Raw genomic sequence first — 72,089 nt, 5'->3', positions numbered from 1 at the left:
TCGTCTTGCACTGTTGTCTGAGCCCTGGCTGCTTCTCCAGATTCCAACAGGTCAGAACACTACCCATTGTTTAACGTCTGGCATGCATCCTCAAGCACCTTTTTTTTTTTTTTTTTTTTTTGAGACGCAGTCTCGCCCTGTGACCCAGGCTGGAGTGCAGTGGCGTCATCTCGGCTCACTGCAACCTCTGCCTCCTGGGTTCACGCTATTCTCCTGCTTCAGCCTCCTGAGTAGCCATGACGACAGGTGCCCGCCACTACGCCCAGCGAATTTTTGTATTTTTAGTAGAGACGGGGTTTCACCATGTTAGCCAGGCTGGTCTCGATCTTATGACCTTGTGATCTGCTGCCTCGGCCTCCGAAAGTGCTGAGATTACAGGCGTGAGCCACCACTCCCGTCCCCTGAAGCACTTTTGTGAGTTGTTTTAGGCCATTTATATTCTTCTTTGAAATTTAAATAGCTGAGAACTAATTTTACATCTACAATTAAATAATTCATTATTTAAGGGCCAGGATTGCATTTCATTCGGATGAACACCTCACATCGCATGAGTGAAAGCAATCCCCAGAGTGGAGACTCAACACGCATGTAAAATTACATGAGATTAGTTTAAAATGAATGATACCTGTTCAAATGTGACTCTTGGAGGATCTTTACCAATTTTACAGGAAGAAGGAGGTGTGACAGCAGAATCGGAAGTTGGAGTGCCAGGGCCAAAGAGTGCGCAGGCAGCCCTGAGGAGCTGGAAACAGCAAGGCAAGGGCATCTCTGCAGAGCCTCCAGAAGGAACACAGCCTTGTAGACACCTTGATCTTAGTCCCGTAAAACTCACCTCAGAATTGGGACCTCCAGAGCTACAGCGAAGTTTATTTGTGTGGTTTCAAGTCTCTAGGTTGTGGTAACTTTTGTTGCAGCAGCAATTGGAAACTAATACAGAACTGAAAGTACTGCTATTGAAGACACCAGCACTTTCCAAAATGTTTTCTGGGAATTCAAAATCTTGTGAAGTGCTATGGGAAATCGGGTATTGTAGTCACATACGTTTTGACAAATGTTGCACATCCTTAAAGATTCAAGATTCAAATAATCATATGAGACTCCCAGTAGGTTGAAAGAATCTGTTTAGCCTAGCACTTAGCCAAAGTATTCAACCATGCAATGACCTTCACTACCGTCATGCACACACACACACCCCCCCTCATACATCACCTATTAACATCCCACAAAAACACATTTGGGGAGTTCTAATGTGAGCTAGTGAGATTATTATAAAGTGTTGTCCACTGCTGCTGTGTCACAGAGATTTTTCCTTAGGATGCCCTCAAATAACAAAGTCCAAAATCGAAATGTCTAGTTTTCAAAACTGAGCTTACCTGGATTCATGTCTCATTCACTGTGAACATACCTACCAACAGGTAACAAAAAGCATGTGACGTTCTAAATAATAAAAGTATTTTATTTCAAAATCCCAGTGCTTTAGACATTTAAGAATTTTCGGTAGTCAAGTGTTAAATTGTTGCATTCTAGTGACAGCATCAAGAATTCCTACTTTGCTTTAGTGACTTATGTAAGGAGCTCCACAGATGCTCATGACGTGATTTCTTCCATGCTCTCCTTTTGAGATTCTTTTTTTTTTTTTCTTTTGAGACGGAGTCTCGCTCTGTTGCCCAGGCTGGAGTGCAGTGGCCGGATCTCGGCTCACTGCAAGCTCCGCCTCCCGGGTTCCCACCATTCTCCTGCCTCAGCCTCCCGAGTAGCTGGGACTACAGGCGCCGCCACCATGCCTGGCTAATTTTTTGTATTTTTAGTACAGACGGGGTTTCACGGTGTTAGCCAGCATGGTCTCGATCTCCTGACCTCGTGATCCGCCCGTCTCGGCCTCCCAAAGTGCTGGGATTACAGGCTTGAGCCACCACGCCCGGCCTCCTTTTGATTATGTAGTACATAGTACCCATGGATGAATGGAGATTAGCTGGGAGGAGATATGTCCCAAGTACAAGAAACTGAATGCTCTAGCATTTTTATGTAGCTTCATAAGGCTCTCTGGCCACTTGTCATAAATCCCCCAGTTTTTTCACAGATTAATGTTCTGATTCTAAATCATCACAAACAAGAAGTTAAAAAATTATCTGGAGCACCTAATGAGGTTGTTATCCTATTTTCCTTTAGCCAGAGATGTATTATCTGATATCCATGGTTCCCATACGATATGATCGTTGATTAGTTAATTGGTTGTATTAATCAGTATGTATTGCTACAGTGGTGAGGTCAACAACAACATCAACACAAAAACTGCTCTCCTTGCCCTCATAAATCTTCTACTCTAGAGAGGTCAAGGGGCAGAGAAGCCACAGAATAAACTGCTGCTGGTCATTTAATTACCAGCTGTCATTCAAGGATGAGCTTATCTCTAGGGGTCAGGTCACAAACAAAGGATCCAAACCCAGCAGTTTCTGGCAGAGACAGTTTATGATATACATAACCCTGCTTGTTTCAGAAAACAGGGAAGCTCTCCAGACTTCATGTTATGAAAAACATCAGGTGTGCACACAGATTTTCAGAACTTGGGTTTTAAAAGAGTTATTCACAATGTATGCATGAAAGAAACACGCATAATGAAACACGCAGTAAAATGATGGGTAATCATCAAAATGCGGTACATGGATTCTGATTACCTGGGCTGAGATTCGAGCTTGGAGAGCGAGAGACTCATCTTGAGTGCGAAATTTAAGGGGTTACCAAAAAAACTCAGTAGTCAGGATAAATAATATTGTAATGCCGCATCTTAAAAATAAGATGAATGGCACAAAAACTATGGTAAACAACAATATCAAAGTTTTAAGCAAGACAGCAGCATCATCACAGATACTTCCTTCAGTCTTGGGTCCAGCGTGGCTTAGCACAGCCCTGGTGACCGTCCTCCAGCAGGCCCAGTGCGCTGGCTGAGATCTGTTCGTTCAACCGAATTCTGTCTTCCCCCTTTTCCAACTCGTTTTGTGCCCTGGGAGGCTGACCTTTAACGACTTGCACCAATGGTCTCCCTTTCTCTCAGACTTCTCGATCAGGCGTAACCAATGGGAAATTTAGGCAGATTGTCAGAGGACACAAGAATAATGAGACTGGACTATTTATTCCCAGACTCCTTTCCTCCTGAGTGATGGACCAGTAGTGGGGCTGTGCCAAAAGCCACAGATTCTCTTCAGCATCCCCCTCCCACAGCTGTGATCCTTTGAGTCCAGGAGTGGTGATGGCTTTCTGCTGCTACCAGGAGGCTTCAGTTTCCCCCCGGGTTCCCACAGCTCTGCCCATACCTCTGTAAATACGTTTTCCATTCAACTCTCCTTCAGAATCCTGTTTGCACAGGCCAAATATTCCCTGATGGAACCCAACAGCCCTGGGTCAAGCCAGGCCTCATGAGCTGCCCAAACACAAACCACGACTGGGGCAGTGTCTTCTGTGCGTCATAGTTAGGAGCTTAGTTTGATGAGGCCCTGTCCCAAAGGCAATGCTTCCAGATCATCTCCCGCGTTTTGCCCTGGCCACTTTGCCCTCATGGGACTTGCTGTTGTCCAAATTCGGCAAACCGTTTCATGTACGGTGAGCAAGGTTTAATGTTTGTTAAGACCAGACAAAGTATTTTTGTAATTAATTACACTGAAAAATTTTGGCAAATATATAATGAATCTGTACAATCCATTTATTTATTTCACGGTTCAGCCATCCTATCAAAATTTCCCTTAATTGATAAGATGGCTGAACCGTGAAATAAATAAGTAAATCTTGTGGATTCATTGTATTAGTTTCCAATGTTTCTAGGCTACTTTGAACAAAAATTGTTAACAAAAATCCTGGGGGATTGTGTTGGTTCACACCTGTAATCCCAGCACTTTGAGAGGCTGCAGTGAGAGAGGACTGCTTGAGCCCAGGAGTTAGAGATTGGCCAGGGCAATTTAGTGAGACCCCCATCACTACGAAAAAATACAAAAATTAGCCAGGTGTGGTGGTGTGCACTTTTAATCGCAACTCCTCAGGAAGTGAGGTGGGAGGATGGATGGCTGGAGCCTGGAGGTTGAGACTGCAGTGAGCCATTATTGTGCCGCTGCACTCAGTCTGGACAACAGAGAAAGACCCTGTTTCAAAAAAACAAAACAAAATCCCTGACTGGTTGGGTAGTTAGATGTATGACGCGACTCTAACATGGACTCTGGGCTGAGCTGACGCCAAAGCAAGGATTCATAGGGCTGCAACGGTTTGCATCTTGGAAATGATGTATTTTTCACATTAATAGCAACAAAAATAATATTCAAAACAGTGTGCTCTGATGTAAAATGTTTGCCTAATAGTCCAATTTTTTTTCATTTGGATCATAAAGTTTGGTTGGTGTAATTTCTTCATATACCAATAATAATTCAAGCATGATTACATTAATTTTCTTATTTTCTAAATTTTAGCGAATGCTGCTTCTTATTTCAACTTTTTACTTTTAAATATGCATTTATAATTACAGCTCATCTTTATCACCAGGAAATAGACTATATTTTGTTCTAATAGACTGGAAATATGAAAGAGAGCAATAAAAGGCAGATATTTGGATATATTTATAAAAACTATTAATTTTCACCAAAATATTAGAGAAAATTGATAGGAGTAATAATCTATACTTATTCTTTATGATAAAAGTTAATTGACATATGCAAATTTGCTTGTTATAATAACATGTAGGTATATTATAATAATGTTATAATAACAATGTAATTATAATAACAATGTTATAATAACAATGTAATTATATTATAATAACATTGTAATTTCTACTTTTAATATGTTGATGTGTCTTATGAACTGATATAAAATTATTTGAGATCCTCAGAAGGCCAATGCTGTATAAGTGGAAATTAGAGAATCCATGATATTTTGATTATAAAATATGTTATGTTCCACTTATTTGTGTTCAATCACATTTCTAATCTCATCTCACTCAGGTCATAACATATTTGGGTTTACATTGGGTAGTGTGGATATGAGGGAAGCGTAACTTATTAAAATCTTCTCTACATTCTTTATCTCTTTTAACTATTGGAAGTTTCAGAGCTTCATGAAAGACACTAATATTGACACTAATTTTTAGATACTATGCAAACATTTTTTATGAAATCAAATGTTTTGGCTCAACATTTTATTTACTCCCATTTATATTATTGCTAGAATTTTGCAAATTTACAATATAAATTCACACTAAATTGGAGCACTGAGCCTTCAAAAGCATTCAGACAAATGAAATTCTAAATCCCTCTAATATAAAATAAGAGAAGGCGCAGGCAAAAATGGAATCAATTAAATTTTTCCTGTTGAGGTAGATCAGTCAGGATGTGATGAAATCAATCCAGTTCTGGAAGCCACAGAAGCATTGCACTAAAAGCAAACACTTTTTTGTGTGTTCCTGAGCTTTCATTTGAAAGAGTAAAGGAGTTAATTAAATGTGGATTGAGACTCCCCTCCACAAAATCAAACCCATGTGATGATAGATCTAAGTAGCTATCCAGCTCTAAGACCACACATTTAATCCATCTATAGTTTTCAGCTGCCAGAAAATGTATAAACAAATACATCTCTGCCCTTAACATCTACTTAATGCTTTACTTTTTGACTGCAATAGCAAATCAGACGACAGAAAACATAACCAAGTATGTCATGGTTGAGAGGCCTCCATCTCTTCTGGGCCCCCTTTCACCCTCCGCCGAAAGATTAGTAAACACAATATACACATGTTCACACTCATCAAGATCCATGTGAGTGTAGAGCTCTCGAGGCTGTTACTTCACTGACCATATATTTTCAATGTAAATTAGGATGCCTACTGAAATGAATCGAAAAGAAAATGCGTAAGATCAATTTCACAGGCCAAAGGAGAGCAAACTAATAATATGGATCTTCAAATGATAATGAACATAAAACAGCAAGGATGTCAGGCAATCAACCGCAAAGGTGCATATTTGGGGTGACCTCGGGTCTATTTGCATAGGCCTCCTTGTTACTGTAGTCAGGGTTTCTTTTGTTCCTAGTGGTTTTCGGGTTCCGCTGAAATTCTAAACCGTGCAGATTATGGAAAGCTCTCTACTATGTGCCTTCATTTAAAAATGGCCTTAGTGTAACAAGTGTGACGATTAATCACCTCACTGTCACGCACTCACTGCAATCACTGTCACACTCTGAGGCTCGCTGCTCCGTGGTAGGCGTTCTGACGTGCCACCGGCCGCAACGGCAAGACGCCTGAGGAGAGTGGCCAGGGCACACACACCCTGCTTTGTTTTGTAATCTTCTCTGATCACGTTCCCAGAAACAGACATTTAATGAAATTGGCCATAAGGCATAGAATAGTGATCATATGAATTTACTTTGGAGTCATATGCCTCCAGATTTGAAACCAGACTGTACTATTTTCTCCCTTCATAGCTGGGCAAGTCACTGACCACCACTAAGCTTTATTTTTCTCACCTGTAAATGGAAACTAGTGGGAATGGTCCCTCCCCCAAGGATGACATTAAATAGTATATGCAGGTGGCCTAGCAAATTGTCTAGTGCTATATAAATAGTAGCTGTTTTCAATAAGGAACTGTAAAGTTTGTTTTTCTGCATTTCCTCTTTGCTTCCAGTCAATACTCCACGCCGTTCACTGACTCTCCTGCTTTCCCATCTGCATCTCGCAGTCTAAGAATAGAGGTGCACAAAGCCCTCCAGGTCCTTTTCCTGCTTCAGCTCCCATCAGCCCCTCATACACTCTACCATCCAGACCCACTGATCTTTTCCCAGTCCACACCGTTGACCTCTTCTGAATCCACATCTTTGTGTATGCTACTCTGTCCACTGTATGAGAACCCTAGTTCAACATCTAGGGTGATATTTATGTGTTACCTCCTCTTCTCGATAGGGTTCTTCACTCTCTGCAGTCCAGTCAGCCCCTGTAGCCTTGATCTTGCATTGTAATTATGTCCTAGTTGCCTCTTCCACCAGAAGACACTGAATGGAGATCAACAAACATCTCTGGATTTTTATCTTTTAATTTTCTTGTTCTTATTTTGACACTCTGAAAATCATATTATAGGAGTTCAATAAATGTTTGTTGAATAAAAGTCTGGGCACCTATGAAACTGAGATGGGAAATGGCCATATTATTCAATTAAATGCAACAGATGTTCATGCATTATACACGCACAGGCAGTCCCTGCCCTCTAGATGCTTCATGTCTTAGAGGAGCCATGAGCATGTCAACAAACATCGCAATATAACATGCAGTAAAAAGGCTGCGTGAGAACCCAGGGGAGGAGCCTCCAAGAGAGGATCATTTATTTCCATATAAAAGGATTTTAAAAGGCATTCTGAAAGAGTTGAAAGTTGTGCTTCAGAAGAACATCTTTAGAGCATTATCATTATTCTTTATTTTCAAATTTCAAGTATAGCAAATTTCAGACATATGATCAGTAAGGATATCTATGAACTTCTAACATTAATAAGCAACTCATAGAAATTATTAGTCTAATGTAACAATTTCAAATAGTTCATATTAACAACATATTCTTAGCACTAAAACTAAATTGACCGTAACTGTAACTCTGATAACTCAGAAAGCACTTCGGAATGCTGTAGTGATTCAAGCTCACTGTGAAATTATCTGCTAATACATAAAGAAAATGGTCATTGGAATATTCTATTGTCTGAATTATCTACAAGTGAGCATTTACTGAAACAGCTAGAATTTTGCCTCCCTGTGCATAGAAGGACTATATATTCAGTACCCAAAACACCATTTGTTGTTACAAATAACATAATAAAAAACTTACTCTTATTCCCTCTCTTTCTCTTCTCCAGATTTCAGACTACAATTTTATAGAACTAGAGGCATAGACATGAGGAATTTCTGCAAAATTAGAGAGATGACCATTTCGTTAAATTTTATCAGATTATTTTAAAATTTTAATCAAGTTAACACAGAATTAATAGATGAAAAAATTTCAAATTAAGCACTAAGGTGGTAGATAAACTGAAATGGAGTATTGTAATTCAGTCTTTGCTTGTATAACTCTTGCTTGATTAGCAATTCTGTGAGGACCATTTTATACTGAAATGTTATTCATCTATGGAGAAAACCTAATTCCTATTTTTTTTTTTTAGCATTTTTTTCTGTCTACCGGTTCCATTCAACAAATTTTCACAACTCATCTTATCTTGGAACTCATTTTTTCCTAAAAGTTTTGGAGCTGATTACACAGAGAGTAGTTTATTCCAAATAAAATTCTTATTCTACAATCTCTTTGTTAATAACTGTAGCAATATTTAGGGTCAACAAATCGTGAAGCATTAAGTTGAAACGACACTTACAATGTATTTTATAGTTTTGATGTTTGTATTATGCAATACGCAGATCTTATTTTTGTATACATATGTTAGTCAAATACAGATAAATTGGTCACCAAGATGAAAGTGAGGTATATGAGAAATAAACTAAGGATCATTATGCATAGTGATTCCAGATATTATACACCAACTTGCTTCTTTCAACTTGCCTTTTATAGAACTGGCATTGCTGTCTTCTTGCTCTACAATAAATGCAGTCGTCCTCTAAGCATATCTCCGGATTCATCAGGAATGGAGATTTTATATATATGATTACACAGCAGATAAAAATATTTAATGTCACACAAAATGGATTTATTTCACTGCACTTCATGTCAACTCTTCCAAGAAAAACAACATCCAGAACCAAGCATGAACACAAACAAGCAGAGGGCCCCAGCTTCTGTGGCTTTGTTCCGGGGACTGCTGGCAGGCGCCTGGGCATCTGTAGCCCTCCGATTACAGGCACACGCTTCCAAAAGCAGCTGGGGACAAAAATAAGTGCTCATTCTGAGTGAATACAAAAAGGGTTCTTCTAAAAACGTTCAGTTTACAATACATAGTACTCTGGTTAAAATAGCATCATTCTTTTTATACTCTCATTCTCATAAAAATGAAGACAATAATTGGAAAACACACAGGAGCAAGCTTTGATTCTCATTTCTATATTAATCTGCTGCAGGAGAAGTGAGGTGAAAGCAAGCCCTCTTTTTCTTGTCTGTATGTTTTGTTTATATCTGAGAAGGTAAAAATACTATGTTTTGTATTTTTTATACAGGTAATGTATTCACATGGTTTGAAAATCAAAACAGCATATAAAAGATATATATGGAAAATCACCACATTTGTGAGTTTCTTTGTATGCTTTAGTGTTTATGTATACAAATATAAATATATATCATTTTTCTAGTTTCTTGGCAAAGGGTTGCATACTGCAAAGCTCGTTCTACACCTTTGTGAATGATACCTGTTTATTCGTTAATTATTTGGAGGGTTTGGAAGACATGAACTATAAGTTTCATGCCTTTCTTTAAAAACAAAAGTTCTTAAATGAAATTATAATATTTTAGGCCAAAGGTGAAAAAAGAAGTTAAATCCCCTGCTCTAAGATCTTCAGTGAATGTTAAAGCCACAAATCAAAAGATGATAGTTTCATGCTCATATTACAAAATATTATTCATTCTTTGCATAAAAGGTAAGCACACACTGATAGATGTGTATCAGTATAACTGTTCATTCAAATATTGGACACAAAATTAATTATCCGGAGATTTATTGTTATTATACTCTGCCTAACAGTATTATGTTATTCGTAGTGACTTATGTTAACAGCTCTTCCTCCCTTTTAAGTTAATAAGCTGCTTCCCTGCTATGTCTATTGTCTGCAAACAGGGCAGAATTGAAAGCATTGGGATTTGCAAAGAGATTTAGCCTATTATAGCGATAAATACTCCTTTTTGGTATTTCTAAGGCTATTGTAGGTTACTTTCTTGGTATTCTTTTGGATTGTCTGAACTACAAGTTCTCTCTGTAAAGTAAATAAATTAAAACCAAGGATATCCACATAATTCTGGGAGACTCCTGAGTTTCCATTCATAGAGAGAGAAGTGTAAACGAGAAAAAGGACCTTTTGGAGCGATGCTCATTTTACAGATGATCCGAATGAGTGCAGAGAAGTTAATCGAAGTTGCCCATGCTTGTGCAGCTGAGCTATGACTTGACTTCAGGACAGGCTGCTCTTGGTCCTAACAGACACTGTCTCACGACCAGGCGAACCTTTGTGTAACTGTGCTGTGCGTAGAACGCTATGATGAAAAGAATAGGTTGACATTTTGTAATGATATTAAAAATAAACTGAACCTGTCAAACTTAGCAGAAAAGTAACTTCAATGCAAAGTTACTATTACATTTTTAAGGCATTTAAAAGGTGAATTTTCAAGTAGCAGGCAATTGTTCTCATAACGGCAGTGTTACATCTTAACCTGTTCACAGGATAAGGTCAGATCCCTGCGTTTTGTGGGTGGATTCAGAGGAGGCGGAGTCGTAGGAAAGAGTTGAGTAGTCCAGGCAAGCCTTCCTGGCCTTTGGGTTTGTTAAGTGAAAGGCTACTTAGTGGCTGTCCTGGAAGGAGTAGATTGTGGAGGAAGAAGTAGATTGTGGAGGAAGAAGTAGATTGTGGAGGAAGAAGTAGATTCTGGAGGAAGAAGTAGATTCTGGAGAAAGAAGATGTTAGCAGTTTGGAAAAATGGGTTCATTCAATTAACAATTATGAAGCACCTACTATGTGCCCTGAAACTGTTTTATATTCTGGGGAAGGTATTTGTCCTAACTTCTTGTGGGTAGAGACACAATGTTTATAGTACACCAGAAGGTGACAAGTACTATAAGAAAAAAGATAAGGTGCAGATGAGGATGTAGTTTAAAATAGATGATTAGAGAAGGGGTTTGGGCTTGAATTGTTTCTCCTCAAAATGTATATGTTGAAATTGCAACTCACAGTACCTTGGATGGAGAAAAGATCTTGACAGAGGTAATGAAATTAAAATAAGGACCTTAGGATGGGCCTTAATCCAGTGTGACTGATGTCCTTATAAATAGGGGACATTTTGACACAAAAGGGAAGACGATGTGAAGATACAGGACAGACCCCAAGTGAGCATGAAGATAGCCATCTGCATGACACGGAGAGGGGCCTGGAACAGGCTTCACAGGGAGCCAGCCTCGATGACAACTTGACTTCAGACTTCCAACCTCCAGAACAATGAGACCAGATGTTTCTGTGGCTGAAGCCACCTGCTTCGTGGTCCTTTGTGATGGCAGCAGCCGTAGCCGACCGACATGGAGAGTTTCATCGTGAAGGCAGCATCTGAGTGAGGACATGAGAGCAGCGAGAGTACGGGTTATAGAGCTATTTGGAGCAGAGAGCAGTGTCAGCATGAAGAACTCAGGTCAGGCATGTGCTCAGGATCTTCTGCAGGGCAGGTGCAGCTGCAGGGGAGTGAGATAAGGGGAGAAGATGAGATTGGAGAGATAAGGGATGTTGGGAGCCACAGATCCAATGAGGCCTTGCGAGCCATGGTTGGGGCTCTGCTTTTACTCTGAGTGAGACAGAAAGATCCTGGAGGGTTTGAGCAGGAGACGGATATAATTTTTACTCAACAAGATCAATTTGTTAATGTGTTGAAAAACAACTCTATGGGGAATGGGGCAAATAGAATCAGGGAGTCCATTTGGCAATCCATTGTGACAGTCCAGTTTGCAGATGGTGATAGCCTGCATCGGGTTAGTGTCCCATAAAAAGGCCAAATATGCAAAGAGACCACCAAACACAGAAGGAATAGAGAAGCCAAAGAACAAGGCAGAGAAACTTGGTTTGTTGGTAGAGGGCAATTTATTGGAAAACTTATGAACAGCAGCATGGTCTTGGGCGGCAGCGGGTCAGGTAGATTTCCACACTGTTACCTCCAGACCCAGGGCTCGTATACCTTAGAGAGAGGGTGTATGTCCTCTGTATGGACGACTAAGTGCAGCCCTGCAGAACAGGCAAGAATGCCAGGTGTGTCACAGCCTATAATTTGTGCAATAACATCATCAAGATTGACACGTTCTTACATGAGGCACAGTAAGTGAAGTAGGAATCCGGAGGCGTTCACAGGACTGGGGCTAATGAGAAGTCACTCTGGCAGATGAGCATCCAAGGTGGGGTCACTTTGGTCTCCACAGAGAGTCTGAGAAATGGGTGTATTGTAGAAATATTTTAAAGTTACAAAAGGTAAGATTGTATAATGGTTTGGATGTGAGCTATGAGAAGAAGAGTGATATCAAGAATAACTCTAATATGTTTTGGCCAGAGAAATTAGAAGGCTGGAATTATTATCCACAGAATTGAGGATCATTGAGGACAAAACAGGTGCAGGAGGAAAATTAGGGGTTGAGTTTCATTTACAATTGCCGTAATAATGCCACGTAACAGACCATTCCAGCTTTCCAAAACTGACTCCAAAACTGAGTGACTGCAAAGAAAAGCCATGGATGCGCTCTTGAATGAGCTGCTTGGTCTTGGCTGAGGGCGGCTGAGCTCACAGTTCATAATTCTAAGCTGCTGGTTAGGTCCCAGTTACTCCAATGTCTCTTTCACCATCTTTGGACAAGCAGGATAACGGGGGAATGTCTTCATGGAATGTAAAACCACTATGGGAATTTGGAGGACAGGAGCATCAATTTTTCTTAAGGCGTAGGCTTAAAACTGGCACACTGCAACTGCCCATCACATTCCATTAGCTAATGAAAATCATGTGATCAAACCCCAAATCAAGGGGCTGTCACTAGGTGAAGGAACTGCAAAGTCCCAAGACTAAGGACAAGGGCATATGAGTCTGAAGTTCATGGGAGCAGCTTGGGCTGAAGATATAAATTGAGGTTTCATCAGCATGTAAGTGACATTAAATGCTAAGGGACTAGATAAGATTATCAAATGAGTGAGTGTGATAGACAAGAGGTTCAAGGTTTGATTATCTTGGAACTCAAAATTTATGTGGTCAGGACAATGAGGAAGATCTCATTATATCATTATGTCAAGGGGGCGAAAGTGATCGACTATGTCAAATATTGCATGCAAGACAAGTGAGAGAAGAACTATTGGATTTAGCAACGTGAGGGTCATAGGTGATACTGATGAGCGCTGCTTTGTTGGAGTAGCAAGGGAACACTCTGATTGAAGTAAATTTAAGAAAGAACAACATAACTGGTAGTAAGTACAAACATTTGCAAGGAATTTTACTACAAAGAGAACAAAAGAAATTATGGGATAGATAAAAAGTAAAGTGGGCTGTGATATACTTTTGGGAAAGAATAAAGCATGTTTGTATATAATGGGAAGGATCCAATAAAGAGGGGAAAACCGATGCAACTAGGGATAGCACGACATGAGAAGAGAATTGCCGGAGCAATGACCTGAGAGAGGAGGGAATCTCATGCTCAACTTGAGGGCTTGACTCTAGGAGCACAGAGAGTTTATCTAAAACTGGGGGAAGTTCGTTCCCCGTAGAACATTTGGCAATGTCTGGAGACATATTTTAGTTGTCACAAGTTGGGGTGCTACTGAAATCTAGTGGATAGAGGCCAGACAGGCTGCTAAGCATCCTGCAATGCAGAGTACAGCTTCCCCACAATGGGAAGGATCCTCCCAACACAGACAGTGCTGAGGCTGAGAAGCCTGACGCTCAGCAACATAAGGAAAGAGAGAGGATGTGGGCACTGTTGTCCGTGGGAGTAGAAGTGATGGTGGGAACTTGAGAAATCCTTCTTCTCATTGTATGATGGTTAATTTTGCACATCAGCTTGGCCAGGTTACGCTGCCTGGCTGTTCGGTAAAACACTAGGGGTTGCTGTGATTTTTTTTAGATGCGATTAACACTGAAATCAATAGAGTAAGGCAGATTCCTCTTTGTAATGTGGGTGAGTCTCGTCCAATTAGTTGAAGGCCCTAAGAGCAAAAATGAAGTTTCCCAAACGAGAAGCAATACTGCTGTGAGACGGCAACACAGAAACCTTGCCTGAGTTCCAACCTGCACATTTTGGACTTGAGACTGCAGTATCAACTATTGCCTTAATTATGTCTCTATCTATCTATCTATCTATCTATCTATCTATCTATCTATCTATCTATCTATTGTCTATCATCTATCTATGTATCTATGTATCTATCTATTGTCTATCTATCATCTGTCTATGTATCTATGTATCTATCTATCTATCTATTGTCTATCATCTATCTATGTATCTATCTATGTATCTATGTTTCTATCTATCTATTGTCTATCTATCATCTATCTATGTATCTATGTATCTGTCTGTCTATCTATCTATCTATCTATCTATCTATCTATCTATCTATCTATCCATCCATCCTTCCACACACACACATATATTTGATTCTGATTCTCTGGAGAACCCTTATTAATGCACCTTGTTTCCATATCTTTCAGAGAAATAGAGTGCAAAATCATCAGACAACAGTGAACAGAATGCGGATGTATTATAGGCTTGAGGGGAGAAGAATAAGAGGGCCAGGGAAGCTCGGCTGACTGCCTGGCTGCATTCAGGGCCAACTTGAGGCCAATGGTCATGCACTTTAAATGACTCCTCAGGAAGAATGTATTTTTGGTTTTTTCGTTTTGTTTTGTTTGTTTCATTTTTGAGACAGCAACTCTCTCTGTCACCCAGGCTGGAGTGCAGTGGTAAGATCTCGGCTCACTGCAACGTCAACCTCACGGGTTCAATTGATTCTCCTGCCTCAGTCTCTCGAGTAGCTGGGATTACAGGCATGCGCCACCATGCCCAGCTAATTTTTGTATTTCTAGTAGAGAGAGGGTTTTACCATGTTGTTCATGCTGGTCTCAAACTCCCGACCTCAGATTATCCGCCCTCCTCAGCCTCCCGAAATGCTGAGATTACAGGCGTGAGCCACCGTGCCCAGCCAAAGGAAGGTGTGTTTCAATGTGGACCCATTTGGCCTTGGGGGATCCAATAGGCCCAGATTGTTTACCTGTACCTATGCTAGGGTGGGGTGAGTGGAAAGGTAGAGAAGATCTGTTTGGGTTTTGCTAGCGCAGTAGCATGAAAAAGAAGGAAGGAGTTGAAAGTGTGGTTGAGAGAGTGATTATAAAATATCAATCATGCAATTTCAGCTGGGTAATGAGAACAGTTAGAAGAGGGGATTAGATCATGAAAAGGCAAGTTATTTGTTTTGAGGAGGTGGGAGGATTGTGTTTTAGAGTGAGCATTTTAGAACAATAAGTGGTAGGATGCAATGCTTGAAATTTCATTATGGAGAGTTTGTTCTTATAAGTAATGACAGTCTAGGCTATGCGGATGGAAGGGAGATGCTCAGCTGGGGAGAACAAGTGTATTTGAGAGGAAGTCAAAGAACCAAGGGGTCTATTTTAGGAAGATTATCTATATGGATATTGAAATCACCAAGAATAATGAATGTATAGTTTTAGAAAGAAGGTCGTTAAGCCAAGAACGAAAATCTCCTGGAAAGGAGATGAGTGAGCCAAAGGTCAGTAGCTGCCTACCACTGGGAGTGGTAGCAGGTTGTCTGGCAATATGTGATTCCGAACCAGGTGGTTTTATGGAGGAGATTGGGAAAACCATCCAGAAATGGAGAGGAGGAGCCAGAGGGTCCTCACAGTCGTAAGTATGACATTGGAAGGAGAGACAGCTAGAGTCCTGCTTCAATAGAATCGTAGTCCAAACACACTGTTCTGCCAGCTCCATTTAGAAAAGTCTCAAAAGAAAAGGTGGATTTTAAATGAGACTAGTTTGGGCCCATTTCTGGCCAGTTATTGTGTCCAGGAAGGTAAGGGCCTGAAATAGACCATATTCACTAGCACCTTATTTCTCTTGAGAGAGTTAAACTCTAAAGCCATTAAAAATAAAGGAAAAGGAGTAAAACTAAAGCAGGCCAAAGTAACAGGGTACAAAGAAATATTTTAAATAATATAGCCTCTAGTACTCTAATGAATGTAAAAATATCACCAAATTGGTTAGCAATACATCATTATGTTGATTGGGAGTTTAGAAACAAGAAAGAGAAAGAAATGAGCCAATGTACCAAGAATATGAAAAATACTGAATCTAAAGACCGTCTATAGATTTCTTGAATTTCATCTATTATTCTTCTTTTGGCATTCACACATTCTGCTAGACTTTCTTACTTTTAAATTGGCAGAACTCATTACTGAAGACATATTCTGAAAGGTAATATTTTTATGTTTTGGAACTAGTAAGTTAAGAAGAAGAGTTTTTGTAAAGTAGGCAGTTTTGACTGGTTCCAAATCTACATTACTTAAGTGAAGTACAATTGAATAGTATTGCTCAGCGGATTTTTTAAAAAGCTGGTTAGTCAGGTTAGACTATTACCACCTTCCCAAAAGAACTGGGGCTCGAATTCCACTGTACAATTATTCGACTTCCTAGTTCATTTGAATAGGCACATTTAGCTCTTAATAATCAGCTTCTGGATAGAAAGGGGGAAAATTGTAAAGATGAAAAAATCAAAGTGAATATTTATAATAGAATTTACAATTCAAACCCTTAGAGTGACACAGGACCGAGAAGAGAAAAAAGAAAAGTTAACAAAAGATGTCAGCTCCTTGACCTAGAACAGAAATCTCAGTATTCATCAAAGGTAGGGAATTATACCACAGGAATCCCTTGATACATTTCTAAATACTTTTTCACCAAAAGTCTTACACTGGAGTCTAGTCTTGGTTTTAATTGAACTAGCTAGTTAACTCGTAGCAAGCCACTGACCATCTCTGAGCCTTGTTGAATAACCTTTGTAAACTGACATGAAACATTAATGCTTTTAGTTTGAAACTCTACTACTGGTTAAATATGTATACATATATGCATCTATGTATATATTTCTATATAATTTTTATATGGGCTTATGTTCTCCTGTCTTTAGGGGATATACCTGCAATTGCAATGCTGGGTCACATCGCAATTCTATGGTTAACATTTTGAGGAACTGCCAACATGTTTCCAAAGTGGGGGACACCATTTTATATTCTCAACAAGGAATGAGAATTCCAGTTTCTACACATTCTTGTCAACATTTGTTACTGTATTTGACATGAGCTGGGGATATTTTTAAAATTTTTATTTATAGTCTGTATGTGCTTATTAATTGTGTAGCCTTAGACTACCTGCTTGGCCTCTCTGAGTTTATGTTTTTTCATTTGTATCTGTACAGGCTTTTCTGGAGGATTACATATAATTATACATAGTTTCTGCCACCCATAGCTACTTAAAACTAGAAATTATCAATAGATTTATTCTCTATCTAGTTTCATGTTCTTTGGGGCTTTAAACGTTATCACTCATTGTGAAGATTCTCAATTATCTGAATTTTCCATTTTTCATTGTCAGGCCTATAGCCACAGGAGGAGGGACACCATATACATTTTTACTATCGAGCTCTGTATCATTATAACTATGCTGTGGGCACTAAATAATTGAGAGTGTGAACCTATAGGGAAAAATTGTGACTCACATATAGAAATGAGTCTTATCAAGGACTTCTTAAAAAAATGTGCTATGAAAATGGGAAGTTACCCTTCTCTAGCAATGAGTTACTACTTTTGAAGGGACATGGTCTTGTAATATCAGTGAGAGATTTTTCCAGGTAGATCAGGATTTCCTGTCAACTGTATAAGAGACCATCTTTAACTAGGTTTACCATCATTTCTGGTAGAAAAATGTGGAAGGCCCTCATGACCTTATATTACATTGCCTTTCAAATTCAATGATGTTGGTCAAAGCACAGAAATTGAGTTGGTAACCAACTACCAGGCTCACGATTGCATATTTAAATAAGTGGTGACAACTTTAAAATAAACCTAAGTATTACTACATAAAATTTAAGTATTATAATCTGATGTAATTTAAATAAATTTAAATCGTTGTCTTTTCAAACTTCAAGGTAATTTTTATTGCATTTTCTGAGTAACTTTTTTAGCAGTTTTATTAGTGCATAATTGACATGCCATAAAATCAACACTTGAAGTTTACAATCCAATGGTTTTTAGTATATTCATAGAAATGGACAGCATGACCACAATCCAAGTTTGGAAAACTTTTATTAACTCAAAAATAAATCCTATCATCATTAGCATTCACCTCATAATCCTTCTTCCCTACAGTCTTCAGCCCTAGATATTAGGATTAATGTGCTTTCTGTCTTTATAAACTTGGCTATTCTGAATACTCTGAATACTTTATATAAATATGTGGCTTTTGTGACTGACTTCTTTCACTTAGTGTAATGTTTTCAAGGTCCATCCCTGTTGTAGCATGTGTCATTATTTTTATTCCTTTTATTTTCATTTATTTGATTCAAATAATAATCCACCATATGAGCAGACCACATTTATTCATCCACTCATCAGTTTAAGGACATTTGTGCTATTTCTACTTCTTACTATTTTGGATAGCACTGCTATGAACATTCATGTACAAACTTTTGTATGGACGTATGTATTCATTTCTCTTGGCTATATACCTGGGATCGAAATGCTGGGTCATATGGTAACTCTGGGATTAACATTGTGAGGAACTGCCAGAATGTTTCCAAAGCAGGTGGACTATTTTATATTCTCAGCAAGGAATGGGAAGTCGAGTTTCTCCACATCCTTCTTCACACACGTTGTTGTCTGTTTCTGTGATTATAATCACCCCAGTGAGGGTGGATTTGTATTTCATTGTGCTTCTGAGTTGCGTTTTTTTAATGTCTAATGACGTTGAACATCTTTTTATGTGTTTATTGGCCATTTGTGTATCTACTTTGTAGAAATGTCTGTTCAGGTTCTATACTCATTTTTTAAATTGGATTATCTATCTGTTTTATTATTGAGCTGTAAGAGTTCTTTACATAGTGTTGGTAAATACAAGTTCATTGTCAGATATATGAGTTTTCAAATACTTTTTCCCATTCTCTGGATTGTCTTTTCATTTTCTTGATGGTATCAAGACATTTTTTAATTTTTAAAATTTTTAAATTTTAATGTAGTCCAATTTATATTTGTTGCTGTTGTTGCTTGTGCTTTTGGGGTGCTCTCATATTTAGGGCTATGGTAGATTTTGAGTTCATCTTTATAAACAGGATGAGCAAAGGGGGTCCACATTTATTCTTTTGCTTATGTCTATTCAGTTGTCCCAGAACCATTTGGTGCATGCTATTTTTTCCCCATTGATTGATTTTGGGCACTGTTGTCCAAGTCAATGAACTGTAAATGTATGAGTTTATTTGTGAACTCACAATTCTATTCAACTGATCTACAGGTTTATCTTTTTGCCAATGCCACACAATCTGGATTATTGTCTTGGTCCCTTGTAAATTAGCTTATCCACTCCTGGAAAAATGTTTGAATCCCTCTGCTAAATTGCGGCAGTCCTTCCTCCCAGAGTGGCCACCTAGTCCTGTCTAAGCTGCCTCTACCACTTGGGTTGTATCAGGGAATGATGACTGCCCCAAAGCAATATGTGACCAATGAACCACAGCTCTCAACTCAAGGGCAAATGACTCAGCTTTGTGAACTCATTGACTGGAGTAGAGAATTCCCTGCAAAGAACTTACATCATCTGGGTATTGTGCTTGGGGCTCCTGATATACAGGAACATCTTTTGAGGGTTCTTGCTGTTTTGTTTGTGAGGTTTTCCATGCCTACTGTTCCTGACGTGGAAACACTGTTCTCACACGTTTCACTTTTCATCAGTGCTTGTGATGGGGAGCACATTCAATATGCAACAAATACTTTTACTAGGCTATGCCATCAGTTAACAAATGAATTTGTGGAAAGAAAACAGCCCCTGGGAGGACTTGGCATCCTTAGAGGAGCTAGAACAAGCTGCGGATGAATACAAACCAGCTGACCTGAATACATGCTGATTTCTGCCAGCTTTGTTTGCAGACAAAATGGTTAAGCCTACCCTTTCATCATTTGACACAGTTATGACGGATATCTGTAAAGAGAATGGAGCTGTATTAATCATATTTTCTACTTTCTCTATTTTACGATGCTTTGACATATTTGGAGTCTTGTGGACCTGGGGGTGGGGGGACTGTTTTTTTTTTGTTTGTTTGTTTGTTTGTTTGTTTTTGAGACGGAGTCTCGCTGTGTCTCCCAGGCTGGAGTGAGCGGCGCGATCTCGGCTCACTGCAAGCTCCGCCTCCGGGTTCCCGCCATTCTCCGGCCTCAGCCTCCCGAGTAGCTGTGGGACTCCAGGCGCCGCCACCACGCCCGGCTATTTTTTTGTATTTTTAGTAGAGACGGGGTTTCACCGTGTTATCCAGGATGGTCTCGATCTCCTGACCTCGTGATCCACCCGCCTCGGCCTCCCACAGTGCTGGGATTACAGGCTTGAGCCACCGCGCCCGGCCGGGGGGACTGTTAATTAGCTAATTTCCTAGAGAAGGCTAACAAGTTTCCTGTGAGCACACCTGTGGTATGCAGGCCAGCAAATCCCAAGTACATATCCACATCCGCTTTCCTTCATCAGGCTCCTGCAGCACAGGGCATTCTCCTCCTGCCCTAAATCGCCCCAGAGGAGGGTACCAGATAACTAGGGATGACCTTCATGTCCCAGAGTCTGCTGAAATTATTCAAACTATCCAATCCTACCACCGCTCAGCTTTTCTACCCTACCTCGATCATTTACTGCCTCAAAAAGGACAGTATTGGCCCTGGTCCATACTTTCTCCTCCCCTTCTCCCTCCTGACTGCCCCTGTGCCTCCTCCTGTGGCCCTCAGTGTGTCATGCCCCTCTCTTGGGAACCATGAGTGATAAACTATCTTTTCTTCTATTTATTTATTTATTTATTTATTTATTGAGATGGAGTCTTGTTTTGTCACCCAGGCTGGAGTGCAGTGGCGTGTTCTCGGCTCACTGCAAGCTCCGCCTCCCGGACTCAAGTGATTCTCCTGCTTCAGCCTCCTGAGTAGCTGGGATTAAAGGTCTGTGCCACCACACCTGATTAATTTTTGTATTTTTTAGTAGAGATGGGTTTCAACATGTTGGCCAGGCTGGTCTTGGACTCCTGACCTCAAGTGATCTGCCTGCCTCAGCCTCTCAAAGTGCCGAGATTACAGGCATGAGCCACCATGCCCGGCCCAAACTATCTTTTCAATGGTGTTTGACTCCTGATCTACTGGCATTACCATATCTGAATTAAAGACAAAATCCTAGGCACATTGTAAAATAGGAAACGATGATGCAAAGACCTGTTTATGTTACTCCTCTCACGAGGGATGACCTGCACCGGCTGAAGAGTCCTTTACCTTCTGAACAAGCTGAACCCACTCTTGCCATGTCAGGTTGTCATATCATGTTGGATTGAAATCATAAGTTTGTTGCCCCATGAGTGTGGCAAGTCAATACATAGATATACCCATTTGCAGCGGAGAAAGAGGTTTCACTGTAGGGCTGCCAAATGAGGAGACGGGAGGAAAACTCAAACTTTGTCTCCCTGAGTAGTTTAGTGCTAGGAATTTTAAGGGTTTTGGCATGGGCTGGAGTGTAGAGATCACTGATTGGCTGAATTGTGCAGGGTGAAGTCATGGGGCCAGCAGGTGAAGAAACTGTATTCTTATGCTCATTCAGGTCTTCTGTGGGGCCTTGAGACCGGTTGACCTCTATTGTCCTGCTGGAAGTCAGGATCTGCTTAAGCAGCTCTTAAGCAAAAGCTTTATGATTCCAGTGTCAGAGATCCTGTTTTAAGCAAAAGCCCTGTGATTCTAAGGTCAAATATCCTACCTATAGGAAGAGTGGGGATGCAAGTGATCAGTCCCCAGTGCAACAGGACTTTCAGTTTCAAGGAAGTGGGTCAAAGGGCAGCCTGACAAATGCTTAATTATAACCACATTTCTGTCGAGAATTCTTGATAACTCTGTGAGGATGACTTCAGAATCACGTAAAAAGTCGATTATAGTTTTTGATTATAGTTTTTTTGATATTACTTGTCAGAGTACAATAGCTACCAAATATAGATCTCAAATTACTGGTGGATTCATTAAGCTCCTTAGCAATGCATACGATGAATTAGCACAAGTCTATTCAACCAGGAACCCCTCAGAACTCCAAAATCTGAACCTGGTAAACAAGCACAGTGACATTATTACTTACGATAACTAAAAAAGGCTGGTGAAGCAACGCTTGTTATCTCTTTATAAGAACAACACTCAAAGGCTTACAAAGACTTTTTAGCACTCTCCTTACAAGGTATGACAAAACATGTGCAGATAGCTAGACCTTAAAAGGCAGAAAAATATGTCAAAGCATGATAGAAGATGGCAAAATGTTTGCAAGTATTAAGCAAAAGAATGATATGGTTAGTTTTAATAATGGCCCTGAAAATTATAACATATAACCCAGCCACGCTTCATAACACTGATCAGATGTTGAAACAGAAAGCACTTGAGGGGCCACAGAAAACACTTGATGGGCAACTGAAAGCTGTGGATCAAGAGACTACAGTGAATCCCCAAGGTGTAACCAGGGTATGAGGTCACAAGAAGAGGATTCCATAAATGTCTCATTACAACGGAAACTAACAGACATCCTGAATGTCACAATTGAAACAAATAAATAAAAGATGTGGTTATCTATTGAAAAATGGAGTCTTTTATTAATAAACATTCTTACCAAGAAAACTCCAGATATAAATGGATCAACTGTGAATTTTTACAAATATTTAGGAAAGAAATAACCTCAGCCTCATAGAAACTCTCCCAAAGAATAGAAAAAGAAAAAATTATTCCAAACTACTATTATGAGGCAAGCACCACTTGATAGCCAACCTTAAGAAGAACATGATAAGTAAAGAAAATGATAGCCCAATATCTCTCTTAAACATAGGTAAAAAATCCTTAAGCAAAACATAAATGAATAATTTAAGAGTGATATATAAAAAGAATAATTACATTACAACCTGGTGAAATTTATATTGAAAATACAAAAGTGGCTTAACATTTAAATATCAATAAATATGACATGTCATAGTAACAGAAATAACAAGAAAATCATATAATCATATTATAGATGCTAAAACAGTAATCAAATTCAGCAGTCACTTGTGATTTTAAAAAAACACAAAATTCTTAACTATAAATCAAAGTAAATTTCTTGATGTCTCACTTTCATTTATTTCCTACTATCAATCCATCACAAAGTCTTGCTAATTTTATCTTCACAATATGTTTCAAATATCTCTACCTCCCTCCATCTCCACTGCCACTCCCCATCATAATCCAGGCCCCATGACTACCTCCATCTACTATAGCCATAGCTCCTCAACTGGTCTCCTAGATTCAATCCCCGGTCCTTTAAACTATCACAATGATCTCTGTAGAATGTAAATCGAATATTGTCATTTTCTTTACAAAGCTTTTTGGAAATCTTTCCATTTCCCTGAGGAGGAGCATGGGCAAGTTTGATCTGTTCCTTGTCTATATATTCAGTTCATCTGAGGATATTCCATTTGTTTTTGTTTAAGCTGTAGTGATACTGACTTCTTCAGACACACAGATCTCTACACATGACCAAGAGTTTCACATATTGCCTCCCCTCTGCCTTTGACTGGGTTAGACAAAGAATCTTTAATGGGCCCCCTTGCATCTGAGAGCTCTTAAAACCATACTTTGCTATCTTGAGTTCACATGATATAACCTCTTGGGCTACAAAGTAATTCAGAGCATAATCTCCAAAAGGATTCCTGCAATGAACTCAGCAATTTATTTTTCTTAAACTATAAAACAAGTATATAGTAGTTAAAAGATAATAAATGCATAAAATTAGAAAAGAGAAAAAATCCATAATTCAATTTGAAAGAAAGTATTATTAACATTGTTGAATAGAGTTTTATACTCTATTTTTGATGTAATTTAATTTTAAATATTTTTCCAGATTATTGTAGCCATTTTAATGAGTCCATATTATTCAATGATGTGGCTATATCACAAGTAATTATTTCCTTTCTGATGGAAAATTAGGCTTTGATTCTTTTCTATATAAATAATATTTTCATGAACACTTTTTTATAAAGGATTTTCTGAATTTAGAGTTACTTCCTTAAATTTTTCTACTTATGTAATTCTTAGGTCAAAAAAATGCCCAATTTTGGAATAATTACTACATAATGCCCAATTACTATCTAAAGGATAATGCTACTGCCCACTTCTTAAGAAGAATATGACCATGCCCTTTTTTTTTTTTTTTTTTTTTTGCTCTTCCTAAGAATGGATTTTCTTAATTTTTAAAATATTTTCTAATTGGACAATAGAAGTTATGTCTCAATTTAAAGAAAAACTTCTACTGAGTTTATTACAAGTATTTTCTTTTTTTTTTTTTTTTTTTTTTTGAGACGGAGTCTCGCTCTGTCGCCCAGGCTGGAGTGCAGTGGCGCGATCTCGGCTCACTGCAAGCTCCGCCTCCCGGGTTCACGCCATTCTCCTGCCTCAGCCTCCTGAGTAGCTGGGACTACAGGCGCCCACAACCGCGCCCGGCTAATTTTTTGTATTTTTAGTAGAGACGGGGTTTCACCGTGGTCTTGATCTCCTGACCTTGTGATCCGCCCGCCTCGGCCTCCCAAAGTGCTGGGATTACAGGCGTGAGCCACCGCGCCCGGCCTACAAGTATTTTCTATAAAGGTTTTTGGTTGAGTTGCATTTCTTACATGTATTTTATTTAGTTTGCCATTGCAAGACAACTGTCTTTAGTTGAAAAGTGTTCGGTTTGCTTAAAGTTATCAGCAGCTAAGTCACACAGTCCAAATGCATAGATTAATAAACAGTGAATACAATCCTTTATGAAGAAAATAACAAGGTTTTAGTTTTCCATGAAAAGTGCTTGAAATGACATTTGAAACATTCATTGAGTAGCTCATGGAAATTAATAATTTCTTAATGTTTATCCTTTGCTACCCCTTGCAAAGCACTATGTTAGACATAGTTAAAAGCACAAAGTTATTAAAGCATGGTATCTGCTCTGTTTTGGGGAAAGGTTGCTGATAAAATTGTTAATTAGCAGTTTATCAAGATATTCATGTCATTGTGTATTGTAAAATGCCCAGGAGCCAAATGTAAATTATTCATAAATTAATACAGGAAAAGCAAAAGCTAGATTACCGAGTTGGAGGTCACTTTACCCAATCGACTAAAATGCTCATTCACCCCTAATTATTAAACATGAATATAAATCAGCATTTCTAAACAAAAAAACACATTAAAACTTACCTTTATTAGCTTAATCAGACTTGCATATTAAATGTATGAGACTATTAAATGTTAGTCTTGATTTCTCCTTGGTAAATCTAAAATATATCTGGTAAAAACTTCATGATATAGTAAAAATGAATAGGATTTCAGTTCGTCATAAAAAATACAAAAGGAAAATCAAGAAAACAAGGGTCATTGTTCCGCACCTTGCATATGAACTCTCTAAATACTGCTCCATTTGTATCATTTCTTTTTTTAAAACCCCACTTTTATTTTAGATTCAGTTTGTTACACAGTATATTGCATGCTGTTGAGGTTTGGGATATGAATGATCTCATCACCCAGAGAGTGAGGATAGTACCAAATCATTAGTGTTTCAAACCTTGTCCCCTTCTTTTTCCCTTCATTAGTCCTCAGTGTCCATGAGTACCCAATGTTTAGTTCCCACTTGTAAGTGAGAACATGTGGTGTTTGGTTTTCTTATCATTTCTAAATATAATTTCAACATTTAAAAAATTCATGTTAGCACACTGAGTTCCACGGATGGCATTGGGGAATCCTTACAGAATTTATGTTCCATCTATAATAAGCAGAACAAAGACATTGTTCTTATTCATAAAGGTTAACTTACAGTTTCTTGGCAAACAACTGAATATGTCTGGATAACAATGCAGATGATCTGTTGCTCTTGGTTAGTTATTTTTCATTTCTATTGAGAATTAATTGCATTACTACATGATAAAAAAAAAGTTTGTGTGCAACAGTTAAACTTTAGATTTTCTACTACTAAAAAGTTTACTACCAAGTATGTCAGAGCATTTCAAGTTAGTAGATATCAATTGGGCCCTGTGCTATTTCTAGCATTATACCGGGAGGTAGTGAAACTGGCTTTGCAAAGATTATGACAGTGAGAAAAATCTAATATGGCTGACTCCATCTTGCTTCTAGCCTAATAGGCTGGTTGTCTTTGCTCATTCCTAGGCCAAGCTAACCATAGGAGAAATTCAGTTAATAGTAACTTAAAAGCAAGGATGATGACAGGTCCTCCCAAAAAACAACTCTATCCTTGCTCAAGGACCAGAAACTAATGAAAGGCCATAAGTTTAAGATCATGAGAGGGGCCTGAATTCTAAAATGTAGCAGAATTATAGTTTCTATAATCCCCTACTGCCCAGGAATCATGTGGCCAGAGGTCAGAAGATTTGTGACTTCCCCAATTGCTTCAACAGGTAACATCTCTATTGTAGAACTTAAGACTGGTCTTTTGAGATGTTTTTCAGATTTTTGCATTCTGGCAACTGACGGACTCAAGCTGGAGCTGCGACTCATGACAACTGGTTCTGTGGCCCCATCCAGAGGTGTACTCAGTGCACAATGACCATTTTCCACACCCTATGATTTCATCCCCAACCAATCAGCAGCACACATTCCCTAGCCTCCTGCACACCACATAATCCACGGAAACCCTAGCCTCTGAGTTCTTGGAGAGACTGATTTGAGTGATAACTCTAGATCTCTTGCATGGCCAGCCGTGTGTTAATTAAACCTTTTTTTTACTGCAATGTGACCATCTCAGTGAATTTGTTTTGTCTGTGCAACAAGCAGAAAGAACTCATTAAGCTATTGCACTAGCATTGCCACAGTGATGACAACCCAGGGTCTTCCCTCAGCACCACGGCAGGAGTGGATATGTTGACTCATGGAATAGCGGATATTAGTTCATCAAACATTCTATTCCTTAACAGTTCACCACCACCAAAACTGTCAACTCAGCTCTGCTCCATGGAGCTGACCAAGCTATCTACAAGGGTACAGAAAAGACTCAGATGGCTCTAAATCAAGAACTAACAAACAATAACGTTTTATTTATTGAGTACTTTTCATGTGATTTGTCCAATGAGAAATTATTTACATTATATGTGTATTCGTGCTTTCAACTTTTACAACACAAGAAGTTATTTTTATGAAATCCACGTTACAGATGAGGAAACGGGGGCTCAGAGGAATTGGTAATTTCACCAAGATCCCTTGACTGGTGGGCAGCAAGGCTGCGCCAGCTCTCAGATCCACAACCTACCACTCTCACTACCATATCATTTCTATGGTGTTTAACAGCACGGTCTTCTTCAGGGCAAAGCCATTGTCTCCAGGATGGCCTTCCTCCTAGGGTAAGACTCAACATTTTTTTGTAAATTGTTTCTTTACAAAGAGAGTAAAGAGATAACATGACCACCTGCAGGAAACTTCCTGACATCCATTTCTAATCTGCAAAGCAGTGGGGATCTTTCCACTGCTTTGCACTCTGATTAATATTTCCTTTCTATTGCACATCAACTTCGGTCTGGTGCCCATCAGAGAAGAAGGGAAAGCCTTTGTGTTAATTTTTTAAAATAATAATTTTAATGGAGTGTGGAGTAAAAATTATCGAAACAGCAAGAAAATGAAATCCACAGTAACAATGTCAATCTAGCACTTCTGCACATAGCAGACATTTCATGTTCAAAGATTTCAATGACCTGTTTATTGTATTTCTAAGGGAACAAGTCTATGCTCCTGAGTATTTTTCAGAGTCTTAATGAGCAATCGCAGTGTTACGGCAATTTGCTTATTCCTCTTTAATTTATTTGCATTGAATAGAGCTTATTCAGCGAACAGGAAATGTGCTCAGTCTTGTGATCGCTAAGGCACAGAGAAGGTTGTGAGCACTTTTGAGAAAAGGAAGGTTCTGTAGAGAAAAAAGCAGAGGAAGTCATGGGCTCTGAGGATAGTACAAAGTAAGCAAGTCTGGTAACCAAGAAACACAGACAGAAAGGGGGCGTTGAGAGAAGCCAGCCTTCCCCGAGAGACGCTTGGCCTGGAACCATCTGGAGGGTCAGATGGGGAGAATGCACTGCTTCTGAGGCCTCTGAAAGTGTACAAAAGTGCTCTTTTCCAATAGCACTGACCTATGCATTCATAACTGCTTTAAATAGACCAACTCTAACAGAACAATTTACAGGCAAGTCAACAGAGCCTTATGTTCAATTGTACTTCTTCAGGTATGCACTGCCAAGCTGGTAACTGCTTGTTGGCAAGGCCTAGGCAGGCCCAGAGCCTACCACCTGAATCCCCTTCAATCCCTCACCCCCATGACTGTCATCAGACCAAAGGGGACGTTAGAAAGGTGAAAAGGGAGACCTGGCTTCTGTTTAACGTTTTATCAAAGTGTAACAACGATTCTATTTCAACATGTTATATACTCTATTCTTTTTAAAGATGTGCAAATGTGTAAATAATTATTCCAGGGCCAGGCACGGTGGCTCATGCCTGTAATACCAGCACTTTGGGAGGCCGAGGCGGGTGGATCACGAGGTCAGGAGATCAAGACCATCCTGGCTGACTCGGTGAAACCCCACTTCTACTAAAAATACAAAAAAAATTAGCTGGGCATGGTGGGGGGCACCTGTAGTCCCAGCTACTCGGGAGGCTGAGGCAGGAGAATGGCGTGAACCCAGGAGGTGAAGCTTGCAGTGAGGTGACATTGCGCCACTGCACTCCAGCCTGGGTGGCAGAGTGAGACTCCTTCTCAATATAATAATAATAATAATAATTGTTATTATTCTAAAATGCTGTTTCTCATGGCTGTAAGACAAAAAATGCCATATCTCACCCCCACCCACCAAATGAGCTGCTTTGCTATATGCAATAAGTGTGTTTGAAAAACAACTCTTTTTGCTTTTTGGTTAAAAAAATAATATTTTCCATTTTTTAAAATGCTTGATGTTTCAGAAAGTTCTATAGTTAATTTTTGTTGAAACCCGCAAATGGATCCACAAAAACGATAGTTCACTGATTATCTTTGGTGGTGAGGGGCCTCTGAAAGTTTCAAACAGACAGTGGAAATTGCTTTGAAAAGTGTAAAGAATTATACAAAAATAAGATATTATTTTGATTTGGTGATAGTACAAAGAAAAGCAACAAAAATATTTGCATTTTGGTCTTGTCTAAAGAAGTGCACAGGTGTTTTGTTGGGATGTATTGAAAAGGAGGAATAGAAACACCCACCCCTTATCCTACAAATGAGAAAATATTTGCAGTCCAGTTGTATTTTCTTTCAGTACTAAGAACATGTCATGCTCTTTCTTGCTTTTCCACGTGTAGTTTCTCTGCTTGGACACTCCAAACCTCCATCTCTTTACTTGGTTACCATCTTCTTTAGTCTCAGCAAAGGCATCACTTGAGGGCAGGGGTTGGTGAGCCTCCTATGGAACCGGAGGCGAGGCCTGTGCTTTATGTCTGTTTTGTCGTGAGTGTAACATAAAGACAGGGCATGTGGGAAATTCTTAACAGAATAAACTAATTCCAATAAAGCACTAGCTCAAGACACACGTGACCATGACAATGTAATCGTTGTCTCCTTGCTCAGATTCTCCTTCCCACCCTGGAATTTGCTAAGTGTTTGTGGAGAACGTGGTCATCTCTAGCATCTGGGATAGGGGTTCGAGCCGAACTTCTGTAGATTTCAGGGAGCTTGGGAAATCTCAGCTGATATCTGGAATACATGTGCACAACAAGAAGAGTTGAAGCTTCTCTCAGGAGGTTACTTTACAGGGAGGTGGGGGAAGAGAAGAGAAGATGATTACTTTCATTTATGGCACAGTTTAGCACACACAGAGATGCCTGGATGCTATTTAGGTGATTCATTGGTTTGTCCTATTCATCTACCTCTCCAGATCACAGATTCACAGCATTTTATAGTTGTAAGGTCTGCTGGACTCCTCACACAAACAATCACTTTTTTAATGGATGAAAGACAAATTTATAGACAAAAGGACAAATAGCGTGGTTGGATGTATCTTCTTATAGCCCTAGTAATCTTCCTGGAAAATTAAAATCTATAAAAAACCCATTCCCAATGTACCAACAATACAGAATCAACAATATTACATCCAATTTGCTACAAGGCTCACATAGTATACCTGTGGCATATATAATCCAGTAAAGGCATTTGGACATGCCATTGTCCTCATTAGCTTTTATTTTACAAGAAATTGAGCTGATGGGTGTAGAAATAAAATGCCAGTAAATGAGTGCATTTGGTAATTCTGTTCTCTCCTTGCTAATTTTTAAAGATGTCCTGTGCTTCACAAGTGACTTATTGCTCCATCAAAGCTTTGTTTTTTAAAATAATGTTAAGGAATGTCGTTCATTTGAACTATAGTATTAACATAAAAGCTTGAACAAGGAAACTTCATAGAGAAAGTTATGTTTCGAAGCTTCTACTGAATAATTCAGAAAAATGTGATTTGTTTTATATGCTTCAGAACATACAAAGATATGTTTAGAAGCTTCTACTGAATAGTTCAGAAAAATGTGCTTTGCAAAAGCTATTGAACTATCTGGTGGTTGTTGCGTCTGGTAGGGTATTTCTTCCTCTGCTTGAGGGCAGTTAGAAAGGAGTGTAGGGGAAGGACTGGGTTTCAAACTTGAAGATAGCTGCCCAGGACATTCAGTCACCAGTGAGATTCTTCAGTTGGCAAAATGGAAAACAGGCACTATCAATTTAACTCGAAAGAGTTGACATAATTTAAGAAATTGAAACATTAAAAGAAAAATTAGCTAAGGTTCCTAATGTCAACAGATGGGGAGTGCTCAGGACACAGAATGTAACATTTGTTCCTTAAATCCCATAACTAGAGAGTTTCTGTAATTGGAGTAAAATTAACTCACACATAGTAACAGCATTCAACCGGAGTCCTGAGAAACACTTTATAGCAAATAGTAGGACTGGCCTTTGCAAATCATCCTCACAATAACCATTTGTTCATGGGCTCTGAAGTCGTAAGAATTTGGTTTTGGTTCTAGCTCCACTCCTCAGTAACTGTGTGACTCTACAGGCCAGCTAACTTCTCTAAGCCGTCACTTCTCCATCTATCATATGGGGGTAATTATAGTACCCACTTCACTTGTAAGTGTGTGGATAATAATAGTGCCTACTTCGTAGAGTTGTTTTGAGATTTCAGACAATAAATGTAAAGCATTCAGAACAGTATACATTTAGCAAAGTCTCAATAATATTAGCTATTATAATATTTTCAATATCCTAAATTTACAAATCAGAAAACTGAAGCTCAGAGAGCCTGAGTGCTACAAATTATGAAAGTAACAGGGCAGGGAATAAACTCCTAAGATACCTGATATCAAAGCACATATTATTTTCCACATCACTATATTGTTGCCCTGAATATGGGTCAAAATAAAATTAGAAAAGCAATCAGGTCATTGTACTGGTGAGGTACGTGAGGGCGGGGAACGAGAGGGCTGGTTCTGGTGAGGTCATTTCAGCTGATGACTGAGGATATGTTTGTGGGAATGAGTTAAGAAAGTGAAATAAAAGTGGTCACATTTTGAAAATTATTTAAAATTTCATCCTATCTGGGGGTATACAATATAGAATTGCAAAAAAATCCATTAATATTCTGCTTCTTAATTTTCTAACTTGTAAAATGAATAGACCAAATCATCTTTTAGATCTTTCACACTGAAATATTTGACTCAGTTATATAGCTAGCATTAGATTTTGTCTGATCTAAGCTTCTGTCTTTTGTATTCTGAATGAATCCTTGCTACCTTATCTATGAATAAATACTTATTTTCTTTCTAAACGTATAAACTAAGACAGCTATTACAAGAGTTAAAGAGATAAAGCAGTATCAATCCTGCTCTCAGGAATGCCACATCCCAGTAGGAAGAGCAAGGTGCGCATATAAAACTTCCAATCCAAGGTAGAAAGTGATCATGCATCTTCTGAAGATGCAAGTAAAATGCTGCTGAAATCCAAACATTGCTTCTGGTTGGGGAATTAGGAAAGAACTTGGAAGATATGGGGTTTGGATAGGGTCTAGAATTTGGATGCACGGAAATGGAGGAGAAAAGAGAGATCTTGATCAAGTTGGGGGAACATAAAATACTTAAGTGAGCCACAGCGGCTTTGCTGGAGTATAGGGGATACAAAAGAAGAGGTGGGAGACGGGGAGCAATTTCCCAGTAGGCAAGTGCTCCCTGATGTGGGCTGTGGGGCCAGGCTGAGCACTGGACTGTGGCTTGGAGCAATGGGCAGTCATTGGGAGTTTAAGCAAAGGATGACCACCGCAGAGCTCTGTTTTTAGAAGGAAAATTTGACAGGAGATGGTTTGGCAGGGGAAAAGAAAAAGGGAGGTCAACCAGTAAGGAATTGCCATCATTCCTGTCTAAATCACTGAAGGGACAAATCTGCATCTTTGTTTGGTAGACTTGGTGGCACCCTTGTTCACCTATCAATGCACTTGATGAATTAATAAATAATAGTTTAGGCTGGGCGCAGTGGCTCATACCTGCAATCACAGCACTCTGGGAGGCCGAGGTGGGCAGATCACAAGGTTAAAAGATCGAGACCATCTTGGCCAACGTGGTGAAACCCCATCTCTACTAAAAACACAAAAATTAGCTGGGCCTCATGGTGGGTGCCTATAATCCAGCTACTCGGGAGGCTGAGGCAGGAGAATGGCTTGAACCTGGGAGATGGAGGTTGCAGTGAGCAGAGGTCATGCAACTGCACTCCAGCCTGGTGACAGAGACTCTGTCTCAAAAACAACAACAACAACAAAAAAACACTTAAAATATAAAATAAAATAAATAAATAATATTTTAAGTTTCGATAAATATAGAAAAATGCTCTGCTGACCCATAATAGAATCCAATGTACTTGAGTTGACAAGAATTAGAGTAATCCTGACAAAAATATAATACTATTATAGAACATAGATTAAGGAACAGGAACGTTTTTGTCCACATGACCAAAACTATAATCCAGTACATTAAAATATCCATGTTATTGGCAGAATGGCCCTGTTTTATGTTTTATTTTAATTTATTTCCACATATGAAATCAAAACTCCAATATATTTTACATCCAAGATTATGCTAAGAAGTATGATACTCTGGTCAAATAATACTGTAATTACACAGCCTCAAAAAATTTACAGAAAGTTTTTCAAAAAAAGTTTCCTCCACAATCCATTATAAAATCATCTGGAAAGTCTTTTTACAAAATTTCTTCCCTGCTTCATTTCAGTTTTGGGTGTGTGTGTAGCGGGACTAAATTAAATAAAACTAGACTGAGTTAGTCATGTAAGCATTAATTAGCACAAGTCTTCATTGATGACTATAAAGGATTCTTATAAATGTAAGGACTACATTTAACAGGTCTCCTCCCTTTACATGACTTTTCTGGTATTATTAACATGACTAAAACCTATTGTTTTCTACTTACCTCGGGAGTCTTGGCAAATGATAATTTGCAAGCTTATACTAGCACTTCACAAATTATCAACTCTTTATGTAACGGGTTGCTATTGCATTTTTTCCCATCTGCTTAGGTTTCTTAGTAGTTTCCATATCTTTTGTTATATGACTGATGATCTTGAAAAGAGGGTGAGATTTGTACCCCCATACCTCCCTTAGAGCTGAAGAGACATTTCGTTTTCTTAGAGAAATGCCTCACTCATCCCATTTTTACCTGCCTTTTTATTGTGAGCCTCAGGCCTTGAGCAAAAGAAAGGGAAGGCTATGAAAGTAGTTACTAGATTCTTTGTAGATTCTGGATATTAGCCCTTTGTCAGATGGGTAGATTGTAAAGATTTTCTCCCATTCTGTAGGTTGCCTGTTCACTCTGATGGTAGTTTCTTTTGCTGTGCAGAAGTTCTTTAGTTTAATTAGATCCCATTTGTCAATTTTGGCTTTTGTTGCCATTGCTTTGGTATTTTAGTCATGAAGTCCTGGCCCATGCGTATGTCCTGAATGGTATTGCCTAGGTTTTCTTCTAGAGTTTTTATGGTTTTAGGCCTAACATTTAAGTCTTTAACCCATCTTGAATTAATTTTTGTGTAAAGTGTAAGGAAGGGATCCAGTTTCAGCTTTCTACATATGACTAGCCAGTTTTCCCAGCACTATTTATTAAATAGGGAATCCTTTCCCCATTTCTTGTTTTTCTCAGGTTTGTCAAAGATCAGATGGTTGTAGATGTGAGTGGTATTATTTCTGAGGGCTCTGTTCTGTTCCATTGTTCAATATCTCTATTTTGGTACCAGTACCATGCTGTTTTGGTTACTGTAGCCTTGTAGTATAGTTTGAAGTCAGGTAGTGTGATGCCTCTAGCTTTGTTCTTTTGGTTTAGGATTGTCTTGGCAATGCAGGCTCTTTTTTGGTTCCATATGAACTTTAAAGTAGTTTTTTTCCAATTCTGTGAAGAAATTTACATGAAAAAATCAAACAACCGCATCAAAAAATGGGCAAAGGATATGAACAGACACTTCTCAAAAGAAGACATTTATGCAGCCAACAGACACATGAAAAAATGCTCATCATCACTGGCCATCAGAGAAATGCAAATCAAAACCATAATGAGATACCATCTTATACCAGTTGGAATGGCAATCATTAAAAAGTCAGGAAACAACAGGTGTTGGAGAGGATGTGGAGAAATAGAAACACTTTTGCACTATTGGTGGGACTGTAAACTAGTTCAACCATTGTGGAAGACAGTGTGGCGATTCCTCAAGGATCTAGAACTAGAAATCCCATTTGACCCAGCCGTGCCATTACTAGGTTTATACCCAAAGGATTATAAATCATGCTGCTATAAAGACACATTCACATGTATGTTTATTGCGGCACTATTCACAATAGCAAAGACTTGGAACCAACCCAAATGTTCATCAATGATAGACTGGATTAAGGAAATGTGGCACATATACACCATGGAATACTATGCAGCCATAAAAAAGGATGAGTTAGTGTCCTTTGTAGGACATGGATGAAGCTGGAAACCATCATTCTGAGCAAACTATCTCAAGAACAGAAAACCAAACACCACATGTTCTCACTCATAGGTGGGAAATGAACAATGAGAACAGCTGGACACAGTGTGGGAAACATCACACAGCGGGGCCTGTAGTGAGGTCGGGGGAGAGGGGAGGGATAGCATTAGGACATATACCTAATGTAAATGACGAGTTAATGGGTGCAGCACACCAACATGGCACATGTATACATATGTAACAAATCTGCACGTTGTGCACATGTACCCTAGAACTTAAAGTATAATATAATAATAACAACAATAATAATAATAATAATAATAAAAGTGGTTACTAGGGAATGCCTTCAACAGTGAAGGCCTAGGTGTAGATGCTTCTGAAGTTGAACAGCTTGTCAATCTTGCTTCTCCATGGCCACTGACACTTATGTGGAGGCCTGGAAGGACCCCAATAAAAGTAGATTAAAAGTTATGTCCTCTTACCTGATTCAATCAAGCCTACTAGCTGACTGATTATTAGAGACAATAAATTGGAAAGTCATAAAAAAGTGATACTTACATACTTTCTTATTTTATTATCCACCTATCCATTTAATTGTTCATTTTTTATAGGAGGCCGGATCCATTTTTGAATGTGAGTTCACAGATTGAGGATCCACTTGTTTTTCATGAGCCACACTCATGATACATGCACAATTTTAGAACTGTTATTTCTTCAGGCTGAATCACAACGTAACACCGCCCCAGCAATATGGATGCAGAATTCTATGGAATATTCCTCCCCATGCCAGTTGGAGTTTGTTGTTGTTGTCTTGCCCAAATATAATCAACAGCATAACAGTTTATATTGTAAAGACTTCAAAAGAATTTTTATTAGTTTTTGTGGAAACAACTCTCCTTTTTTGTACTCATATTTCATCACTTTATTAAATGACTGATTAGAATATATAATTATAGTAATAAGTGAAATTGGAATAAACAATCTCAGGAAAAGATACACATAGTGCTTAATATGCATCGGCCCCAACTTATGACGGTAAAATTGCACAGCAGCGTGGAGTAGAGCTGACCAGCTACAGGCTCTCAGCACCCCAGGGCAGCCGTGTTGAACAGAGGAAATGGAGATTATCAGATAATTGTTGGGTCAATTAACTAGAGGTTGATTAAGTAAACTTATTCTTTCCCAATTTTGTCAACAGTGTGTTCTTCTGGAACCTCTAAGACAGTAGCTAATTTCAAATTCATATAATATATATGAGGTATTTTGATCCTGTGCAGTTCCCCAAAATAAAGTTTCTTTTGCCTTTAAATAATTGAGACATTTCCATTATTGTAGCTGAGAACTGATAATTATCATTATTGGGCACTCACAACAGATACTGTGTGAAGTGTTTTTAGTAAGTTGTTTTATTTAATCCTTTAATAACGCTTTGAGTTTGGTGCTGTTACTACCAGCATGAGCAGGTGTGGAAGCTGAGGCTCAAAGCTGTAAAGTAACTTATCACGGGGTCTCACAGGTAACAGGCAAGTATCATGAATCAAAATTCGGTCTCTCTGACTCTGAAGCCTTTGCTGTTCATCCGTATGCTTTTTTTTCACTATCATTTCATTGTTTATTTGTTAAAAGAATCTGAAGCTTTTGGTCCATTTAAGGGACTTTGTAGGCTGCTCAACGTTGACTGCTTTGCCATCACCCCTTCCCTGAAGAATCTAGAACTTCTTTCTAGAGCCAGCACTAATTTCTAAGTGTAAATAATCAATGCTTTGTAACTGAATATTTTAACATCACACTTGTTCTTTAAGAGTCAGGTTTCTTAAATGGCAAGAGCCAAATCGGAGAAAATATCTGATTTTCTCCCCTGCCTTCCAGTTTAATATGGCTTTGATGTGTGTCCCTCCAAATATTGAAATGGCATCCCCAAAGTCGGAGGTGGGGCCTGGTGGAAGGAGTTTGGGTCGTGGGGGCAGATCCCTCTTGAACGGCTTGGTGCCCCCCACAGTAATGGGTTCACCTGAGATCATGTTGTTAGGAGGAGGTCTGGGACCTCCTTCCTCTCACTCTTGCTCCCACCCACCATGTGACACTCCTGCTGCCCATTTGCTTTCTTCCATGATTCTAAGCCTCCTGGGCCCCTCACCAGAAGCAGATGCCGAACCGTGAGTCAATCAAACCTCTTTTCTTTACAAATTACCCAGCCTCAGGTTTTCCTCGATAGCGATACAAAATGGACTAACACAACCTTCACAAAAATAATGCATACTGTCATGCCTTTTACAGTCCTTAGGAGTCTCATCTACTCTCAGCCTTATCCCAGAACAGCCTGTTCACAACACAGTCGTCAAGAGTAATTCTACTCACGTTTAAGTTAAACCATACTGTTTTCCAAAGAGGTTGAACTAATTTACACTCCTATCAACAGTGTATGAGTTCCCTTTTTTCTGCATCCACTCCAAAGTCTGTTATTTTATGTCTTTTTGATAATAGCCATTCTAACTGGTGTGAGATGCTATCTCATTGTGGTTTCAATCTGCATTTCTCTGATGATTAGTGAAGTTGAACATTTTTACATATGCCTGTTGGCTATTCTTATGTCTTCTTTTGAAAAATGGCTGCTCATGTCCTTTGTCCATTTTTAGGACATATGACAGCTCTGCTTAGGCTGTTTAGGGGCTTTCAGCCTCATATACTCTTGCCTCAGGACTTCTGCCTTTGCTGGTGCCCTATTTGAAATCTACTTTTCCCACTATCCCTCACTACATTCGTTTTTTGGGTTTTTTTTGTTTTTTTTTTTTTTGCGGGGGGAGGGGGAGGGTTCTAATGTTATGCTTTCATTGATACCTTCGGCTGGCCACCCTACTTAATGCTGCAACCTCCCCAGATTTTCTGTCCCCCTTCTCATCTACTATACTGTATGTTTCTCTGTAGTACTTATCACCTTCTGATAGTATATATTTTTAGTCATTTATATTTACTCATTTATGGTGTGTTAGGGATATTTACTGTGGAGTGAAATGTGTGCTCTGTGCCTCTGATGAACCCTCAGAGCCCAGGCCTGTGCCCAGCACAGAGTGGTCCTCTACCTTTCGTTGGATGAATGATTAAAAGAAGGAATGAGGACTTCAATTAAAATATATTACAAAAGAATGATATATGTGAGTGGAAACGTGAACATATTTAAAAACATTTGTGAAAGTAGGCTGTTTGAGGATCAGTCATTTAGACCTAAAATTTAAGATAAACAGAAGAATAAGTTTGTAAGAAAAAACAGTATTTTGCTTTGACAATTCAAAATTGTTATTTAATCACGGGAAACTTTTTTTTTTTTTTTTTTTCTTGAGACGGAGTCTTGCTCTGTCACCCAGGCTGGAGTGCAGTCGTGTGATCTCGGTTCACTGCAACATCCACCTCTCAGGTTCAAGCAGTTCTCCTGCCTCAACCTCCCAAGTAGCTGGGACTACAGGTGCCCACCACCATGCCAGGCTAATTTTTGTATTTTTAGTAGAGATGGAGTTTCACCATATTGGCCAGGATGGTCTTGATCTCTTGACCTCACGATCCACCTGCTTTGCCCCCAAAAGTGCTAGGACTACAGGTGTGAGCCACTGTGCCCAGTGGGAGAGCTTTAAAAATGGTTTTTCATGTAGTGATAGAATAAAGACAAGTGTGTCTGAATGCATGTATATATACACATACAAATTATTTATGTATAATTTTACACATACATATATACACACACATACACAGATATACATCTCTACAGTAGAATATTAGGAAGTAGATTCTCAGGTTTTATTCAACAAAAGCCACCACAGTACTCTGCCCTTGTAGTGGTTTTATAACCTGCCAAGCCAACTCCATCTAAGTCTATTACAATTAAGGGACACAGTACAGCTCCAAATGAACTGTATCAAGTAGTTCTTCAACTGAAATCTTGACTAGGAGGGAATTACATCAACCTGTTTTTTTTTTTAGATGGAGTCTCACTCTGTCACACAGACTGGAGTGCAGTGGCACAACATTGGCTGACTGCCACCTCCGCTTCCCAGGTTCATGCAATTATCTGCCTTAGCCTCCTGAGTAGCTGGAATTACAGGTGCCCACCACCACACCCAGCTAAATTTATTTTTGTATTTTTAGTAGAGATGGGGTTTCACCATGTTGGCCAGACTGGTCTTGAACTCCCGACCTCATGATTTACTGCCTTGGCCTCCCAAAGTGCAGGGGACCACAGGTGTGAGCCACCGCACCTGGCCAGCCTGTTCTTAAAGTCTTGAGAGGCTTAGGAGGTCAGGTTGATTAAATTACACAACTGAAAGAAACATTTTCAATCATGATCTCTGTATAAGTTTCCATGAGAAGTGCAGAGGCAAAAAATAAATCAACAAAGCCTTAACTTGGCTCAGAACAATGTCACATGTCGGCTAGGTTAGTAGACATGGAAATGTTATACCCATAGTGACTATTTAGAAGAAATATTCTGCTTTTCTGTTCTAGTTTTTTGTCATAATAGCTCTTACTCATTTGGCAGGACAGATACTTCAAGTATAATTTTAAGGTGACAATTAAGGGGGGAATTGTCACTCAGAACAATCCAACTGTTTCCACATCTGTAATATTAATAAAAGGATTGGAGCTAGAGAATCTGTGTGGTTCCTTTCAGAGTATGATGCTAACAAATCTCAGAATTCATAATTTGTCTAATATCATAGATTTTGGGGAGCTGAAATTATGACCTCTACTGCTAGATACACTAAAGTCCTGCTCATAATTCTCCATGAATTTTAATTGTTTTGTAAGGTGATCTTTGGAAAGTTAGGACGCTAACGGATAGTATCAGCTGTTTCGTCTTGCTAATTTGCTAATTACATTGGGTCACCTGGCCAGAGAGGCTTCTCATAAATCATTTTTTCCAAGCAAGCAGGTGAACAAATGAAGCTAGATAGTAAATATCTAGAAGGTTTAACACAAAACAAAACTGCATTGTGTTGAACACTTAAGTTTTTGTAGCTTATGTTCAGTTTCGAGTTGTCTCTGGAGAGGTAGAGAAAATAACAATGTCTATTTAATCCGATATAAAAAACAGAGTGTAGCTCACTCAGGTTTTCAGTTAGCGGTAGTAAGGAATAGGGTATACTGAGTTGCACATATTTCTATTAGTTTGTGTCGGCTTCTAAACTTTTATGAGCAATCATTAAAGACAAAGTCTTGAAAATGGGTCAACAAATTTAGTGTTTTCTTGAAAGACATTACAGATTTTTAAAATTTTTTAAATGAGCGTGACTGCTTCACTGGATTTGTTTCTGTTCCTGGAGTTAGTCTCATGTAGGGCTGCTAGGATGCTCTTGGGGGGACATCGGATTGCTTTCTTCACTCTCGTCTTTTTGACTAGGAAACAATCTTGATTAGCCATCCTGAACCAGTGAAGTCCCTGGCTACCATTTCCTCCCTTCATGTCCAGCTTCTTATCAAGCAGATACATAAAAGACCTAGAATTTTAAGCAGCCTTTAACTCAAGTTATCTTTTGTAAATCTCAGTTGTACAGAGTTGAGTTGGAGAGTGGAGAAATTAACATGCCTCCTTCTAGATCTCTTTTCTACCAGTATCATGCAAAAGCATAGAGCTGTAAAGTGGAGGTGTTCAGGTCTTCCCTGGGCATCTGTAGCTTTCACACAGAGCTCTTCTCTTTTCTTCTTCACACCACTGCCTTCTCCTCCTCAGTTCTTTTTTTTTTTTTTAAATTTTTTTTAATTTAATTTTTTTTTTTTTTTTTGAGACGGAGTCTCGCTCTGTCACGCAGGCTGGAGTGCAGTGTAATCTCGGCTCACTGCAACCTCTGCCTCCTGAGTTCAAGAGATTCTCTTATCTCCGCATCCTGAGTAGTTGGGACTACAGGTGCGCACCACCATGCCTGGCTAATTTTTTTGTATTTTTATTAGAGATGGGGTCTCACCACGTTAGCCAGGATGGTCTTGATCTCCTGACCTCGTGATCCACCCACCTCGGCCTCCCAAAGTGCTGCAATTACAGGCCTGAGCCACTGAGCCTGGCCCCAGTTCTTTCCATTCTGAAATTCCAGCCTTCCCCCTTGTGCCAGATGCACCACTGCATTTCTTACGGTTCACTAAGTCTCAACTCTACCTTTATATTTTGTTAATTGTTGCATTGTCTATCACCGATTGTAAATGCAAATCTCCTACTTCTAAGTAAAGGGGTCATGTTCATTTCTGGGTGTGGAAGGGACAAGAACAAACTCTGGATTTCTCCTCCAATCACTCACTACTTGGAATTAATTCAAATTTACGCTGTTAAGTCCCGTGCCATTCATCACATTCTTAAAGACTCTGCTAAAGACCTACTTTGTCCAAAAAGCATTCTCCACCGATCTGTCTTAAATTACTTTAGATTTCATTAGCACTTTTCATACTGCTTAAATATTTGCTCATATTTTCTGGTATTTTTACATACAAATATTGTATTTCTGCATACATAAGTTTACATCAAGGAAAGAGACTTTGTTCTCTCATGTAAAAATTTACGTTTAGAATCACAGAGTACTAGATGTGCAATTCACTTTAGAGATCATCCAGTTCAATGGCTTCATTGCAATGATGAGTAAATGGAATCATTTTACAGCCTCCCATTAACATATAACACAATGTACACAGTAAATATGCGACAAACGCTTGCTGAATAAATGGGGTTCAGCTGCTCATTTAACTGCTCTCATTACCTTTACATGGTTGGCAGCATTTATTAAGTGCCCACCTCTATGCGGAACAGTGCTAGACGCTAAGCAAATGGAATGGAAGTGAGGCAATCACAGCGTGAGGCAGATAACCCAGAAGCAGACAACTCTATTAAAGTCATAAGCAGAGTGGGGCAGTGGGAAGGGATGGAGGGGCGCCTGCAGCATGCCTGCAATGAAGTGGTTACTTAAGAGGAAATTTCTAGTGGGGTGGGTTGCAGGTTTCAAGGAATCTGCCAGTCCTCTGCAAATCAGTAAAATACCAATTTAATTCAAAGGGTAAGAGTTTAGAAGTTGAATAATAGTCCTGAAGCAACCAGGACGCTATGGTAATCATTAGGTAAGTCCAGGATCAATTATCTTGAGAGAATGTATTCTAAATTATATTTGCATTCCTAATTAGTTCTATTCTTTCCCATATCATGATTCTTCCAAGACAGTTCTTCCCATTGTTGAATCTTTAACGTGTACTCATGGTTGTTAGAGAAAATATCTTTATTGAAGGTTAAGTGCCTCATGTTGGAAGCATATAATTTAAATATTAGATTGGTGCAAAAGTAATTGCAGTTTTTGCCATTTACTTTCAATAGCCAAAAATGCAATTATTTTTGTACCGACCTATATTTAATTTAAAAATAAAGTTAATTGGTCTTTGGACTAAGAGGGAAAATGTCTGAAGTTATGCTCAGTAGATAGGAATGAATGATTACCCACATTTATATAACCAGTTTCTTTCCTAGGAGAGGTCAACTTTAGAGTTTGAAAATATGAAGCCAGGCAAAATCGAGGTAGGAGGCTATTTCAGGCAACAGGCAGTGAGTAGAAATAGCTAAGATGTCTACCTGGGGAATAAGCGAAAGAGTCAACGCAAATGTCTAGCAATGAGAAAGGCAGAATATTTGGGATACAAAGCGAATGCTAGGTACTCTGAAAAGATATAACAGTACAAATTTAAATGTGTTACTGGTACAAAGATAGAATAAATTGGGTCTAGTGTTTGATATCACAACAGGGTGACTATAGTCAATAATAATTTAATTGTACATTTAAAAATAACTAAAAGAGTATAATTGGAATGTCTGTAACACAAAAGTTAATTACTTGAGGTGATGGATATCCTGTTTTGTGATTATTACACACTGTATGCCTGTATCCAAATATTTCACCTACCCCATAAATATATATACCTACTCTGTAGTTGGAACCAAAATGCAGGTTCAGTCCCTTGCCACTTGCAGAGTCCAGTTAAAAAAAAGTCAGGTCTGGTATAAAGAAAATGACTTTTTTTAAATTCTAAAGCTACCTTTGGGGAAGAAGCACAGGCTCCTACCATAAGGATACTGCTTCCCTTTTGGAACAAAAAGTGGGCCCTTTTAAAGGGGGGACCTATGGGAGATGGAAGTGAGCAGGCAAGAGGGCTGCATACTTACTTTGGTACCTTATCTACTGGGCAGTCGAGTTGGCTTCTTCATGGGCAGAAACAGGCTGAAAAGGTGGCCAAAAACTCTAGCAGGCATACGTTGGGCTGTCAATCATCTGTTATTTCCCAAGGCAACCTCTTAATGGGTGAGGGCTCTGCTCTGGAGATGAACTTGTCTTGTAAGGAGTGCCTGGTAAATGGAAGGTAAAAGGCTATAATTGCATTTCTAAAGAGCTAAGAAGTGAGGAAAAGGAGGCGAGAAAAAAGAAGAGAGAGAGAAATAATAAACTATCTCTTAGAAAAATGGGATACTCAGTTACATACCGATAAAAATTAATAATTAAAAAAATTTAAGTGTAATATGCATTTACAAAAATTTCAAACACTCTCTAAAAGTATTTAGAAGAAAGTGAAAGTCTCTTTTCTCACATTTCATTTGAACTCCCAAGAAATTAACATTTGTTATCAGAATCTTTTGATTCTTTTTCAAAAATTTCCATGAATATCTTCATGTCTACTTCCTTTCTGTCTTTCTACCCATCTATCCATCCACCTTTCTTATTTTAATCTATCTATAGCTATAGATACTAATCTATTTACCTTTGTGTTTCTCAAGCTATGGGTATATAGAGTTTTAACACAAGTGCAACTATTACACACTTCATTCTGAAACTTTTCTTTTTGTTTCAGAAAGTAGCAACATATATGGACACATTTCCAAATAAACAACTGTGTTCTATTTTACTTTTTTTCCAGTTGCAAAATATTACGTCCCATGAGTGTACAACATTTTTAATTTAATTACTTTCTTACTAATAGACATTTAGGTTATTTCAAGGTTTATTACAACTGACTTCCCTGGCATTTATCTCTGTAATAGATTCAGAGCATTTAAAGGCTCCTCATAGGAGTATTGAGGGAAGGTTTCAAGAAGGGCATCTAGTGAGGGGAGAAGTGAGTAAACATGGTTTAACCAGACGGAATATTGAATGCAATCAGAGTCAGAGCCACACTGCATAGTAATATACACATATAAAAATCCTTACCATATTCAAATCATGTTTAGTGAAAGCCATGAAAGTTCGCGAAATTTTCTGTATTTAAAATCCACTTAACACTGATTATATAATTCAAGTCATCATTCTGGATATTATTAGCTATTATGTTTAAGTTTGAATGAGAGGGATTTATATAGAAGTAACATTTTTGCCTTGGCAAGATTTTTTGTAACCACAGTCAGCAATGAGAATGTTCAGGAACTGAGCTGTGTACTAAATCATTCGCTGCTTAATTGTTTGTCAGAGTTTCCCAAACCACCAATGATTCTCTTCCTTGAGTCTTGTAATTCCTGCAGACTTTAAGACAGGACCCTAATTCCAGTTTGGAAAAGCTAATTTGCGATACCTTCCTGATTTATTTATAGTCCACTCCAAACCTATAAGTCAGGATAAAGCTGCTGATCTCTCTCACAGGAATGGTGTAAAGACAAAGGCATGAAGACAATGTGGTAATATTTGTAAAACGTCTTCATATTACAAATGTTTAAGAGTGAATTTCAAATATTTTAGCTATGTACAAAATGATAAGGTTCAAAATGGGGAAAGAAAATCAATTTTTCTTTTTAGATTATTGAAGTAATCCTTAAACGTTATTAGTCTAGTGAGTGTGGTACTCACAACAGGTGCATGGAATAGAGGCAGGTGTCTCTCCACGCCCATGGGGTGTGTAACAGTCCTCTTTGTGCTGCCTAGGAAAGGGAAGGGTCTGAGCAGGAGAAAAGGACAGAAGATGTGAAGGAGGCCATTTGGACAAGCACGGGAAAGAGAGCAGTGGGCTGGGGATGGCATTGCTCTATTTTTCATGAGAGTGGATAGATCCAGGCCAGTGCTTCTCACTCTCTCATTTGCACGTGTATCCCCTGTGGTCTTATGAAAACAAAGGTTATGATTGAGTAGTTCTGCATTTCTAACACACTCCCAGGTGATGTCAATGCACCATACTTTAAGCAGCAGGGCAGTCTAAGTATTCATGGGAAGGTTAGCCATGAGAATAGGCGGCACAGCTCTGATGGAAGCTGATGATTCACAGTGAGGCTGAACAATTTCATCAGGGGCTGGTACTCATGTACGGCTTCAAGGGATTGCAAACACAGTTCTAAACATGTTATTAAATATTCAGCAATTTCTGTTACTGTTGGAATGTTAATTTCAGATGCCGAAAAACATATTTGGCAAACAGTGTGAGAAAATGAGTGAAGGATGAGCATTCAGTTCTCAGAACGCTATTTTAGTCTAGAGTTATGGTGCCAATTTATAGGCTCTTGAGGATGGTTGGGAAGTGAACTGGAGGAAACCAGGAAGAAAAAGGGCAAGAGAATGGAGAGAACTGGAAGAAAGTGACTCCCAAATGTCTATAACATTTTGGTCATTCATAACAGAAATGTTAGTAGCTCTTCTTAAAGATTAGTAATTTGTTAACAAACAAGTGTTCATTATATCTGCATAAACAAGTCAATTTCATCAGATTAAAAAAGTATTCATGTTCATTCTTCTCAAGTGTGATGCTGAATTACTGATTTAATGCCGTCTTTCACTTTAAAAAGGTTTTCACCTCATTTTGGCAAAGTCATATACTTTTTAAGTTTAGATTGTTTCGAACAAGGAGGACCACAGAAATCACGTCACGAGGAGCTACAGTTCTTCCATATTCTGTCATGTCTCCTGCTAGTGTGAAGCTAAAAATGTCATGCAAGCTGTGTCTAAATATCCATCAAGACCTGGTGTTTCATAATTGTTGAGAAAGCATATTTTTTCATTACCTGAATAATACTCAGGGAATTTCAAAATGATTGGGTTTTTAAGATGAAAGAAACATACTGACATCAAAATGTTCTATTTCAAAAACTTTATGTTTAATATTTATTTTTATTCCTGTGGATTTTGCAATTAACTTTCATGTTTTGACCAAAGAATGGTGTGTCCCTCAGCCTGACCCCTGCTATTGTCAGGCATGACTATACTTGGTGCTTTCCATACATAATTGCATTTGAAAAACTAGATTTAATGTCTTGAACTTGGGCCAAAGTGTTGAAAGATATAAACATCAGATAATTTGGCTTTAAAGCAGTGCCACTGTCTTCTTCCATTCTGCCCTGTTTCTCAATATGTTCACTATTCTCAGATTCTTCTGGTAGCATAATTAAAATGTCATACACCATTTCCAAGCACATTTAGCTCCTTTGACAAGTTAAAATATTGAAGCTGGGAAATGTACCGAAAACATGTTTAATTTTCTCCCCATTTTTGAACTAGATAGGAAGCAGTCAGTCAACAGCATTTATTGGGTTTTTACTGGGTGCTGTGAGTAGATTATATGCACAAGTGTTGAAAAACTCTGGGACATGTATCCGGTTTACAGGAGATGATCTACTAATGCTTCTACAAAGGAAAGAGTCCTTTTGATGTCAATGAAAATTCAGATAGGGTGACAAGTGAGAAGCTGACCCAGAGTTAATAGCTAATACAAAATTTAAATAGTCCCTAAAACTCAATTAATAAAAAATTTAAAAAGTAAATAAAAGTTAAAATGGCCATTAATTTTTTTAAAAAAACAATTGCTCTCTATACTAGGAAATCTGAAACAAGGAAGAAATAAAGACATACTAGCAATGTGAAACCGTGCAAATGTTTGCTAAGGGTTCTTATCTATATATTCATCTATTTATCTTTCCAGTTATTAATTTTCTTTGATTCAAAATCAGAATTTAAATAGAATGCGAATTTTCTCCTAACCTGATACCTGTTTTGTGGTTTATCTCAACATGATGACAGTGCAATCGTAAGGAAGTTACTCCAATCTTCAGTGCCAGAAAAAGGACAGAACAAGACTGCAAGGCTGTGCCATATACCTTAGTGTTGGTGTTCGTTTGAGAGTCATCATGTTAAACCTGGCTTGATTAAAAAAAAAAAGAGAGAGAAAGTTTTCTGTTTCTGCATTGCTCAAATGAAAATTTCCAGTTATATTTGACTTATAGTTTTATAGAGTTAAAATCAATAAGTAAAATCAACTAATACGCAATATTTCTTTTTCATTTATTTATTTATTTATTTATTTTGAGACCGAGTCTCTCTCTGTCGCCCAGGCTGGAGTGCGGTGGCGCGATCTGGGCTCACTGCAAGCTCCGCCTCCCGGGTTCCCGCCATTCTCCTGCCTCAGTTTCCCGAGTAGCTGGGACTACAGGCGCCGCCACCACGCCCGGCTAATTTTTTTGTATTTTTAGTAGAGACGGGGTTTCTCCACGTTGCTCAGGCTGGTCTCGATCTCCTGACCTCAGGTGATCCACCCGCCTCGGCCTCCCAAAGTGCTGGGATTACAGGCGTGAGCCACCGCGCCCGGCCGCGGTATTTCTTAATTTTAAAACCACACTTTAAAATTTGGCTGTACTATACCAAACAAAACCATACTAGAAAATGCACAACGATGATATCATGCTCTATGAAAATTCTGCACAGCTTTGATGATGGGCTTATTGGCTTCTTCGACATACCGGCTTATTACACATCTGAAATCATATCATTGCAACATTACAGAGAAAACGTCCTAAGCCACGATCTTCCAGCTTTGCAGTCTGCGGCTATTTCTAAATTTCTCACCACGTGAACATTCCAGACGTTCTCATTAGTACATGATTATAACCACAGCAACGACGAATGGAGTTTATGGTGGTGGCGTCAATGATTAAAATGCTCTTATATATTTTCAGATTAATACATACAAAGTAGCATTAACAATTACTTTTTTAAAGAAATGGTGTCAGCATGGCCATGATGTCCATACCATAAGCCAGAAATATCACTTTCTTTCTCTGAAGTGGTATGTACTCATCACAGGCAATGTTTATTGCTAAAATAACTGAAAAAAAATTGCTAAGGCAAAAGAATTCAGATACTTTTGAGCTCTGTTATATTTGTTTGATAAGCTTGTCTTTATTTGCTTAAAGCAAAATATACAAGCACTTAGAATTTTTCAGGAAGAGTTATCTATTCCTTTTCTTTCGTTTTTATTTACCTCACATTTTTGAATTTGTAATATGGTATCTATCAAAGAAACAAATTGTAATTTAAAGATAGCTTTCTTAACCTAATATCTGACTTGAAGAACTCTACCTTGGTCTTGTTTTACTCTTCATCTCATTTCTCTTTCTGTCTCTGCTCTTCTAGTTTCTCTTTACAAATACATATTGAATGAAGATTTCCCTTTTCCCCTTTTGAGATGAGCAAGAATTAACAGTTACAAAAAATGCTGTTGTGTTTATTTACCTGCCTTGTCAAGAAATGAGAAAAGACTCCAAGGTGGATCAACGGTTTTGTTTTTTTTTTCCATTTGAAACATGAGGAACAAAAGCCATTTTGATTTATTATTTTCTTTCAAAGGACAGGTGACATTTCCTGCAACACTGACTTTAGTTCATAATCCTCTTTTGGCAAGCCAAAGAAAATTACGATTGGAAAGATTTTCACAGTCAGATGCTCCACTAGAATGAAATGCCGTAGAGCGCTTCACTTCAGCCAAACCAGCACAATCGTCCCATTGCCAATTTTTCTTTTATATTTTGAAGTTGGCCTCTCAGCACAGATTTGATTCACACCATTTAAAAATAAATCTGGCATCTGCAAAGCAGAAAATTCAGGCTGTGTTGTCACAGGATCAGTATTTCCATTTTCATGCTTGGAGACAACCTAAACTTCAAAAAAAAAAAAAAAAAAAGCCACAGTTCTGAATTCTATGGCCATGGAAGACTAATTTTATTTTAAATATACACATTTGTTATATTTACTAAAGAAAACAAATGACTGCATTTATTACATGGCACATTAAACGTTTTTATGAGTGATTCAATTGCATGAGAAACAGGTATTTGTGTTACAATGTGATACTCTATGGCAACCACTGATTTGGAGATACATAGCTTAAGTAGAAATTTGGATTCAATATCAATATGCCATTTCATTCTCCATTTATTATAATGATTTCATCATTCTCTGCTTAAAATCAACTAAACAAATGGTAGTATTTTCCTGGCATCTGTGTGTGGCTTGACCCTAAAATGACCTTTGACAATCTCACTATTCTGCTCATGCTTCCTGCATGCACAGGCCTCTCTGCTCATCAAGAGCTAGGACTTATGTCCTGCCATTTGAATCTAGGCTGGGCCTGCGACTGGTTCGATCAAGATGAAGCAGAGGAATTGCTATTCTGGGATTTTGGAGCCCAGGTCTTAGAATGTGCCAGCTTCTCCTTCCCTCATCTCAGAGCCTTTGGCCAGTAAGAAATCCAGACTACCATGTCTGTGTGTGTGTGTGTGTGTGTGGTCCTGTAGGATGACACCACATAAAGAGCAAGGCCACAACTGTCACAGCCAAGAGGAGCCCAAAGAGACATGACAACTAAATGTGACATGGTATCCAGGATGGGATCTTGGAACAGAAAAGGCCATTTTGTAAAAAATAAAAAACAAAAACTGAAAAAACTCTCGACTTTAGTTAATAACAATGCATCAAAATGGGCATATTAATTGTAACACGTGAACAACACTGATATAAGATGTAATGGGGAAAACTGGGTGTGCAGTATGTGTGAACTCTCTGTAGTATCACCCAAATTTTCTGTATATTGAAAACTGTTCTTTAAAAATAAAGCTTATTTAAAACAACAACTTAGAGTGAAGCCCCTGGGAGGAGCATGAGGGAGTTAGATCTGGAGCCAGCACAGCTCAGCCCAATCTGATGGCACCTGCATGAGAAACTACATGTGTGAGCAGCAGAAGAGGCATGCAGCTGAGCCCTGCCAAGAGCTGATGAAACAGCTGTTTCAATCTCTCCATTTTGGAGTTGTGCTCTAATAGATAAATATGCTACTTTAATCTGCTTGTATCTACAACATATCCCTATTTTATGATATTTAACTTTAAAAAATAAATCGCTAAGAAGTTCATTCTATTGAGAGAAATAGAGATGTCTGCAGAAGAGGTTGCTTTCCAGGAAAGATGGTAGTTTAGTTTGAAATATGAACATATAGGTTCTGGGGGCAAAACTTGGGTACATTTGTTTGGATTATTTCCAACCAGCAGTGTATACTAGGACAAGTTATCTCTCTTCTTATTACATAGGAGTTTTTTCTCCTCTACAAAATATTTTACAGTGTTTATATTACGGAGTTATGTTGATGACTAAAAGAGATAATGCATGTAGGCTGATAACACGGTTTCAAACACAAGACTTACTGCTTAAATGTTACATCTGAGCAGATATGCTCAACACGCTACACTCCCAAGCTTTGTCTCTTCACCCCACCCACGAGGCTACCCAGAAGAGGCCGTTTCTTCCACTGTGCAGTTAACTGCAGATGTAGGTCCAGTCCTTTTAGATGATGTCTGAGGAAATATTAAACTTTCAGTTATTGAGTAATTAGCATATGCCAAGTTTTTATGTATATCATCTCTTCATGACTGCTATCCAAGATGGATATTTTTACAGCCTTTTATTCTATAAGGAAATCTGTGCTTTGCACTAAGTTACCTGTCCAGGCTCAACAGATAGCAGGTGGTAGAGCTGGGGTCCAGGCTCAGGTTGTCTGATTCCCAAGCCCATGTACTCACACAGCATTCCTTATGTCTTCTGTCTGTATGACTTACTCTTTCCTTTTTATTAATTCTCTAAATCCTATTCTACAAAGTTCTATTTTACCTTGGCTTTGTCTTGTGTTATGCTGAAGGAAGTGCTTCGTGTCTTTTTTAGGACGCAAGCTTCGCACTTTACAAGCTGTCATTTTACTCATATGAAACCTACTAGCTATTAACCAGTCTGATCTAGGTCAGAATTTTTTACTATTGTTTTTTCTGTGAAACTCCATCAGAAAGGAAGAGATGAAGATACATATAGGTGCTTAAATTGGTAGAAGGTTTAGAAGTAGAAAACTCAAGTAGTGGGAGGAAATGTTTTTATACTTAAAGAATGAAAAACTCTGCACAGCTAGATAAAAGTCAAGGGAAAAAAACAGAGTTCTGCAGTGATTGAGTTGAAGAACAGAATTAGATTGTGACGAAGGGCATCAGATGATAATGACAGAGATATGAAAGGAAAAAATAAATAAGATATGAGAAATACAATATGGTCTGCTAATGTTGGCAATGTTCTCAAGAATTCAGCCACGGAGGACAAAACCAATGTCACATAACTAACCTCTGATCATAATCTCTTAAGGGTAAACGAAGAAGGAACAGGAACATTTCTATACAAATGTTTCACAAAATCACATGTTTTTAAAAGCCTTAAAGTTGATTATCTGAATACCCAGGATGCCCAAGCCCACCAGGTTAGCAGCTGTACTTCCTGAGTACGGCAAACAGCTTCCCTCCTGTAAAGGGCCATTCCACTTCATCTTCGCTGCTCGGTAATTGCTGCAGGAGCAACGATCGATGAGGAACAAGGAGACCAGGGTAAGAGAAAACAATCCCTTCTACAGGGGAAAATCCTAGTAGAAATGCTTTATAATGATATATGATAAAAGGAAGAGTTATATTACTCCCTTCTAATTAGATATTGAACAATGAATTTGTAGTTTCTTAAAGCAAGATGCACATTCGGCCTTATGTGGCTGTTATTTATATACTTGTTTTATTTACTTTCCCAGATATATAAAAGGTTGGGGTTTGTGGTAGGCAGGATAATGCCTCTCCCAAAGAGGTTATGACCCAGTTCCCGGGATCCGTGAATGTGTTATGTCACACAGCAAAAGGGGCTTTGCAGATGGAAGGTACCGACCTTCCGATGGGGGGAGGATCCTGGATTATTACAGGTGGGGCCACTGTAATCACATGAATTCTTAACAGCTAAGAACGTTGACTGGCGGGTCAGGGAGATTTGACATGAGAGAGACTCCATCCATCATGGCTGATTTTGAAGATAGAGAAAGAAATCACAAAGCCAGAAATGTGGCAGCCTCAAGAAGTTAATAATGGCCCAGAGTTTATAGCCAGAAAGAACACAGGACTCTGAATCCTGCCACTGCAGATAAATTAATTCTGCCAACAACCTCAAAGAGCAAGGGAACAGATTCTCTCGGAGACACTCCTGAAAGGAACTCTGCCATACAGACCTTGACGTTAGCCTCGTGAGACCAGCAACAGACTATTGAGATATAAAACTGTAAGATAATAAATTAGTGTTGTTCTAAGCCCCTACATTTGTGGCAATTGGTTTCAGCAGCAATAGGAAATTTATACAAGGATAACTATTACATCTCGTCCATCCTACAGTTTTATAGAGGATAACACAGTACCTTGTGTGTGTATAATAATAATCATTGCCAAAATGTACTGATGATTTATTCAATTGTTCTAAAAACAAACACAAAGGGGCATATCATTATTATCATCCCCATTTTACAGAAAAGGTATCAAGGCTTAAACAGAACTGACAGTGATCCTAAAGAACTTCCATTTCTGATTTTCAGAGCTATAGAAACAACTTGTGTGTGTGTCCATTACAGTCAACCTAATTTAAAGAGTCTTCACATAACAGAGCAGCTAACTCCCCACATCGTTGTTAACTCTATAGACATTAACGGTAACCATGGGCTAGAAATGTTTTTCATCAATGTTAAATTTAAGCAATAATTGATGCAATCTATTTTAAAAGCTAAAAGCATTGATGCGAGTACTTGAGACCAAACTCAGTGAATCAATCAAATTTCATAATGTTCATTCAGAGGCATCTTTTTATCACCAAAACCATTCTCAATGCAGTTAACATTTTACTTCAAACCAACAAGCAATAGTCAATAGAATAATAGTACTTTAATAAGCTTATACCCATCATGTCTGTGCTTCAAATCTCCCCATACTCAAAAAATGTTCCATTGTTTAAGTAAACCATATGTGTGCAGGTTAATTACTTAGAAGAAGCTATCATACCTCTTAGGGATGTTATCTATATGTATATTAAAGATATGTCTTATAGATGTTATCTATATATCTATTAAATTGTGTTTGTTACCTTCCTATTCTTTTAAGGATACTTAGAACAGGAAGGTAACAAATACAATTTAATCCAGTGACCAGCTCTAATTTTCTTGCATGGAACAAGTAGAATTAGGTAAAGCAACATGAGCGTTGTGTTTCCTGTGATAATGATTATGAAAAGACCAAGAGGCCATCAATCTCTATCTACTGTGTAGCATTTACACTAATTTTCAAATTGACTTCCACACCAAATACAATAGGCATCTTTAGCTATATTTTGTGTATGGAAATTCAGGCTTTGAAACGTTGGGTATCGGCCGGGCACCATGGCTCACACCTATAATCCCAGCACTTTGGGAGGCCAAAGTGGGTGGATCATGAGGTCAGGAGTTCAAGACCAGCCTGATCAACATGCTGAAATCCCGTCTCTACTACAAATACAAAACAAATTAGCCAGGCATGGTGGCGCATGCCTGTAATCCCAGCTACTCAGGAGGCTGAGGCAGGAGAATCACTTGAACCCGGGAGGTGGAGCTTGCAGTGAGCCGAGATCAAGCCACCGCACTCCAGCCTGGGCAACAGAGGGAGACTCCATCTCAAAACAAAACAAACAAACAAACAAAAAAAACAACAAAAAAAGAAAGGTTGGGTATCTTGTACAGAAGCACAGATACAACACAATATCTAAATATGAAAATGTCTGGAATTCTCAAGCTCCTCTCTTTATACATTTCAATTTTTCATGGTTCCTCTCCGTTCTAAAAATTCTATCCTGAAATTGCTTCAGGTCTTCATCAGGGCAAAAAATTGAATTAACCCAAAAGTAAATGTATAAATAAGACTTTTTGTTATATGGAAATAAGTGGCACGGCTACAATACTGAAGTACATTTGCCCTTGAAAATGTTTCCATTGCTTTTGATTTTAGCTGAATTCTACATATGCTAAAACACACCTAATACTTTATTTCCAATATTTCCAAATGAAGATAATAATAAATGTATGTGCTAAGATGAAATCAGGGTTATGTGTGTGTGAATATATGTACATACATATGTGAAATGTATACATCAATAATATTTATTAAAGATATATGAAAAAGTATATACCTGAAATAAAGATATCTTTGTCCACTATATATGTATGTGTGTGTACATATATCTTTCATAGCTCTATATTTCACATATGTACATATATATGAAAGATATAGATGTTTGAGTTTCAAAAGTTAAATTCTTAGTCAATGTACATTTTCCAGTTTTATTGCATCGTTATGATATAGCCTCTGAAATAATAATAAATGATAATATATCGTTATGATATAGCCTCTGAAATATATATATACACAAATATATATATATGTATATATATATATTTCCCCAAAATGTTTTTCCTGAGAAAACTGTTTAATATTTTCATTGTCTTAGAATCCAGGATCTCCACTGATCAATAATTTAATGTTTATTATATTACATATGTTTATTCATTTTTTCATTAATTTATATAATGATTACTTCCAAAGATTTCTTTTTGTAAAACAGATTTTTGTAGAGTGTTAGTGTGCTACTCCAGCAAGAATAGCCACATAGGAACCAATGCATACTTATTAAAACTGCATTCAACTCTACCTCTCAATTCCATGATTTGACTTGAGGAAAAAACCAGTATTTTTAACACATATGTAAATCTGGATTTCAAGGCACCAGACATTATTTTAGTTCTAAATGATTAAGATTTTGAAGCATTCTTTATATTTCTGTCTATAAAAAACTAAAATCATGTTTAAGTAAAATTTTAATAGGCACAATATGTAGATGATCCTATAATTTGTATCATTATAAAAATTACTTTGTAAGTTTTAATAAAATAAATGCAGCCAGTTATATTTAATAACTTAGATATTTAGAGTAAAAATATTTTACCCAACATTTTAACACATAGAAATTTAAAATTACATGGCTTCTACACATTTATAGTGCAGTACAAGGAAAATAATGTTTATTATTTATTCATTCATTCCAAAAATCACAATTGATCACTAAATCTAGCTTATTGGATATACAACCTAAGATAAGAAAACTTAGTCGAGAGGGGTTAGCAAGGTGGTTGAAGAGGAACAGCTTCGGTCTGCAGTTCCTGGTGAGATCAGTGCAGAAGGTGGGTGATTTCTGTGTTTCCACCTGAGGTACCTGGCTCATCTCATTGGGACTGGTGAGACAGTGTGTGCAGCCCATTGAGGGCAAGCCGAAGCAGGGTGGGGTGTCGCCTCATCCAGGAAGCACAAGGGGTCAGAGAAGTCCCTACCCTAGCCGAGGGAAGCCATGAGGGACTGTGCCCTGAGGGACGGCGCATTCAGCCCAGAATGCTTTTCCCACTATCTTTGCAACCCACAGATCAGGAGATTCCCTCAGGTGCCTGCACCACCAGGGCCCTGGGTTTCAAGCACAAAACTGGGCAGCCATTTGGGCAGACACCCAGCTAGCTGCAGGAGTTTTTTCTTCACATCCCAGTGACTCCTGGAACACCAGTGAGACAGAACCGTTCACTCTCCTGAAAAGCGGCTGAAACCAGGGAGCGAAGTGGTCTAGCTCAGCAGATCCCACCCCCACGGAGGCCACCAAGCCAAAATTCACTGGCTTGAAATTCTCGCTGCCAACACAGCAGTCTGAAGTCGATCTGGGATGCTCGAGCTTGGTAGGGGAAGGGGCATCCACCATTACTGAGACTTGAGTAGATGGTTTTCCCCTCACAGTGAAATCAAAGCCACTGGGAAGTTTGGACTGGGCAGAGCCTACCACAGCTCAGCAAAGCTGCTGTAGCCAGACTGCCTCCCTAGATTCCTTCTCTCTGGGCAGGGCATGTCTGAAAGAAAAGCAGCAGCACGATTCAGGGGCTTATAGATAAAACTCCCATCTCAGTGGGACAGAGCACCTGAGGGAAGGGGCAGCTGTGGGCACAGCTTCAGCAGACAGAAACGTCCCTGCCTGCTGGCTCTGAAGAGAGCAACAGATGTCCCAGCACAGCACTTGAGCTCTGCTAAGGGACAGACTGCCTCCTCAAGTGGGTCCCTGACCACCATGCCTCCTAACAGGGAAACAACTCCTAGCAGTGGCCAACAGACACCTCATATAGGAGAGCTCCAGTGGGCATCTGGAGGGTGCCCTCAGGGACAAAGCTCCCAGAGGAAGGAACAGGCAGTAATCTTTGCTATTCTGCAGCCTCCACTGGTGATACCCAGGCAAACAGGGTCTAGATTGGACCTCCAGCAAATTCCAGCTGACCTGCAGCAGAGGGGCCTGACTGTTAGAGGGAAAACTAACAAACAGAAAGGAATAGCATCAACATCAACAAAAAAGACATCCACACAGAAAAACCAACTGAAGGTCACCAACATCAAAGACAAAAGGCAGATGAATCCATGAAGATAAGGAAAAACCAGAGTAAAAAGGCTGAAAATTCCAAAACCCAGAACACCTCTTCTCTGAAGGATCAGAGCTCCTCGCCAGCAAGGGAACAAAATTGGATGGAGAATGACTTTGACAAATTGACAGAAGTAGAGTTCAGAAGGTGGGTAACAACAAACTCCTCCGAGCTAAAGGAGCATGTTCTAACCTAAAGCCAGGAAGCTAAGAACCTGGAAAAAGGGTTAGAGGAATTGCTAACTAGAATAACCAGTTTAGAGAAGAACATAAATGACCTGATGGAGCTGAAAAACACAGCACGAGAACTTCGTGAAGTATACACAAGTATCAATAACTCATTCAATCAAGCAGAAGAAAGGATATCAGAGATTGAAGATCAACTTAATGAAATAAAGCTGAAGACAAGATTAGAGAAAAAAGAATGAAAAAGAACGAACAAAGCCTCCAAGAAATACGGGACTATGTGAAAAGACCAAACCTACATTTGATTGTGTACCTGAAAGTGACAGGGAGAATGGAACCAATTTGGAAAACACTCTTCAGGATATTATCCAGGAGAACTTCCCCAACCTAGCAAGACAGGCCAACATTCAAATTCAGGAAATACAGAGAACACCACAAAGATACTCCTCCAGAAGAGCAACCCCAAGACACATAGTCATCAGATTGACCAAGGTTGAAATGAAGGAAAAAATATTAAGGGCAGCCAGAAAGAAAGGTCAGTTTAACCACAAAAGGAAGCCCATCAGACTAACAGCAGATGTCTCAGAAGAAACTCTACAAGCCAGAAGACTGTGGGGGCCAATATTCAACATTGTTAAAGAAAAGAATTTTCAACCCAGAATTTCATATCCAGCCAAACTAAGCTTCATAAGCGAAGGAGAAATAGAATTCTTTACAGACAGCAAATGCTGAGAGATTTAGTCACTACCAGGCCTGCCTTACAAGAGCTCCTGCGGGAAGCACTAACTATGGAAAGGAAAAACCAGTATCAGCCATGGCAAAAACATACCAAATTGTAAGGACCATCGACACTATGAAGAAACTGCATCAACTAACAGGCAAAATAACCAGCTAGCATCATAATGACAGGATCAAATTCACACATAACAATATTAACCTTAAATGTAAATGGGCTAAATGCCCCAACTAAAAGACACAGACTGGCAAATTGGATAAAGAGTCAAGACACATTGGTGTGCTGTATTCAGGAGACTCATCTCATGACAAACCTAGGGTCAAAATAAAGAGACAGGGAATATTTACCAAGCAAATACAAAGTCTGATAAATTAAAGTCTGATAAAACAGACTTTAAACCAACAAAGATCAAAAAAGACAAGGAAGGGCGTTACATAATGGTAAAGGGATCAATGCAACAAGAAGGACTAACTATCCTAAATATATATGCACCCAATACAGGTGAAACCAGGGAGCGAAGTGGTCTAGCTCAGCAGATCCCACCCCCACGGAGGCCACCAAGCCAAAATTCACTGGCTTGAAATTCTCGCTGCCAACACAGCAGTCTGAAGTCGATCTGGGATGCTTGAGCTTGGTAGGGGAAGGGGCATCCGCCATTACTGAGACTTGAGTAGGTGGTTTTCCCCTCACAGTGAAATCAAAGCCACTGGGAAGTTTGGACTGGGCAGAGCCTACCACAGCTCAGCAAAGCTGCTATAGCCAGACTGCCTCCCTAGATTCCTTCTCTCTGGGCAGGGCATGTCTGAAAGAAAAGCAGCAGCACCCAGATTCATAAAGCAAGTTCTTAGAGACCTACAAAGAGACTTAGACTCCCACACAATAACAGTGGGAAATTTTCAACACTCCACTGTCAATATTAGACAGATCAATGAGACAGAAAATTAAAAAAGAAACTCAGGACTTGAATTTACCTCTGGACCAAGCAGAACTAATAGATATCTACAGAACTCTCCACCCCAAATCAACAGAATTCTTCTCAGCTCTACATCACACTTATTCTAAAATTGACCACATAATTGGAAGTAAAACACTCCTAAGCAAATGAAAACGATTGTAAATAACAACAAACAGTCTCTCAGATATAGTGCAACCAAATTGGAACTCAGGATTAAGAAACTGACTCAACACCACACAAGTACATGGATACTGAACAAACTGCTCCTGAAAGACTACTGGTAAATAACTTAAATCTCTACCTTAATAAAATTAAGGTAGAAATAAATAAGTTCTTTGAAACCAATGAGAATAAAGACAAACATACCAGAATCTCTCGGACACAGCTAAAGCAATGTTTAGAGGAAAATGTACAGCACTAAATGCCCACAGGAGAAAGCAGGAAAGATCTAAAATCAACACTGTAACATCACAATGAAAAGAACAAGAGAAGCAAGAGCAAACAACTTCAAAAGCTAGTAGAAGACAAGAAATAACTAAGATCAGAGCAGAATGAAGGAGATAGACATGAAAAACCCCTTGAAAAAATAAAAGAATCAAGGAACTAGTTTTTTGAAAAGATTAACAAAATAGATAGACTGCTAGCCAAACTAATAAAGAAGAAAAGAGGGAAGAATCAAATAGACACAATAAAAAATGATTAAGGGGATATCACCACTGATCCCACAGAAATACAAAACTACCATCAGAGAACACCGTAAACACCTCTATACAAATAAACTAGAAAATCTAAAAGAAATGGATAGGGTCCTGGACATATACACTCATCCAAGACTAAACTAGGAAGAAGTTGAGTCCCTGAATAGACCAATAGCAAGTTGTGAATTTGAGACAGAAAGTAATAGCCTACCAGCCAAAAAAAGTCCAGGAACAGACGGATTCACAGTTGAATTCTACCAGAGGTACAAATAGGAGCTGGTATGTTTCCTTCTGAAACTATTCCAAACAACAGAAAAAGAAGGACTCCTCCCTAACTCATTTTATGAAGCCTTCATCATCCTGATACCACAATCTGGCAGAGACACAACAAAAAAAGAAGATTTCAGGCCAATATCCCTGATGAATATTGATGCAAATATCCTCAATAAAATACTGACAAACTGAATCCAGCAGCACATCAAAAAGTTTATCCACCACAATCAAGTAGGCTTCATCCCTAGGATGCAAGGCTGGTTCAACATACACAAATCAACAAACGTAATTAATCACATAAACAGAACCAATGGCAACAACCACATGATTATCTCAATAGATGCAGAAAAGGCCTGTGTTAAAATTCAACCCCCCTTCCTGGTAAAAACTCTCAATAAACTAGGTATTGATGGAATGTATCTCATAATAATGAGAGCCATTTATGACAAACCCACGGCCAATATTATACTGAATGGGCAAAAGCTGGAATCATTCCCTTTGAAAACTGGTACAAGACAAGGATACCCTCTCTCACCACTCCTATTCAACATAGAATTGGAAGTTGTGGCCAGGACAATCAAGCAAGATAAAGAAATAAAGGGGATTCACATAGGAAGAGAGAAAGTCAAATATTCTGTTTGCAGATGACATAATTGTATATTTAGAAAACTCCATTGTCTCAGTCCAAAATCTCCTTAAGCTAATAAGCAACTTCAGCAAGGTCTTAGGACACAAAATCAATGTGCTAAAATCACAAACATTGCTATACACCAATCATAGGCAAACAGAGAGCCAAACCATGAGTGAATTCCCATTCACAGTTTCTACAGAGAGAATAAAATAACTAGGAATACAACTTACAAGGGATGTGAAGGACCTCTTCAAGGAGAACTAAAAACCACTGCTCAAGGAAGTAAGAGAGGACACAAACAAATGGAAAAACATTCCATGATCATGGATAGGAAGAATGAATATTGTGAAAATGGCCATGCTGCCCAAGGTAATTTGTAGATTCAGTGCTATCCCCAGCAAGCTAACATTGACTTTCTTCATGGAATTAGAAAAAACTATTTTAAATTTCATATAGAACCAAAAAAGAGCCCGTATAGCCAAGAAAATCCTAAGCAAATTGAAGAAAGCTGGAGGCATCACGCTACCTGACTTCAAACTATACTACAACGCTACAGTAACCAAAACATCATAGTACTGGTACCAAAACAGATATATAGACCCAGGGAACACAACAGAGGCCTCAGAAATAAGGCCACACATCTACAACCATCTGATCTCTAGCAAACCTGGCAAAAATAAGCAATGGGGAAATTATTCCCTATTTAATAAATGATGTTGGGGAAACTGGCTAGCCATATGCAGAAAACTGAAACTGGACCTCTTCCTTACACCTTATACAAAAATTAATTCAAGACAGCTTAAAGACTTAAATGTAAGATTTAAAACCATAAACACTCTAGAAGAAAACCTAGGTAATACCATTCAGGACATATGCATGGGCAAACACTTCATGACTAAAACACCAAAAGCAATGGCAACAAAAGCCCAAACTGAAAAATGGGATCTAATTAAACTGAACAGCATCTGCACAGCAAAACAAACTATCATCAGAGTGAATAGGCAACCTACAGAATGGGAGAAAATTTTTGCAATCTATCCATCCAACAAAGGGCTAATATCCAGAATCTAGAAAGAACTTAAACAAATTTATAAGAAAAATCAAACGACCCCATCAAAAAGTGGGTGAAGGATATGAACAGACACTTCTCAAAAGAAGACATTTATGCAGCCAACAGACATATGAAAAAATGCTCATCATCACTGGTCATTAGAGAAATGCAAATCGAAACCACAATGAGATACAATCTCACACCAGTTAGAATGGTGATCACTAAAATGTCAGGAAACAACAGATGCTGGAGATGATGTGGAGAAATAGGAATGCTTTTACACTATTGGTGGGAGTGTAAATTAGTTCAGCAATTGTGGAATACAGTGTGGCGATTCCTCAAGGATCTAAAACCAGAAATACCATTTGACACAGTAATCCCATTACTGGGCATATACCCAAAGGATTATAAATCACTCTACTATAAAGTCACATGCACACATATGTTTATGGCAGCACTGTTCACAATAGCAAAGACTTGGAACCAACCCAAATGCCCATCAATGATAGACTGAATTAAGAAAATGTGCCACATATACACAATGGAATTCTATGCAGCCATAAAGAAGGATGAATTCATGTCCTTTGCAGGGACATGGATGAAGCTGGAAACCATCATTCTCAACAAACTAACACAGGAACAGAAAATCAAACACTGCATGTCCTCACTCATAAGTGGGAGTTGCACAATGAGAACACATGGACACAGGGAGGGCAACATCACACATTGGGGCCTGTTGTGGGGTGGGGGACTAGAGGAGGGATAGAAAAAATACCGAATGTAGATGATGGGTTGATGGATGCAGCAAACCACCATGGCACATGTATATTTATGTAAGAAATCTGCACGTTCTGTATTATGTATCACAAAACTTAAAGTAGAATAACAAAAATAATGTTAGAAAAAATAAAAGAAAACTTAGTCTTTGGCAGCATTCTGTTGGTGAGATGCATTTCATTAGAGATTTGCCATTTTCCTGAGGGCTCCATTATTGGACTCTCTGCTCCAGCTCACAGTGATCTCTCCCATGGCATTAGTTTCCCAGGGGTGCCCTAACAAGGCCACACAAAGTTGACACCGTAATCAATGAAGTTCTATCATCTCACTATCCAACAGGCCCAAAGTGTAGATTCCAGAGGTCAGCACAGTTGATTCCCTCTGAAATTTCTGAGGGAGAACCTGTTCCTACCTCTCTCCCAGGTTTTGGCATTGCCAGAAATCCTTGGTATGCATTGACTTATCGACACATCACTCCAGTCTCTACTGCCAACTTCACGCCACCTTTTCTTTGTCAGTTTCTTCCTCTCTTCTCATTTGGACACCAACAATGGGACTTCAGGCTCACTCTATATCCAGGATGAGGTCGTCTGGAGATCCTTAGGCTAACCACATCAGAAAAGATCCTTCTTCCAATAATGTGATCTTCACAGATTCTAGGGGTTAGAACTTGGATATATCATTTTGAGGGGTGCTATTCAACCCTCTGAACTCACCGTAAAATTGCATGACTTTTTGCTCTACACTGTCCACCCAATGACACTGACTACCATTTTCATATGTGCCCTGCAGCAAGGAAGAGATAGAGCATAGTGGATAAAAGCATAGACACCAGAACCACACAGCTTTGTTCAAATCCTGGCTACCTGATTAGCAGTGTAACATTAGATGAGTTACTTAAGCCATGATGCCTTGGATCCTTATCTGTAACAACTGTGTATGAGAGTAGAACCTACCCCATAGAAAAGCGGTATTAATAAGTTAGTATGTATAAGCATGTCCACATGAGTGTTGCCAATCACCATTATGAAACAGTTCTCAAGAGTTGTTTTCTTTAGCGGGTGTTGCCACTTTGAAGGGTAGACTTACAGGAATGGCCAGTGGAATTGCTAGTTCTGCAGAGTTGCGTTTAGCTGGGAGAGATGAACTTCAGGATCTTAGGTCAATAACTTGACAAAGCGGCAGGGATGGCTTCAGTATGGAGCAGACTCGGGGAAAGCAGGCTTCTTAATGTCACTTCTGCCCCTAAATAGAACCTTCCTGTGTCTGGGGGCTACAGAGCGTGAGGAGGCAAGTCATGAAAAAGGATGAGGAAGAAATAGTTGTTTTGTTTAAGTGTGTTGAGTTTGCAGTTACAGCAGCCGTGTTATGCCGGTGATTTGAAATGTGGAATGAATACTTGGAAGCGAAGACGTTTTAGTTATTCACAGAGAAGTCAATGCAGGGACCAAGGGAGAAAACTTAGGAAGAGAAAAATAACCTCAGAGTACAACAAAGGCTTAGAAAACATCCAGTTAAGGAGGATAGAAGATGAAAAGTTGCCACGAAGAAAAATAAAAACTGGGGTTGAAGTATAAACGTGAAAAGACGGAAATAAGCAGTCTTTTAGAAAATACGGGAAGGAATCTCATGAAAGAGATCACAATCGTTGAAGGCTCTAGCAAGGCGAAGGGCACTTCCAAAAACAATGGCCTTTTCTTGGTTTGTCATCAGAAAATGGTGATTGAATTTCAGATGAGCAGTGTTTGTAGCGTTCTGGGAAATACACTCAGATTGCAAAAGGTTACTCACTGTATATGCTAAAAAATTGGAGCCAATCACTACTCAAGTGGTTTAGCAGTAAAAGAAATACAGAAAGAAAGGTTGGCAGCAGAGTTATGAAGGAGGATTTTTCAGTGCATTTGGAAGTGATGAAGATGGAGTTAACAGAGTGTAATAATGGAAATGATAGGGCCTCGTTTTCAGGAAGGCCTCGAAGATGCAGAAGGAATGGGAGGAAGGGGAGGGGACCTCAGGACAGGGAATGATTTAGAGGAGCCACTAACGGCAATGCCCAAGGGGTCAGTCACAGACAGCACATAATTCTTTATTGTAATTAATTAATTAATTAATTATACTTTAAGTTCTGGTTTACATGTGCAGAACGTGCAGGTTTGTTACATAGGTATACATGTGCCATGGTGGTTTGCTGCACCCATCAACCTGTCATCTACATTAGGTATTTCTCCTAACGCTCTCCCTCCCCTAGCCTCCTACCCCCGACAGGCCCCGATGTGTGATGTTCCCCTCCCCGTGTCCATGGACAGCACATATTTCTATAATCCAGTGAAGAAGTATGCCTATACTTGCCATTGCTTCAGCCGATCCTTCTCGAGCACCCACTGTGAGGCAGCCACTAAACAATAGACACGAAACAAGAAAGCAGACCCTGAATCATCATAGAGCTCACATTCTTGCTTTTCTGTGAGCTTAGATCTAAGCTCTAGAATGACAAAATAGCATTTGACATTTCATAGCATTGTTTAGAAACCAAAGAAAGTCGAAGATGTGTCACTTAAGCGGGTTAATAATCCTAATCTGGCCGGAGCAGGGTTTCCTCAACCTCTGCACTGTTGTTACTTTGGACTGGATAATTATTTGTTGGGCAGGGCTGTGTTGGGTGTTGTAGGCTGTTTAGCAGAATCCCTAGTCTCTACCACTGGACATTGGCCAACAGTACCCTACCCTCCCACATGCAGCGGTGACAACCAAAAATGTCTCCAGAAATTGCCAAATGTCCCTGGAAAGCAAAACTGTCCCAGGTGAGTTGCACTGAACTTATGAGACATCCACAGGTATATCTAAAAGAGGTCAAGCTGTGAAGCTGTGGAAAGAGGAAGAAGGTTGAGTGATGGAGCAGAGAGCAATCGCGGCAGGAGAGGCCATAATGATAGTGAGCGGCAGATTCAGTATGAATGAGAAGTTAGCAGGGTTGAAATGTTAGGGGTGTTTTCAGTGGTACCAGACAGAGCTTGAAATTGAAGACCTGGGTTGAACTTAACTTCTGTGCATGACTGAGTAATACATTTATGTGCTAAGCTTCCACAGCTTCCTCTGTAAAATGAGGGTAATGTTACAGGGTTCTTTTTTAGAGTTAAATTAAATACTGCATGTTAAATCACTTTATACAATGCAAAGTGCTCTACAAAAAATACTTTTAACGGTATAATATCAAAGAGCTTTAGCTATTTCACATGACCGCTTTAGAGCATATGCAACACCTCAAAGACGAATAGTTTATAAAACTTTACGTTTTTAGGTTTGGTCACCTGTTTCTGAAATTTTTTCCAATGCCTTCAACACCTTTCTGTATAATCATATCAGAAGACAGACTTTGGACAAAATCAGGCTACAAGGTTTGGATAGTGGCCTAAAATTATGTGTTCTTTTTGTGTCCTGTGAATTTAGAAATAGGACATTTCTGCTTTACTTTAATGTGTTTAAATTTGTGTAAAGTACTGCTATATTTGGGCCTGAAAATCCTGTGTTTTTACCACCCTGTCGTCTACACGGTCTAAAAATATACCACGTTTCCAGAAAGGTTTCAATGCCTAGATTCTGCCTGAGTTTTACAGCCAACTTATAAACTCCAGATAATACAGGTTTATGATGGAAATGCTGACAGGCTTCTCGGTCTACCAGTTAGAAGGTTCTGTCACTGACTCGCAGGAAGCAACACTTAAAGGTTACTCGTTATGTTCTTTCAGAAGAGAGGGCTCGGAGAAGGTGAGTTCGGGTGAATTCACAGCATTAAAAGCAACATGCTTTGACGTTTCAGTTAGTTTAAGACAGAACTCTCTTGGTCTTAATTCTGGGTGGATGTCAGACTGTTTCTACTTTTAAAGAAGTCACCATCTGCAAATGAGTGTGAAAAAATGCTTAGGAAGATCCTTTGTAAAACGTGTATGAAATATTGTAACTGTTCCTATGAGCTACATCTGCCTGGAACTCCCACATATATTCTTTCCTGATGGCCCCTGGGATCATGCTTGTCTGCTTGCTCTGATAGGTTCTTGTCGGCTTCTCATGGTAGAGAACAGCTTCGTTCTGCCTTATACTGGCGTTAGGGTCCATGCTTCTCTATGTGTTAACACCCTGAACAGACCCCCATGGGTTAACAAAGCTGCCAGAGTGGCAGGAAAGCCAAAATTCAACTAATTTCATTAGTGTATTAGAAAAACATTCAAAGTTACTCTCTTACTAAAGGTTTTTTCACGTGAAAACTAGCTATAGGTACATACTGAAGTTTAACAAATAACTTCAATAAATTCTCAGTTTCACACCATTACCATTAATATGAGAATTTATTTGCCATTTGAACTTCAGAACGGGCATCAAACTACAGTGGTTACCAATTTTAATGCTTTGGAGCTTTGAGTGCATGGCAGAAATGAGCATTAGAAGATAATAAATCAATACAGAATGCCTTATAATATAATTTCCCAAGCTGCTTATTAAGATCTCCTTTATAAAAAAGACATAATTTCTGTATACCCACAAATGATGCTGTGGTCATTATTCTAGTTTGCCTCTCTTCCCTGTAAAGTAATACAATTATTTGTTCATGAGGTGACAGCAAAATCTTTATTACTGTAAGGTTTTGCTGAAAAAAAAATACACATTAAAATAAACCAGAAACACTGAAGTAATTTTTTGTCAGTTGAATTCATATTCCTGCCCTTTTAAAATGGTCACATGAAAGTAGAAAGATATTTTATATCCTTAGTGAGATATTTTTACTATTCAGAAGACAAACACAACTTCCATGTACTAAATCTTCTCTTATCAAACAAAATCTGCGGTAGTCTCAATGTAGAGGTTTCTTTCCATTATTTTTTGAAGTCCTTACATTGGGATTTTGGCACCCTAAATGGAAAAGTCTTTTTATATGTGCTATTCCTTTAAAAACTCTGCTGTATTATTCTCAGCACTGTCTAGATTGCCCATTATTTGTTTGCAGACCTTCTGGGCATTTTCCCCAGTACCATCCAAATCAGACCCCAAGAGACTTTTCTATTGAGTACCTCTTCCATTACTCTTCTATTTATTTCTAAAAACATATTAATATTGGACAGTGCCAAAAGATTGAGTGGAAGCCATGATTATATGGCATGAAGACATTTTTCAAGAAAAAAGATTCACTGCAATTTTTAAGGCATCTGTATGTAAGACAAGGTTGGAGAAGCAGTGAAATCGGGAGAGAATTATGATGGTATGATGACTTTGATTTTTACAAAAATTCTGTAATTTTTTTCACTTTGAGTGCATAGCCCTGCAGTTGCTGGACTTACTTGGAAATAATCTGCTTTATTTGATGAGTTCCAAGATGTGTGTGTGTGTGTGTGTGTGTGTGTACACATATGCATCTGCATGCAAAAATAGAGAAATTTATCCCTACCACTTAAATTCCAGCACTGTGCAATGGTTTAGATCCATCGCTATTGTTAACATTAATCATCCAAAGCATGGTTAAATATCGCATTGTATGTTGCAATCTCTTTACGCATTAGGCTGCTTCTAAAAATTTGACAATCCTGTAGCTTTTTAAAACAATTCTAATCCACCTCCTTTTCAATACACGCTTTTGGTTAGAAACCATCATGTCTTTCTCCTGCGTATTTGTCCTGACTGTCCTGTGATTGAATTTTCCCCTCTTCTTCTGAATTGGTTCTGTTTTTTCCAATTATTGTCAGCATTCATATTTAAGCTCCACGTAGACTTCACTATTATTCAGCGAATCGTTTAAAGTTATTTTAGTGAGAAGTGACAGAAATTCAGCTCAAACTTATTTATACAGAAAAGAGACTCCAATGACTTGTACAATTAAAATGTCCTGGGGTGGATCTGTCTTCAGGTAAGAATTGATTCGGCAGCTCCAACTAGCAACACGCTGCGGGGGCAGGGTCTCCCTAGCAGGGAGGAGCCATGTACCACCTACACTCTTCAGAGTCACTGGCACATGACGGCAGCACAAAGCATAGCTTGAGAGTTTTTAATTTTGTGGATTCTGTGTTTTGGCTATGATCTTCTGTTACTTATATAAAATACTTACATGGATTTGAAATACAGTATAAAGCAAGATGCGATCGGACAAGTGAAGTTTCCATCCTTCTGTATATCCTGATGCATCCGTCTCTTGTTAGATGACCATTGTTTTATTTTTAAAATGTACAAGTGAACAAATATATTTACTGTTTATATATAATATGTACATAATCTGTGTGTATAGATATGTATATATACAAAGAGTAAATAAATATAAAAATATATTCACACAATGTGTAGTACTACATGAGACTTTTCTGTGCAATGATAAATGTGACAATATGTGTATTTATTGTTCATATATACATATGTACATAAATGTGTGTGCATAGATATTTATGTATATATAAACAGTAAACATATTCACACAATACATGGTTCTACATGAGACTTTCCTGCACAATATATAGCTAGGCCATTTTCTTTCAACTAGCCTCAATAATAATAAAATCTTTAATTCAAAAGCAACTTCGGCTGGGTGCAGTGGCTCATGCCTGTAGTCTCAACATTTTGGGAGGCCGAGGTACGTGGATCACTTGAGGCCAGGAGTTCAAGACCAGCCTGGCCAACCTGGTGAAATCCTGTCTCTACTAAAAATATAAAAATTAGCCAGGCATGGTGGCGTGCCTCTGTACTCCCAGATACTCGGGAGATTGAGATGGGAGAATAGCTTGAACCCAGGAGGCAGAGGTTGCAGTGAGCTGAGATCGTGCCACTGCACTCCAGCCTGGGTGACAGAGTGAGATCTTGTCTCAAAAAAAAAAAAAAGTAACTTTATTTTAAATATTATAGAAACATATATAAATCTATATATTTAGCCCCACATCAACTCCATGTAGGTTCATGTTTGAATAATATTTCTATTCAACTGCACTCAATATTAACTTGTTTATTTTTTGTATGTTTTTAACCATTCTCTCCTACAACATTTCTAATCTAAACAGAATGTAAAACAATTTGGGGAAGTGTCCCATTCCTCCTACAGGCAAAGATTTTCCACATTAATTGTTGTTGATGTCTTTGTTCAAGAAAAATTAAGGCATATTTGTCTTTTTCAAAATCAAAAACCTTGCTGAAGGGCATATTCAGTTATTTGACAACTTCCGATTGTGTCTAAGAATCATGATGAATTACTGGTCAACTTCAGTTCATTTTATCACATAAAATCATCTGTAGTTGCCTGAACATTTTATCACCCTCTATCCTGAATAGTCCCCTCCCACTGCTTAACTCATTCTTCAATACTTATGCTCTCCTGCTCTTAATAAACTACTTTGATGTACCCTCTCACAGACAAAATTGAGGGCTTCTTCTTTATACTCTCAAAACATGGAGTGCAAATGCCACTTTCAGTTGTCACTCTATGTGATCAGTTTGCCTGTTTCCCTCTTTGGTTGAAGTTTCCTTAGGACAAGACTGCATTTTTCTTTCTCAATACTTTTAACACCTAACACAGTGCCTGGCACAGCAGATGCATTAAGAAGTTGTTGTATGTTCAGATGGTTAATTGTGCCCCATTTATTTTTATAGTCTGATGTGCCCAACACAATCCCTAACCGCAGATGGAATATGAGGCATCTTTCTTGAACGGCAAAGTTGAACCACTAAAAGGGATATTAGCATCTATTTAGGTTCACTTAGCATTAATGCTTCTATTTTTACTTAATGTTATAAAAAGAGAACTTACCAAAATTGCTCAATTTTAGAAAATTGATATGGAACAGAGTCTATGGGTTTGGAAATATAATAATAACAGCACATTATCCGGAGATAATGAGATTTTGTTTCTCTCTTTTTTTCTAGCCTGCAGTTTTAGTATTCTCTCTAGGTCTTCCTGTCATGCATTCTGAAGTGTTCTCTCTCATTGAATTGACTAGAATGCAGAACCTTCCCTCTGATTATAACAAAAATTCTCAAAAAAACCACACACATAGTTAGATTATAGCAGGGTGACTGTGCTCTCAAATATTTAGAAAATAAATAACATCGATAAAATAAATACAAATGATTGCTGGTAGACTGAATACTTCTGGAATTTGAACACTTTTTCATGTGACCTTCTTTAATGACTTTAATAAGAATTTGTTATTCTTTTTTATTGTCTAAGTATTATATTCCTCACTCTGAAATACTCTTATGAAATTCCTAAAATTCTTGCATTCATTACTTGCACTTCAGAAAATAACATCTGGCCTGTAAACTATGAATAGGAAAAACATATTGTCGAGAGCAGAATGTAGACGTTTTCTATTTTAAAATTAACTTGAATATGAATATGCTATATGGGAAAGTATAATACTCCACAGACTAACTTTCTGATGGGAGTGAACTGTCTGCTTCTCTCTAGAAGGACTGAGACAAAATCATTTACCAACATCCGACAAAGACAGACCACGTGTGCTGCCCCAGGGAACCCATATCTTCATACACTTCCTATGAAGAATGACTCATCAAAATAAATTATTTGATCTTGAGAAAAGTCAGTCTAAATCTGGTATCTTTTTAGACTTTATAGATGGTAAAAGAAGAATGTTAACTTTTCGCCTTGAATGAGGAATTAACATTTGTTATAATCTTCTTTCTGAGATTGCTCCTAAGTTTTAGAGATAATTTATTTGCAGGAACCTCCAAAAGGGATGACATGTCATCATAATTATATTAGCCTTTATTGCTAATACTATTGATGGAAAACAATATTGTTTTAATTACTACATATAGTATTTTTATATGTTGTTCTTTTGCTGAGGGAGGTTCAGGTTCAGATTTCATTTCTGTACCATGGTGGATAGCTTCCATTTGCTCTTCCATAGTCACCCTTCACCTTTCACCCAACTGTATCTGCTTTCTGCCCCGGGAAGTCCAGCTAACACAAACTAAACCAGTGGGCTCACTTCAGCTCTAATTTCCTGTTCAGTGTGGGCCAGGGAGGCATCGCTAGGAAGTCACGGTGGCTGAAGAGGGAAGTCGCCTCTTTGTCCCTCTGGCTTTCTCCCTGCCTGCTATCCTCCGGTTGACTTATCAGTCCAGGAGAGACCACAGCTCCTCTCCAGCAGCTACTAACACAAGGATCTCTCCAGATTTTGGTAAAAACTCCTGTCAGCTTAGTCCTGGAAACAGCTTCCTGTGACTAGCTTTGGAATATTGCACCTCCCCTTTTGGTTTTTCTAAATCCTGTTTTCAGTTTTGTAAATAGTCACCTATAAATCTCTCCTAAAAATACTAAATTTGAGTGAGTCATCTGTTTCCAGACAGGACCCTGACACATTTTAGAAAATGGATAGGGAACAGAGTCTACAGGTTTGGAAATACAATAATAACAACACATTATCCAGAGATAACGAGATTTTTGCATATTGTCCATAAACATTGATATACAATCTTTTAATTTTTACGGGGATTTATTAGTGTTCATAAGTATGGTATGTGAATAGACTCCTAATAGCAAATTTGCAGACATCCATAATGCAAGTAAAAGTGAGAAATAGCCATACAACATAGACTATCTGTTCACAGACTTTGTAGTCCATAAACTTCAGTTAGAAGCAAAGGATCTCATTCAGAGTCACATTTCTCATTTTTAGAACACAATTATAATTAGATTTCTCGTTTGCCCTCTCTAAGACATAAACTACAAATTGGAATGCAAAAGCCTAAAAACACACTAACAACAAAAGTAAGTGACAGAAGACAGCTAAGCAGCAAGAAAGGTAATAGAAAATATAAATAGCAGACCCAAGCTTTAAAACACACAGCTGTCTAGAGCAAAAGTAAAAGTAAACATTTTCAGACACCTTGAAAGACCCGTGCAGCACCATCACACCCCAACTCGAGGGATAAGCTCATGTCCATATCTCAGGCTACATTTGCCTAAGAATGCAGACATAAACATAGATTAGAAAAATCCTCTCAATGAAAATTGAATTTTGATTTATTACTTTTTTTTTTTTTTGAGACGGAGTCTTGCTCTGTCGCCCAGGCTGGAGTGCAGTGGTGTGATCTCGGCTCACTGCAAGCTCTGTCTCCCGGGTTTAGGCCATTCTCCTGCCTCAGCCTCCGAAGTAGCTGAGACTACAGGTGCCCACCAC

General features: G+C 38.6%; 1 pseudogene; it reads left to right on the top strand.

Moving 5' to 3' along the window:
* Nucleotides 1-19,479: 19,479 nt before the first annotated feature.
* On the top strand, nt 19,480-63,497 carry LOC102122668 (COP9 signalosome complex subunit 3-like; annotated as a pseudogene).
* The last annotated feature ends 8,592 nt before the right edge of the window (nt 63,498-72,089 follow it).

Source organism: Macaca fascicularis, chromosome 5 (genome assembly GCF_037993035.2).
Source record: "Macaca fascicularis isolate 582-1 chromosome 5, T2T-MFA8v1.1".
Lineage (NCBI taxonomy): Eukaryota > Metazoa > Chordata > Mammalia > Primates > Cercopithecidae > Macaca > Macaca fascicularis.
The sequence above is the reverse complement of the archived record's forward strand: the minus strand, read 5'-3'. Positions and strand labels throughout refer to the sequence as shown.